At 38.8% G+C, this 72089-nt stretch overlaps 2 protein-coding genes across 2 annotated transcripts; both read left to right on the top strand.

Moving 5' to 3' along the window:
- Positions 1-12205: 12205 nt before the first annotated feature.
- Positions 12206-37823, top strand: LOC307110089 (uncharacterized protein; the record flags this gene model as incomplete). The annotated part of the gene is made up of 2 exons (XM_079789139.1): positions 12206-13176; positions 36878-37823. 2 exons carry the CDS (start codon positions 12206-12208, stop codon positions 37821-37823), a joined length of 1917 nt encoding a protein of 638 aa, XP_079645265.1.
- A 5427-nt stretch (positions 37824-43250) lies between these two features.
- ZNF215 (zinc finger protein 215) lies at positions 43251-58343 on the top strand. The gene is made up of 6 exons (XM_079787558.1): positions 43251-43371; positions 48471-49051; positions 52739-52773; positions 54536-54668; positions 54994-55089; positions 57170-58343. The coding sequence occupies exons 2-6, from the start codon at positions 48661-48663 to the stop codon at positions 58042-58044; spliced, it is 1530 nt and encodes a 509-aa protein (XP_079643684.1). The 5' UTR covers positions 43251-43371; positions 48471-48660; the 3' UTR covers positions 58045-58343.
- The last annotated feature ends 13746 nt before the right edge of the window (positions 58344-72089 follow it).

The raw sequence follows: 72089 nt of genomic DNA, 5'->3' as shown, positions 1-72089 counted from the left end.
CATGTGTTTCTTCAAATAAAATCATTAAATTTTTTAAATGTTGTGATGGGTCTAATAACCACCGTAATTTAAAAAATGATGAACTTAAATGATATTTTGAGATATTTTCAAGAACTGCAATGTAATATAAATATACCTCTGATTTCCATTGGTGATAAAGCCATGGACACTACAATGCTGGATAAAACAAGAAGGACATTTTAGATTTACTTTAATGTAAATTGCATTCACAGCTAAATTAAAGAAATCCCTGAATTTCAAGTTAAGAACTATTGGGCTCATGGAATTGCCAGAAATTTTCTCAAAGAAAGACACAGTTACACTCTATATAATCTGATAATGGAGTCTTAGGCATTTGGATGGGTCTGTGAGTCAAAATGATGAAAGATTTCAATTTATCATTGAAATAAATGAATAAATAAAATGTTAATATGAACAATCACATCTCTGCATAGTGTTAGCATCACTTTCACTGAACATATATCACACTTTGAATATTCAGTCACCTTATTAGTTGAGTAAAGGTATTTGGCCAAGCATTTCCTTGGGATACAAACAAAAGACCTAGCTTCTGAGGCCAAAGACTCTCAGATAGGAAGGACCAAACTATAGTCACGGTTTATCCCCAGTGCCAGTGTGTTCTCTGGAACATCATAGATTCCCAGCAAATATTGGTTTAATGAATGAATGTACTGGACCAAGGGAGTCTGTATGATCTAACAATTATACATAAAAATAATGTAAAATTATTTCTAGTGGGAAATATAGTCTATTGTTAAATAGCTAATATACAAATAAATTTTTAGAGCACAAGTAATTTTAAGATAGGTACTTTTGGAATTATCATCCACCTAGCGGAAGGTACTGTCTGGTTAGTTTGTAAAGTCTCCAGGTTATGGTTCAGCTCAGGTCCCTTAGACTTACTTCTCCTGCCACAGTTCACACCCTTCCTAGAGTAGGATTTAGTGCAATAGTATCAATTATGTGTCTAGATCTCAGAGAAAATTAAATGGTAAGCAAATAATGGTTCTTGCTTTTGATGAAAAGTTCACTTAGAACTTTTGTCCCAAAGTTCTAAGTGATGCCCAAGTTATTGGTTAACTTAGTGGAAGGGCAACTATAGGATATTGCTGATTTTTAACCCTTCTTACCCTTTCCCCACTACCGCTTATCTCCAACACACATAGAATAGACACACACAAGTACACACATTCACACACACACACACAAAAAAAAACCAAATATATCCTAGATATATAAATGTATTGACAGCATGATGTACTTACCTCCATCATAGCTCTTAACAAATTACATTGAAATTATTTTCTTTCTCTGTTACTATAAGATACTCAAGAGCAGAAACCATACCTCACTCATCTTTATTCACAGCAAATATGATCAATCCTGGCATGGAATAAGTGTCCACCACATGTTTTTGAGGTGATTTAACCTAAGCCAAAATATCAGAAGACAATGAATGAGTCAGAGATGAGTGTGATTTGTGACCTGTCAGATGGTAGGAATGCTCACTGGCCCTGGGAGAACAATATTAGAAGACTACATCCCTGACTGCTCCTAATTTGTTTTTTAAAGCATGTTATTCTCCCATGCGAATGTGGAGGATAAAATGCTCCCTGGGCAAACTCAGGGTCAGGAAGCTTCTGTAAGAGAATCATGTCTGCTGTCAGTGTTTTGTGTTATTCTTTCTTCCAGATTTAACATTAAATTGTAAGTGCATTTCTCTAAAAATGGCATGTATTACTTGATGTGGAATGGGATAATACTGTCACAGAGCCAAGCATTGTCTAATTGACATTTCTTTTAGGAAGAGGATACTGAGGAAATCCATAGGAACCAAGTGAAAATATGAAATTTCTCTTCTGATTCCAAAACCTTTCATTCTCAAAATCACCTATCCCCTACCCTCTTTACCCATATACTTTACCGTCTCCCCAGCCCCACACACAGGTATAAGAATTCACACCCAGAGGATCAATAATGACTCCAGGGAAGCTCTGCTTATGTCTCCATCAGGTGAAGACCATGGTTCTTTTTCACAGAGAACCCAACATTGTAATTATGGTTTGATAAGGTAGATCTGCTGTGGAAAAAAACCTTGGCTAGATTTATTACAGAAAATTTAGCCCTAAGAATCACTTTGTTTGCACAAAATTAGTTGAATTTAAAAAATCATATCTATGAAGGGATTGAAACCAATTCACTCCCAATAATATGCCAAGTTATCCCCTTTGTTCACTCATGCCTTGTCTTGCCCTCCCTCTAACAAGCTTACCAACATTTTCTCATATAGTGGAGAAAAAAGTTCAAACCAGTAAAGACATCTCACAGTTGAGTGGCAAACTGCTGCAGGTGAAGCAAGTGCATTGGATGCAGAAGGGGCAGAGAGGAGACTGGGAACATCTTGTCATAAAGTCAAAGGGCTCAGTAACATCAAGGACAAGGCAGGAGGGGAATCCCCACATCCCCCATGTCCAGAAGTCTCAGCATTGACTTCAGGGCAACAATAGTTCCATTTAAGTGAACAGAGGAAGACATGAGCAGTCTCTGGAGCAGCTAACGTGCTCAGGAGAATTCTGCATCATTAAGGTGGATCCCGAGCTGCCTTTCCTCTCAGAAGGTTCCCAAATGGCTGTGAGGACAGATGTCAGCACTCACATCTCCATTTGGGGGAGAATGTAGATGCAAAAAAAAAAAAAATGTAGAGTTAATTCAACCCAAAGGTGTATTTTAAAATAATACAGCATGATTAAATATGACTTATCTCTGGGATGCAAATATTTTTCAAAAACAGAAACCCAACAAAGAAATTCACAAATTATTACACTGAAAAATAAAATCAGATAAAAAATCTCAGTGATGTAGAAAACACATGTGTTAAAAAAAACACCTATTTATTATTTTTTAATCTTTGTAAATCATGAATAAGATAAAGGTGTTTTTTTTTAACCTGGTTGGTTATGCACCAAAACCCAACAACACATCTCATATTTAATAGAGAAATTATTGGTGCAGTCTCTAAGATAAGGGGCAAGACAAAAATGCTGCCCTCACCATTACTATTTAGCAAAGTACTAGGAGTCATTAAGAACACAATGAAGAACGAAAAAAGATAAAAGGAAAAGATATAAGGCATAAAAAATGGAAGAGAAAAAAAATAAATCTTTACTATTTGCTGATCGTATGATTACCAACCTAAAAAAATTCAATGAACAAACTGCTAGAAGTAATAAAGATGTGCAAGTTTCCTGTATCAGAGTTCAACCTAAAAAAAAATTAAAACAGTTTTCTCTACCTCTCTACCAGCAATAACCAATTGGAATATAATTTTTAAAATGGTACAATTTCACAATAGCAACAAAAATTATGAAGTATATGGAAACAAATCAAGAATACACAAGATCTCCATGGTGGTAAAAAAAAATAGCTCTCATAAAGTAGAAGATCATTTGAATAAATGGAGAAATATTTCATCTCTTGGATCAGATGACTTTGATATTATAAAGATATAATTTCTACCTAAATGGATCTATAAGTTTAGGGTAATACCAATTACCATTCCAGTTGGATATTTTTAGTAACCCAAAAGATTTACTCTTACATTTATGTGGAGAAATAACAATCCATACTTAGTCAGAATATTGAAAGAGGTCATGTAGGAATGCCTTACCAGATATTAAGACATATTGCCAAGCCACAAAAATAAAATCCAGGTGGTACTGGTGCAAACAAGAACTAATAAACAAATGGAGCCGAACTGAGAGCTCATAGATAGATCCATATGTAAGTTTCATGTAAAACAAAGTTAATTTCAAAAATCATTAGGGAAAGGAAAAATAGTTCAGTAAATGTTGTTGGTAAAATTAGTTGACTACAATGATAAAAATAAAACTGAATTTCTACCTAACATGACAGAAGGAGGTAGTGTCTAACAGGATTAAATATCTAAAAGTTAAAATAAAACAATGACATTATAGAAGAATACAGAGCAGTACACCTCACTGACTTAAAGTAAAAAAATTCCCAAGCACAACCAATAAAGAAAAATGTGATGAATTTGATTTTATAAAATCTGAAATTTGTGTTTAATAAAGAACATTAAGAACAAAGTTAAAAGATAAATAAAAATGGATCAATTTTTTTGCTTTATCTAAAATCTAAGAAGTAAGAACTTACTATCAGGGATTCACAATGAATTATACAAATCAACAAGAAAAATAAAGAACCCCCACCCCCCAAAAAATAGCAGATAATATAAAAAGGGAATTTACCAAAAAAAAAAAGTTACTTCAAAGTGCTACATGAATATAAAGCAATGCTCAAATTCATTTGTAAAGAAAGAACTACAAAGTAAAACAACAGAGGTATTTATTTACCTGTGTTAGTAACAATGTATTGGCAAAACAGTGGAAAATAGAGGAGCAGACTTGCATTGGGATGAGGTTCAGTCATTCTGGGGGAAAATCCAGTATTACTTGGTCATCTTATGCTTATGTATATTCTATGATATAGCAGTTATTGAGCCAAAATATTCTCACACAGACTCAGTCTTGGGATATTTGTGGTTCTGTTATTTGTGTTGGTGATGTGGTGTGTAATTGGGATATTCTTCCCTGGGAGAGAATATAAATGAAGATGCGATGGATGAACACCAAGGATATTCCACAGTCAGAAGAGTTTGGATGTATATGTGGCAATATGAATGATCTTAAAGACTTAGAACTGAGTGAGAAAAGTAAGAAACAAAGAGGCATATAACACAGTACCATTTATATAAATTATAAATACATATACAAAAAATAATCATTTTGTGAGACCAGATGAAAAGCACTGCATGCATTAGAATGGTTATGAGGTCAATGGGAATGATGCATGGATATATATATGTGTGTGTGTGTGTGTGTGTATATATATATATATATATATATATATATATATATATATATATAACAAATAAAATAAATGTATAGCTAAATAAACAAGAGATGGGCTTTAAAATCACTAATCACTGTAATATGTCACTGAGGATTGTAATTAATTACAATCCCCCACACCTAAGACTCAAACAAATACACAAACAAGCAACAGGAGGAATTAAGATTGCAGGATACTTGTAACAGGAATAGAAAGTCAGAAAAAGAACAGACTAGAGACTATAAAAATGGACCAAATCTCATAGGAGTTTATGTTTTTAAATTAAATGTATTGGGGCAACATTGGCTGATAACATTATATAAGTTTCAGGTTTACAATTTTATAATACATCATCTGTGTATTCCAATGTGTGCCCACCACCCAAAGTTTAGTCTCCTCTTGTCACCATATATTAGACCCCCTTTACCCTTTTCATCCTCTCCCCAACACCTTCCCCTTTGGTAACCACCCTAGGGTTGTCTGTGTCTATGATTTTGTTGTGTTCATTTGTTGCTTTTTATTTTATATCCCACATATGAGTGAAATCATATGGTTCCTATTTTTTTCTGACTTATTTCACTTTACATGATATTCTCAAAATCCATCCATGTTGTTGTAAATGGCAATATTTCATCTTTTTAATGACTAAGTAGTATTCCATTGTATGTATGTGTTCCAGATCTTCTTTATCCAATCATTGGTGGAAGGACATTTAGGTTGTTTTCATGTCTTGGCTATTGTAAATTAATAGTTTAAGAAATTGTAGTTTAAGAAACAGTTGTATACAAAATGATCTTTTTACTGTGAATTTTCCTCACAAAAGACTTTATGTCCACTAAAAGAGTATCCTATATAATAAAAGCCTAATATGCTAAGTGTCTGGTTGTCCAGTCAGCCGTTCAACCAATCAAAGCATAATATACTAATGATATGCTAAGGCCGCTCAACTGCTCGCTATGACGTGGTGCACTGACCACCAGGGGCAGACAGTCAACCAGTCAACCAGTTGCTATGATGTGGAAAATCCTTCAGCCGGAGCTCCTCACTTATTCGACATCCAATGATTCATTCCAGAGAGAAACCATTTAAATGTAACAAATGTGAGAAAACCTTCAACAGGAATTCAAACCTTATTAAACACCAAAAACTTCATACTCAAAGAGAAGTCCTATAACAAGTAAATGTAATATTACCTTCAGTCAGAGTACAGAACTCATTCAACATCCATGAACTTATGCTGGAAGGAATCCTATGAAAATGCAAATAGAAAAAAGAAATAGTCAGAGATTATTCTTTAATTGATAATAACAGAATTAATATTGGAGGAAATCTGTTATTGGATAGAAATCTCAGGCAGATTTTCCTGGCTCCCAGATGAAGCCACAGAGTTTGGAATTAAACATATCACCATACAAGTGTTTGTCTATCATTATTCTGATGTTCATTACCATCATCTTTCTCTAGTTCATAAGTAGGACCTATTCACCTAATCTATTGAGGAAGTCCATATTAGGGAGAAGCCAAGCAATATCCTTGGAGTTGATATTTAATAAAACTCAAACTTTCAGTTCTTAATATGAAGGTCACAAGTAACCAGGAGATCATGAGAAAATAGAAGGACATTTTAAGGACTGAACTCTGAAGTAATGGCAAAGGTCACAGTGACAGCCAATTACTCCACCCCAATTAACATCCTTGGCTGCCCCTGGTGCTCAGTGGGGACTACAATTAGAAAAGAGTAATCAACTGCAATAGGAGGTGGATGTGTTGTTGTTAATCTACATGTATTTTTTTAAGATATGAATTTTTTTAAAGTACTCTTTGGGATCTAGGCTGGAGGACACCCATAGCCCTAGGTCTATCATTTATCCTAAACATTTAAAGGTCAGTAAAGTGTCCTCAAGTGGGACACAGGCCCCACCATCACCCCAGAGCAACAGCCCACCAAATCGCAGCCGAAGCTGCCATGGCGCAAAATGCAGCCCACAGCCCAACCTAGCCCGCAAAGGGTGGTTGTGGGCACCGGGTAATGACGTCACATTTTTGTTGACATTCTGAAGCTGAAATTGTCAACAGAACAGAATAGTTGGTCTGAAGACCAAGTATTGCCACAACGTACCTCTGAGGCTGAAAGAAAGCAACGTCGTCGACAAAATATATCTGAAGAACAACTATTGGCACAATGTACCTCTGAAGCCAAAAAAAAAGTGGGATGTCTTTTCTTCTACATGTCTGAAGAAAAGTCATCGACAAGTACTACCAATACTGGTAGGAGCTGCCTTCATAACGAAAATGAGGTAAATGAGGATGCGATTATCAAACACAGTTGTGGTGGAATGACTGTTACATGTCAATTTTGCCTATCCCTAAATTTCTCCAATGAAAAACCATCTGATGAAAAATTTACTCGATGTTGTAGCAAAGGCAAAGTTTGTCCAAATGATACAAATTTTCCAGAATACCTGGCATATTTTTAAAAATTAATGATAAATGAAGATACTGACAGTAAAAATTTCATGGAAAATATTTGTTGTTATATCATGATGTTGTTTTTTATTAATCTATATATTATTTTCTCTACATTTTACTAATTTTCTTTCATCTCTGACACTTCTATAGAGAAAGGGCAAATAGCAATATTAAAATATTTCTTCTAATTAATTTCCTTTCAATGTGCATGAATTCATGCACCGGGCCACTCATTTCTAGATAAAAAAGGCCATTATGGAGATGTTGAATCCTCCCACGTTAAACCATAAAAAAATTCTAATCAAATATTTCATTGAGAACATTATTTCACAAGTTGATTATAAAGTTTACTTTGTAAGTACCACTCTAGTGAGAAAATGTAAGAGATACCTCTAAGTATATATAACAATGAGTTTGGTGGCTAAAGAGCAAAGCTGAGAAGAGAAAAAGACTTTGATTTTCATTTTTTTGATGAAAATGCTTCTTATAAAACACCTACATCTACCTAAAGAAGCTTAAGATATATGGCAAATCAGACTTCTAGATTTTAATCCTGGAATTGCCAATAATTTGTCCTATAACTAGTTATTTAACTTGGGACTCTAATATTTCATCTGAGAATAGGGATACCTGGCTTACATTTTTATTGTACAGTTAAAATGAGATAATATACCAATTATTTCTTAAGTATAAGAGTCAAACATGATTCTGTGAAAGAAATCTCAGCACCAGAATTTATCATAGATACAGCAAACACTTTTAAATGGGAATAGATTCTATCCTACCCCCACCATTTAGGTTAATATATTTTCAATTGTGAAATGGTTTGAAATTTTTTTTTCAAAATGAGTCTTATTTCTACTTTTCCTACCCTTGAACTAGAAAAGAAAGGTAACAACTCTTGTAGACATAGTCAAAGATAAATTCAAACTATGGAAATTTTTATTCAAAAATCCTGTGGTAATAAATACTCTGAAAAATCTGGATATGTATGAGTGTCTGTGTTTATGCATGTGAATGCAGTCTTACTACATATAGCAGATACTAACCTGACCAAAGCAATTATTTCATAAACAACACAACCTAGCAAAAACTAAGGGTATATTCACTGGTTGCCTGAAAGTCTAAGGTAAGTACTGATTGGTATGTGCCCTATTGGGAGACAACAGGAAAGCAAAAGGGAGCTTTTTCCCGCTGGAAGGTAAAACCAAAGATATTTGATACTAATATATGCACATCCTGGAGGAAACCGTGTAATAAGAAAAGGAAAGGAGATAGAATGGTTGAGGGAAGAGGCTATCAGAATATTAAGCTTCCAAGCATAAGAATTTTCTTTACATCTTCATGGGTGGAAAATGGTAGCATCTCAGTGGTTTGACTTCTGAGTGAAAATATATAGCTTTTTGGAATCAATGAAAATCTAAATCAATAGTTTGCATCAGCTACTATTTGGTTCTTGTATTCTAAAATAATTGATGCTCCCTATTTAGTGGATAATACGTAAGTGGAGAGAGAAAGCTGACATGAGGACTACCTGCAGAATGTACATGACTTGCTTAATGCTGTTTTCAAGTTTTATTGTCAGTTTCATTATGAACACAGTAATTATTAAAATAGAGTTCTATAGTTTAAAGAGGAAGGGGATTTTTCAGTCAGATTTCTCCCCTGTGAATCAGTTTTCATATAAATGCAACTGAATATATTTCTGAATGGGACAGCTATAAACATTTTAATGGATTCCTTGCTATAAACTCAAAACTATTTAGTAGGGGAAAATAGATAGAAATTTTTTTAAAATGTAAAAAGAAACATAAAAGAAAGGTGAGAGATATGAAAGGAAAGAGATGGAAACTTCAGAAAGAAAACTGTTTGTGCTGATAGTTGCAAGATGAGCAGAAAGTCATGCGTGATTGCAGGAAGAGGTTTCCAAGAGTAGAGAGCCACATGCACAAATGCCAGGAGGCTGAGAGAACATGATGTGTGCACAAAACAGAAAACGTTTTCGTGTGACCAGAGCATTAACAGCGTGAGGGATTTGAAACTGGAAAATTAAGCGGGTATCAGAGAAAAAGTCCTTGTTAAAGTGTTTGTCCATAACCCCGGGACAATAGGGAGTGACTGAAAGACGTTCATCAGGTAAGTAACTTAATCAGAGTTGCTGCTGGATCACACACAAGTCAAGGATGGTCTGAAGAGAACAAACTGGAATCAGGTTCCTACAATAGTCCAGGCCAGAGAAAATAAGAGCCAAAAACTAAAGGCAGTGTGGTAGGGATGGAGAAGGTGACACTAAACCAGCGTTTAGAAGGAAAAATAATCAAGTTTGGGGGATAAAGGATTTTTATCCCAGTTCCTGTGTTACAAAGTGGGAGTTGTCATTTTCTGCAATGGCATAGATATAAGGAGAAGGATTGGGGTAGAGGGAGATAATGAATATAATTTATATTACTGTTTAAATCTGTGTATATTGCACGAGGCTGTAGTGCTGATGTATATAGTCTTTTGTATCTAAATTACTTATGCTTTGAGCTCACTGTGCTTACATTCTGTTTATACAGATATTTCCTTGATTTTTCCACATTTTCTTCATTATTTATCCATTCATTCAACAATATTTTACTGAACATCAACCTTGCTAGGAACTGGAATAAAAAGTTTAATAGTATGATTTTTACTCTCTAGGAGTATACCATCTAGAATATGAGTTAAAGCAGAAATTAATGATTACTCTAAGATAAAGATTATGCAAGTGGTATTCTAGTGTTGTTAGTATCTTGAAACTTCCTGGTCCTCTCTAGAAACTGTCTTACTCCTTGCTCTCCTACTGCCACCCAATACCAAACGCCCTGGCTTGCTCTCACCTGTGAATTCAGACTCACTCAGGTTTTCAGAGAGTGGGTGAAAGTGTTGCCTGATGGTTAAGTCCATGACTTGGGGTCAGGCTGCCCAGAATGCATATGCTGATGCCAACACTTGCTGGCTGCCTAACCTTAGAAAAACCACTCAACTTCTCTGTTCCTCATATTCCTTGACTGTAAAGTGGGATGAGTAATAGTTTCTATACCTTTGGGTTGTTGTGAGACAAACATGACACATGCAAAACATTTGGATTAGTGCCTGGCACTTACTTGGTGCTCAATAAATGTTACTTTTTACTGTGAAAATAGATAAGGTATCAAAAAACATTTTCATAGAAGTGATGCCTAGCTTGAAGTTTTTAAAATGAATAGGATTCAGCAAAAAAAATTTTAAACAGCATTTTTTTTTCTCTTTACCTTCCTTCACCACCCTGACTTCATATTTTGCACCTGCTCAGGTCTTTACTCAGGTATGATCTTCTCAATGGAGCCTTCTTTGTTTGACTCCCTCCCACCCCCACCCCCCAAATGCCTATTTCCTTCCCCACTGTGTTGTTCTCCATTATTCTTGTTGCTATCTAACACACTATACCTTTTACTTTGTTTATAATCTGTCTTCCCTACTGGAAGGTGAGTTCTATGAGGACAGGTATTTTTATTTGTTTTACTTACTGATATATTATCTTCAGTATCTAGAACAGTGTCTGGAAGACAATATCTATTGAATAAATTATTATTTTATCAGAGATAAAAAGCAAGGGCACACATTGTAATATACAGATCTTGCAACATAGAAACCCACACCTAAAACCTATATGTTCATGTTGACCAATGTCACTCCAGTCTATTTAAATTAGTAAATATTTTTTAAAGAAAAGAAAAGCAAGGGCTACAATAGTTGGAGCAATGGGTTAGATAAGAACTGGATTTTTAAAGGTAGATCTAACATTATATCATAAGAATTATAATGGTTAGCGTTTGTTGCATATGTATTATGCACCAGTTACCAGGCTGTATGCTTTAGATTTATTCATGTAAGTGTATACTTATGAGAAAGAATTTCAGATTCCCAATTTTGAAGCTTTGTTATTGATATAATGATGAAAACTTGTTTCCTTTTTCCACAGGGGTTAATGTTATTAGCCACACCTGCATATTTTAAATTAGTCTTTATTAACATGACACTTGAGTTTCAATTTCTTGAGAATGAAGACATAAATGGACCAATAGAAAATGATGAAAGGATTTATACATAACACTGCAGTCTGATACTATCTTGATTCTCTGTCTTTCCTTTGTCTGATCACATATAGCCACATGGAGAATATTTAGCCCAGAGATCAAAATAAACCACAGTTTCTATATTGTGTGTCTTCTTGTTTAAACTGAAATTGTCTGAGTTTGAAATGAAGATTCCTCCAATATGCTGAAATCTTTCTGAGCATGGCTGCTGGAGACTAGGATACATGCAAGTCTCCTCCTCAGGGATAATTGGTAAATGTTGGCTCACTTCCTTTGCTTTTCTCCTTCCCACTTTTTTATTTTGTAGAAAACATATCCAGACTCATGTTAACATCTTTCATTGTGCCTCAAGACCCTTCTCTTCAGAAATGCTTGGCCTGGCTTCTTGTCAGCATCACTGACTGGTGCTAAAAAAAAATAAAACAACAACACAAGAAAACAAACAAAACAGAAAAGTAGAGACAACTCAGGAGATGTATAAATATATATGGTGTTCCTCAGTTCAGTCTAAAAAGGGTTAGTATTCTTCAAAAAAAATTGTGAAACCTATAGTCAAGACTTGGTTTTTACATTTTTGAAAGTACATCTGTTTTATCTTCAACAACTATAACAAAAGAGCTAGAGAATGAGGCCACAGGAGATTCCTTTTCCAAGGGTATAATAGAGGTCTGTATAACAGATGGAGACTTCTTCCCAGAGTGTGGATGCCCAATGAGATCCAGGGCAGAAGAATGATGTGGGGAAACTGGACCATTGTCAATGAGTTTGTTCTTGTGAGCTTCTCAGCTTTGTCTTCCGAGCTACAAGCTCTACTGTTTCTCCTCTTTTTGATCATTTACCTGGTTACCCTAATGGGCAATGTCCTCATCATCCTGGTCACTACAGCTGACTCTGCCCTACAAAGTCCTATGTACTTCTTCCTCAGGAACTTGTCCTTCCTGGAGATAGGTTTCAACTTGGTCATTGTGCCCAAGATGCTGGGGACCCTGATCATCCAAGACACAACCATCTCCTTCCTTGGCTGTGTTACTCAGATGTATTTCTTCTTTTTCTTTGGGGCTACTGAGTGCTGCCTCCTGGCCACAATGGCATATGACCGCTATGTGGCCATCTGTGACCCTCTGCGCTACCCAGTCATCATGGGTCGCAGGGCCTGTGCCCAGCTGGCAGCTGCTTCTTGGTTCTCAGGGTTTCCAGTAGCCACTGTGCAAACCACATGGATTTTCAGCTTCCCTTTCTGTGGCCCCAACAGGGTGAATCACTTCTTCTGCGACAGTCCCCCTGTCATTGCACTGGTCTGTGCTGATACCTCTCTGTTTGAACTGGAGGCTCTGACAGCCACTGTCCTGTTCATCCTCTTCCCTTTCTTGCTGATCCTTGGGTCCTATGTTCGCATCCTCTCCACTATCTTCAGGATGCCCTCCGCTGAGGGGAAACGCAAGGCCTTCTCTACCTGTTCCTCCCACCTCCTGGTTGTCTCCCTTTTCTACAGCACTGCCATCCTCACATACTTCCGGCCTCGGTCCAGCACCTCTCCTGAGAACAAGAAGCTCTTGTCCCTCTCCTACACAGTGGTGACGCCCATGTTGAACCCCATCATCTACAGCTTAAGAAATAGTGAAGTGAAGGCTGCACTGAAGCGGGTCACCCACAGGACCCTGGGCCTTAAGAAACTGTGACTGGTTTAGATGGAAACTGAAGGGGTGGAATGCAAGGACAAAAGAAAGAAAACAGTTTGGCTCAATGGATAGAGCATCAGCCAATTGACTGAAGGGCCCCAGGTTCAATTCCAGTCAAGAGCATGTACTTTGGTTGTAGGCTCTATCCCAGGGGCACATGCGGGATGCAACCAATCAATGTATCTTTCTCACATCGATGTTTCTCTCTCTCTCTCTTTCTCCCTCTCCCTTCCACTCTTACCAAAAATCAATGGAAAAAGTATCCTCAGGTGAGGATAAAAAAAAAGGAAGGAAGGAAAGAAAGAAAGAAAGAAAGGAAGGAAGGAAGGAAGGAAGGAAGGAAGGAAGGAAGGAAGGAAGGAAAGAAGGAAGAAAGGGAGAGAGGGAGGGAGGGAGGGAGGGAGAGAGAGAGAGAGAGAGAGAGAGAGAGAGAGAGAGAGAGAGAGAGAGAAAGTTCGCAAATGAGTTTTTGGACTCCATTCTTTCCAGGAGCCACAGTATACCCACTGGGATCTTAGACTTTCCACTGGGATCCATTTCTGAAAAGAACATGAGTGGTTTAAGAACAAACTGCAGTACACCCAAGGTTCTGTAGGACTGTGGTATCAATGTCTCTGAAGATGCCACCTGTTTACACAGATTAGGTGCCCATCTGAAGGTTGACAACTTCACTACAATTTGCTATTTTTCATTTTTTAAACATTTTTTGTTGTGTTTTAACTTTTTCTTGAACTTCTTCATTCATGTCATTTTATAATTTTCTGCTTTACTTTCTTCTATTTGTCCAAAAACTCTACCTGCAACTTTTAAGGACATTTTTGTTTATAAGGTAGAGTAATAATAATAAATTGTAGAGTTCTGTTTCATTCTTTCTTTCTTTCTTTTTCTTTTTTTTGCAGCAAATTTTTATGCAGTACTCAGCATACATTCGACCCTGTTTAAGCCCAAAAAGCATGTTGGTGAACAAAACAGATTAAATATCTTGCCTCCTGGAACTTATAGTGAGGGAGAGAATAAAAAGATACTCTAAAACTCTGCTGGTTTATAAAGTACACATGTTTAGAGTGCTACCAATTGAGTAAGTCTTCCTCTGCTTCTGTAATTGGTCTGTGCTTCATCTGGAGAAAAACAATTCCACACTACTGCCTCAATCTCAAATTATCCACCTTGGATATGAAAGTTGCTTGATACAAAGGATTAAAGGAGTATAAGTGGACAAATTCTAGGAAACTGCTGGAAATAACCCAGAGTTTCTTTGTTTTCTATATGTTTGGGGTAATCTTATTGTGATTGAATAAAGTTAACTGTCCCTTTTAAGCTTGCATATCTCTCAACCAATGTAGCAGCCACTCTATGATTTTGTCCAGTGAACATTGCCTGACTCTATATTCTTGGCAAATAACAGACTTGAGATGTGGACACCATAGCTTTGTATAATCTATTCATAAGAATGTATTGATAATTAACAAAGTAAAATAGCACTATTGCACCGAAACCAGTTTGGCTCAGTGGATAGAGCGTCGGCCTGCGGACTGAAGGGTCCCAGGTTTGATTCTGGTTAGGGGCATGTACCTTGGTTGCGGGCACATCCCCAGTGGGGGGCATGCAGGAGGCAGCTGATCGATGTTTCTCTCTCATCAATGTTTCTAGCTATCTCTCTCCCTTCCTCTCTGTAAAAAATCAATAAAATATATTTTTTAAAAATAAATAAATAAAATAAAATAAAATAGCACTATTGCATAGGCAAGACCTCTTCACAAACAATTCTAACTCTGTGTGCCATGGAAGTACCAGAACCAGTTTAATCTTCCACACAAGATGTCCTTTAGCTCGCATGTATTAAGGGCTCCAGGAGGGCAGAACATTCTGAATATCACCATAGGAATTTGCAAATAAAAAGCCAGATCGTGGGGTTCTATTTGCATGATGGCAATCACACAACCAAGCAGATTGGTACCATTATAAATTTGTCAACTCCAAGTTTAGCCAAGCTTTTATCACTGCCTCACATTCATTTTACTTGACCTTTATATGGTAGGTAGAATAATGGGCCCACCAAGATGTCCCTGTCCTAGTGCCCAATACATTACCTTACATGGACTTTATAGATCTCATTAAGTTAAGGGTATTCCCCTGGGGAGGTTAGCCTGCATTTTTTTTAAATACAGTAACAGGAAATCAGAAGGTGTGTAGAGAATAACCTTGAAACATTTATTCCCATCGCTTCCTCAACTCCATATACCTAAGCCCACGGGTCCTGCCTTCCATACACAGCTACCCTCTCCAAGTTCTAGTTGCCTCCTTCTGGTCCTTCAGGCCCAGGATTGGTAATAGCTTCTCACTCTTGCTTCCCTCAGATGTCACTATTTCTTGTTGGTTTTCAAAACCCCATCTTTACCTTATAAAGGTATGTCCTAATAGATTACAGTACTCATCTCTCCAATGAGAGTATGAGAAGTAGAGCATAGCTCATAAATTCTGCTTCATTGTGCCCATGCTTTACCCACCTCAAACATATACAAAGATGGGGAAAAGTAGGTTTTTAAGTACTACAAATAAATAATACAACAAATAAATAATAATGAATAAACTCCATTTCTTGTATTCACAACTGTAAACCTACTTTTGCCCTCCCCATATGTACATGCACATGTAGGTATGTTGTGGAATTGGCGCAGAAGAAAGGACAGCTGAATACTCCGATGTATCAGGAAAGAGAACCTTTATTCAAAGCAGCACTGCTGGTTCAGGGGTTTCAAAGATCCAAAGCCTGCACAACGTATACAATAAGATTTCTCCTTATGTACTAGTAGATTCCTGGGTTTCTTTGTTTCCTAACTACTGGGCTTCTAATGGTGGACTTTCACAGCCCCTCCTGAGTCAGTTAGAATGGGGGCAGTAGATTGTATCTGAATGCCTAACCTGGATAGCACCAGTGACCTCTCTCTAGCTAAGCTGTTACATCCTTGGTTTATGGCCCTTGTAAATTGGGAGTATTTCAGTCAATAGGTCTTGCAAGACCCAGATAATTAAGGAAGGGGCAGTGACTTGATTATAGGCTAACAAAAATGTGCATTAGGATACTAATTAGCTAGGTACAGAGTCAGGCTGCTAGCCCCCCTACATTCTTTCACAGGTACAAGTGCACGGACACATACATGTAGCACCTAGCTGATAGTAAATGATTAAGTAATGTTTGTTAATTATTGATTATTTGATGAGGCACAGAAATATCAAAATATAAAAGTATTGGAGTAGATTCTGGGATAAGATACATCTTAATATATAGCATAATTTAATAAGATAGATTTTACAGGTTCTGTAATCAAACAATGGGTCTGTGCTGCCTGTCACTACTTGAGCCAAATAAACAGAGACAGAGTTGAACCTATATGAATGAGCATTTATTCCAATACTGCCAGCAGAATGGGAGAGCAGCAGATTAGCCACAAAAATCTGCTCTGCAGCTCCCCATAAGCCAACTGTTTATATAGGTAGAACTACAAAGGAAGAGTAGGCAAAAGGGCAGTTTACAGATATGCAAAAGAACTAGGGGTCTTCAAAGGGCTTAGTGATATGCAAGGGCTGTGGTTACACTAGGAAATAGCCAAAAAGAGTGCCAGATGGGCAGTTAACAGGTAAGCAGGCTGGAAGTTTGCAAAGGCCTGCAGGTGTGCAAAAAGGGCAGGGATCTTCAAAGGGCTGGCAATCATGGTTTCTGCAGCATAATTGTTGATCTTTCCATGATAATAGGCAGCTCCACATGGGGAGGAAGGGCTGCATCTCCAGGTCAGCGCCAGCCAGGGTAGAATGTGCCTTCTTTAATCAGAGTAAAACAATCATGGTTAACAGAGCATGGTTAATATTTCTTACAATAAATACTAGCTGGTTCCCCAAATTCTATTGCTGCCCCCTTTCAGTTCCATAGTTTATAAAAATGTGGATATTTCTCAGAGGAAAACTAACCAGAAGGAAGGCCCTCCTTCTTACTGCTCCATGAATTACTGTCCTTCTTCTACTGAGGAAGTGTTGGGTGAAGGATGGAAGATGGGTCCCTGGATAAGGCCCAAGGATGAGACTCCTACCATGTTCTAGTCTTCCAAATAGGGAGCCAGCAGGATCTCACTGCCAGTGGCAAACTCCAAGCCTGCATGGAACATTCCTTGTGGTCATTTTCCTCAGAGCTCCCTTCACGTCCTTGTTCCTCAGGCTGTAGATGAGGGGATTAAGCATGGGAGTGACCATTGTGTAGAACACAGACACCAGTTTTTCCTGTTCTTTGGAAGACTTTGGTGTCATGTAGGTGACAATTGCTGATCCATAAAAAAGGATGACCACTGTGAGGTGGGAGCCACAGGTAGAGAATGCCTTGAGCCGCCCTGCAGCTGACTTCATCCTGACCACAGTCACTATGATGTGGCCATAGGATACCAGAATTAGGGAAACAGGTATGAGTAGAATCACAACCCCCATAAGGAAAATGGCCATCTCTGAAGTCCGGGTATCTGTGGATGCTAGGATCAACAGTGCAGGTGCCTCACAAAAGAAATGAGCAATACTATTGCTGCCTCTGTAGGGTAACCTTAGGGTGAAGGTGGCATCCACCACAGATACCAGAATGCCACTGGCCCATGATCCCGCAGCTAGCTGGACACACACTTTCCAAGTCATGATGCTGGGGTAATGCAAAGGGTTACAGATAGCCACATACCGGTCCCAGGACATCACTGCCAGAAGGGCACACTGTGTACACCCAAAAATAAAGAAGAGTAGAAGCTGAGCTGCACAACGTGTGAATGAAATGACTTTTTTCCTAGATAGCAGGTGGACTAGGGCCTGAGGAACGATGTTGGTAGAGAAACAGAGGTCAGCCAGAGATAAATTGCAGAGAAAAAAATACATGGGTGTGTGAAGCAGGGAGTCAACCTGAACAAGGGTCAGGAGAAGCACATTTCCAAGCACAGTGGCCAGATAGACACCCAGGAATAAGATGAATAGCAGCTGCTGGGTGTGCGGGTTGTCAGAGAGTCCCAGAAGGAAGAATTCTGTCACCTGTGTCTGATTTGTCTGTCTCATGGTTTGTCTCCTTTTTCAGTATGAAGTCACTACATGCTAAACATAGGTGTGTGTAACCTATAAAAATATGTAATTCAGAGTTGGTGTGTGTAACCTATAACATATATAATTAAATTTGCCTCCAATCACTACCAACCATTTCAAGAATCCTCTTTATAAGGTTTTTTGATGATTGTGCTGCTTCAGTTGGAACATTTTCAATTTTGCAAGACTTAATACTTTATAAGTTGGTGCGTTCATTTTTAGTGTCATTTGACAAGTGTAGATTAGATCCAAATCATCTTCTTTATTCTGAATACCACATATCTAATAATAAAAAGACAGATTGAATTCATGTGTAAAGTCATGCCATTTAAATTCACTTTATTATTAACTAAAGCCTTTAAAGAAGTCTTGTGTTGCTCTTGCCACACCTCTCCCATCTCATGTTGGTGCAAATATCTTTAAGTCTTTGGATATACAACTGTTTCTATTGTCTCCTTCTTGCATGGGTGGTCATGAAGGCATAAGAAATCAAACAGAGCCAAAGTACCCTGCAGAACTGACTTTTGTCTTAGAGAAAATGACCTGTTTTGAAGGAGCTGGGAAACCAAGAGGTAACTCTGGATAGTGTAACCATAATTTCTTTGGAAATTCTTTCCTCACCTTCAGTTAGAGCTCCCAAATATCAGTGAACTTCCAAAATAACAGACACACCATTCTATATAATAAAAGCCTAGGTGGTGTCACGCCCTCACGTGATATCATCACAAGATGGCCACCACAAGATAGCTGCCACAAGATGGCCACCACAAGATGGCCACCCTCACGTTGTCACAAGATGGCCACCACCAGATGGCTACCACAAGATGGCTGTCGCAAGATGACCAGCAGGGGAGCAGTTAGGCGTCAATCAGGCCAGCAGGGGAACAGTTAGGGGGCAGTTTGGCTGGCAGGCAGAAGCAGTTAGGGGCAATCAGGCAGGCAGGCAGGCAAGTGGTTAGGAGCCAGCAGACCCAGACTGTGAGAGGGATGTCCAACTGCTGGTTTAGACCCACAGGGTTCGGGCCTAAACAGGCAGTTAGACATTTCCCAAGGGGTCCCAGATTGGAGAGGGTACAGGCCGGGCTGAGGGATATCCCCTCCCCCCCCCATGCATGAATTTTGTGCACCGGGCCTCTAGTCATGACATAATTTACATGCTAAGCCACCAACATGGCTATTTCTCAGACTACATAGCACTGATCTGCAACCTCCAGCCCACCATCTCTCCCTGCCTGATATTATCTGTCTACTCCCAGAAATGACAAACTCCTTTGAAAATTGTGTCTATGTCTTTCATTTTTGTGTATTTTATTAGACATAGCATAGAGCTTTGTTAAATAAATTATCATTAATTAAATAAAGCAAATAAAAAGTTGTTTAAAAACCCTGTCTAAAAATTAAGAATTTGGGAATAATAATAAGATATCATAGGGCCTCTCCAAAAAGAGTAAAAGGAAATTTAATTTAAAGTCTTTAATTTTAATGCTCTACATGAGGACTATCAACTCTTTTATCTTTCTAATAAAATACTTCAAAATAATGTTTTAAATATATCAAATGCATACATACATACACAGATACATACACATGTACATACATATAAAAATAGAATGTATAGGATTGTCAAGGAAACCATTACATTAAATATAGTCATCAAAAATAATTTTAGAAAACAAATATGTTATATAATAATACATGTGCTTCTTCAAGTCATTATTTTTTTAAAATGTTGTGATGGGTCTAATAATGACCTTAATTTAAAAATGATGAACTTAAATGATATTTTGAGATATCTTCAACAACTGCAATGTGATATAAATATACCTCTGATTTCCATTGGTGATAAAGCCATGCATACTACAATGCTAGATACTATAAAACAAGAAGGACATTTTAGATTTACTTTAATGTAAATAGCATTCACAGCTAAATTAAAGAAGTCCCTGAATTCCAAGTTAAGAACTATTGGGCTCATGGAATTGCCAGAAATTTTCTAAAAAAAAAAAGACATGGTTACACTCTATATAATCTGATATTGGAGTCTTAGGCATTTGGATGCATCTGTGAGTCAAAATGATGAAAGATTTCAATTTATCATTGAAATAATAAATGAATAAATAAAATGTTAATATGAACAATCACATCTCTGCATAGTGTTAGCATCATTTTCACTGAACATACATCACACTTTGAATATTCAGTCACCTTATTTGTTGAGTAAATGTATTCAGCCAAGCATTTCCTTGGGATACAAACAAAAGACCTAGCTTCTGAGGCCAAAGACTCTCAGATAGGAAGGACCAAACTAGAGTCACAGTTTATCCCCAGTGCCAGTGTGTTCTCTGGAACATCATAGATTCCCAGGAAATACTGGTTTAATGAATGAATGTACTGGACCAAGTGAGTCTGTATGATCTAACAATTACAAATAAAAGTAATATAGAATTGTTTCTAGTGGGAAATATAGTCTATTGTTAAATAGCTGATATGAAAGTAAATTTTTAGAACACAAGTAATTTTAAGATAGGTACTTTTGGAATTATTATCCACCTAGTGGAAGGTACTGTCTGTTTAGTTCATAAAGTCTCCAGGTTATAGTTCAGCTCAGGTCCCTTACTTCTCCTGCTACAATTCACACCCATCCCAGAGTAGAATTTAGTGAAATAATATCAATTATGTGTCTAGATCTCAGAGAAAATGAAATGGTAAGCAAATAAAGGTTCTCACTTTTGATGAAAAGATATACAGGATAACACTAAACACTTGTCCTAAAGTTCTAAGTGATGCCCAAGTTAGTGGTTAACTTAGTGGAAGGGCAACTACAGGATATTGCTGACTTCTAAGCCTTCTTACCCTTTCCCCATCCCACCTATCTCCAACACACGTAGAATAGACACACACAAGTACACACATTCACAAAAAACAAACATATCCTAGATACATAAATGTATTTACAGCATGATGTACTTACCTCTATCATAGCTCTTAACAAATTACATTGAAATTATTTTCTTTCTCTGTTACTATAAGATATTCAAGAGCAGCAACCATACCTCACTCATCTTTATTCACAGCAAATATGATCAATCCTGGCATGGAATAAGTGTCCAGCACATGTTTTTGAGGTGATTTAACCTAAGCCAAAATATCAGAAGACAATGAATGAGTCAGAGATGAGTGTGACTTGTGACCTGTCAGATGGTAGGAATGCTCACTGGCCCTGGGAGAACAATATTAGAAGACTACATCCCTGACTGCTCCCAATTTGTTTTTTAAAGCATGTTATTCTCCCATGCGAATGTGGAGGATAAAATGCTCCCTGGGCAACCTCAGGGTCAGGAAGCATCTGTAAGAGAATCGTGTCAGCTGTCAGTATTTCGTGTTGTTCTCTCTTTCTTCCAGATTTAACATTAACTTGTAAGTGCATTTCTCTAAAAATGACATGTATTACTTGATGTGGAATGGGATTATAAGGTCACAGAACGAAGCATTGTCTAATTGACATTTCTTTTAGGAAGAGGATACTGAGAAAATCCATGGGAACCAAAAAAAACATATGAAATTTCTCTTCAGATTTCAAAATCTTTCATCCTCAAAATCACCTATCCCCTACCCTCTTTACCCATGTACTTTACCGTCTCCCCAGCCCAACACCCAGGTATAAGAATTCACACCCAGATGATCAATAATGACTCCAGGGAAGCTCTGCTTATGTCTCCATCAGGTGAAGACCATGGTTCTTTTTCACAGGGAATCCAACATTGTAATTATGGTTTGATAAGGTAGATCTGCTGTGGAAAAAAACCTTGGCTAGATTTATTACAGAAAATTTAGCCCTAAGAATCACATTGTTTGCACAAAATTAGTTGAATTTAAAAAATCATATCTATGAAGGGATTGAAACCAATTCACTCCCAATAATATGCCAAGTTATCCCCTTTTGTTCACTTATGCCTTGTCTTGCCCTCCCTCTAACAAGCTTACCAACATTTTCTCATATAGTGGAGAAAAAAGTTCAAACCAGTAAAGACATCTCACAGTTGAGTGGCAAACTGCTGCAGGTGAAGCAAGTGCATTGGATGCAGAAGGGGCAGAGAGGAGACTGGGAACATCTTGTCATAAAGTCAAAGGGCTCAGTAACATCAAGGACAAGGCAGGAGGGGAATCCCCACATCCCCCATGTCCAGAAGTCTCAGCATTGACTTCAGGGCAACAATAGTTCCATTTAAGTGAACAGAGGAAGACATGAGCAGTCTCTGGAGCAGCTAACGTGCTCAGGAGAATTCTGCATCATTAAGGTGGACCCCAAGCAGCCTTTCCTCTCAGAAGGTTCCCAAATGGCTGTGAGGACAGATGTCAGCACTCACATCTCCATTTGGGGGAGAATGTAGATGCAAAAAAAAAATGTAGAGTTAATTCAACCCAAAGGTGTATTTTAAAATAATACAGCATGATTAAATATGACTTATCTCTGGGATGCAAATATGTTTCAAAAACAGAAACCCAACAAAGAAATTCACAAATTATTACACTGAAAAATAAAATCAGATAAAAATCTCAGTGATGTAGAAAACACATGTGTTAAAAAAAAACACCTATTTATTATTTTTTAATCTTTGTAAATCATGAATAAGATAAAGGTGTTTTTTTTTAACCTGGTTGGTTATGCACCAAAACCCAACAACACATCTCATATTTAATAGAGAAATTATTGGTGCAGTCTCTAAGATAAGGGGCAAGACAAAAATGCTGCCCTCACCATTACTATTTAGCAAAGTACTGGGAGTCATTAAGAACACAATGAAGAACGAAAAAAGATAAAAGGAAAAGATATAAGGCATAAGAAATGGAAGAGAAAAAAATAAAACTTTACTATTTGCTGATCGTATAATTACCAACCTAAAAAAATTCAATGAACAAACTGCTAGAAGTAATAAAGATGTGCAAGTTTCCTGTATCAGAGTTCAACCTAAAAAAAATTAAAACAGTTTTCTCTACCTCTCTACCAGCAATAACCAATTGGAATATAATTTTTAAAATGGTACAATTTCACAATAGCAACAAAAATTATGAAGTATATGGAAACAAATCAAGAATACACAAGATCTCCATGGTGGTAAAATAAAAATAGCTCTCATAAAGTAGAAGATCATTTGAATAAATGGAGAAATATTTCATCTCTTGGATCAGATGACTTTAATATTGTTAAAGATATAATTTCTACCTAAATGGATCTATAAGTTTAGGGTAATACCAATTACCATTCCAGTTGGATATTTTTAGTAACCCAAAAGATTTACTCTTACATTTATGTGGAGAAATAACAATCCATACTTAGTCAGAATATTGAAAGAGGTCATGTAGGAATGCCTTACCAGATATTAAGACATATTGCCAAGCCACAAAAATAAAATCCAGGTGGTACTGGTGCAAACAAGAACTAATAAACAAATGGAGCCGAACTGAGAGCTCATAGATAGATCCATATGTAAGTTTCATGTAAAACAAAGTTAATTTCAAAAAATCATTAGGGAAAGGAAAAATAGTTCAGTAAATGTTGTTGGTAAAATTACTTGACTACTATGATAAAAATAAAACTGAATTTCTACCTAACATGACAAAAGGAGGTAGTGTCTAACAGGATTAAATATCTAAAAGTTAAAATAAAACAATGACATTATAGAAGAATACAGAGCAGTACACCTCACTGACTTAAAGTAAAAAAATTCCCAAGCACAACCAATAAAGAAAAATGTGATGAATTTGATTTTATAAAATCTGAAATTTGTATTTAATAAAGAACATTAGGAACAAAGTTAAAAGATAAATAAAAATAGATCATTTTTTTTCTTTATCTAAAATCTAAGAAGTAAGAACTTACTATCAGGGATTCACAATGAATTATACAAATCAACAAGAAAAATAAAGAACCCCCACCCCCCAAAAAATAGCAGATAATATAAAAAGGGAATTTACCAAAAAAAAAAAAGTTACTTCAAAGTGCTACATGAATATAAAGCAATGCTCAAATTCATTTGTAAAGAAAGAACTACAAAGTAAAACAACAGAGATATTTATTTACCTGTGTTAGTAACAATGTATTGGCAAAACAGTAGAGAATAGAGGAGCAGACTTGCATTGGGATGAGGTTCAGTCATTCTGGGGGAAAATCCAGTATTACTTGGTCATCTTATGCTTATGCATATTCTATGATATAGCAGTTATTGAGCCAAAATATTCTCACACAGACTCAGTCTTGGGATATTTGTGGTTCTGTTATTTGTGTTGGTGATGTGGTGTGTAATTGGGATATTCCTCCCTGGGAGAGAATATAAATGAAGATGCGATGGATGAACACCAAGGATATTCCACAGTCAGAAGAGTTTGGATGTACATGTGGCAATATGAATGATCTTAAAAACTTAGAACTGAGTGAGAAGAGTAAGAAACAAAGAGGCATATAACACAGTATCATTTATATAAATTATAAATACATATACAAAAAAATAATCATTTTGTGAGACCAGATGAAAAGCACTGCATGCATTAGAATGGTTATGAGGTCAATGGGAATGATGCATGGATATATATGTCCTCTCTAATAAAATGGTAATATGCAAATTAACCATCACTCCGCTACATAAGCCACGCCCACCAGCCAAGTCATGCCCACCAGCCAATCAGGGAGAGTATGCAAATTAACCCCAATCCAAGATGGCTACAGCCACAGAGAGCAAGGTTTCCCAGGTAACAGAGTAAGCCAAACTTTCCATAGCCGTTGCAGGCCTAAGCCTCCACTCAAGCTACAAAGTTTCAATTATAGAAGGTAAACAAATTCAAACAAATGGCGGCAGAATGGAGCTTGAGAGAGCAGGCCAGGGTTGCTGGCGGCAACAGGGGAAGCAAAGCTTTCAGCACACCCTGGCCGGGCTCACCCGCTTAAGGCTACAAAGTTTCAATTATAACCCCAACACAAATGGCTGCTGGAGCCCCAGGCTTGGCTCCGCTCAAGGCTACAAAGTTTCAATTGTAGAAGGAAAATAAATTCCAGATATCAGGGCCTCCACTTGGGTTGCCAGGGGGCGTGGCCGGCCTGCAAACCACCACAGGTCCCTCGCTCAGGCCGCCCCACACCTCAAGGGAACCCCCACCCTTATCTGTGACACCCTTCAGGGCAAACCAGCTGGCCCCCACCCATGCACCAGGCCTCTATCTTATCTAATAAAAGAGTAATATACAGATTGATCATCACTGCAACACACAATATAGCTTCCCCCATGTGGTCAAAGATCCTGCCCCCATGTGGATACAAGATGGCCACCACAAGATGGCCAGCAGGAGAGGGCAGTTGGGAGGCACCCGGCCTGCAAGGGAGGGCAGTTGTGAGGGACCAGGCCTGCAAGGGAGGGCAGTTGAGAGGGACCAGGCTTGCAAGGGAGGGCAGTGGAGGTGATCAACCCTGCAGGAGAGGGCAGTTAGGGGTGACCAAGCTGGCAGAGGAGGGAAGTTGGGGGCAAACAGGCTGGCAGGGGAGCAGTTAAGCATCAACCAGGCTGGCAGCAGAGTGGTTAGGGGGTGATCAAGCTAGCAGGCAGAAGCAGTTAGGGGCAATCAGGAAGGCAGGCAGGGAAGCAGTTGGGAGCCAGCAGTCCTGGATTGTGAGAGGGATGTCCGACTGCCCGTTTAGGCCCGATCCCACCAGGATCGGGCCTAAACGGGCAGTCGGACATCCCTCCAGGAGTCCCAGATTGAAGAGGGTACAGGCTGGGCTGAGGGACAACCCCCCACCGTGCACGAATTTCGTGCACCGGGCTTCTAGTATATATATATATATCAAATAAAATAAATGTATAGCTAAATAAACAAGAGAGGGGCTTTAAAATCACTAATCACTGTAATATGTCACTGAGGATTGTAATTAATTAAATCCCCCACACCTAAGACTCAAACAAATACACAAACAAGCAACAGGAGGAATTAAGATTGCAGGATACTTGTAACAGAAATAGAAAGTCAGAAAAAGAACAGACTAGAGACTATGAAAATGGACCAAATCTCATAGGAGTTTATGTTTTTAAATTAAATGTATTGGGGCAACATAGGCTGATAACATTATATAAGTTTCAGGTTTACAATTTTATAATACATCATCTGTGTATTCCATTGTGTGCCCACCACCCAAATTTAGTCTCCTCTTGTCACCATATATTACACCCCCTTTACCCTCCTCATCCTCTCCCCAACACCTTCCCCTTTGGTAACCACCCTAGGGTTGTCTGTGTCTATGATTTTGTTGTGTTCATTTGTTGCTTTTTATTTTATATCCCACATATGAGTGAAATCATATGGTTCCTATTTTTTTCTGACTTATTTCACTTTACATGATATTCTCAAAATCCATCCATGTTGTTGTAAATGGCAATATTTCATCTTTTTAATGACTAAGTAGTATTCCATTGTATGTATGTGTTTCAGATCTTCTTTATCCAATCATTGGTGCAAGGACATTTAGGTTGTTTTCATGTCTTGGCTATTGTGAATTAATAGTTTAAGAAACATGTAGTTTAAGAAACAGTTGTATACAAAATGATCTTTTGACTGTGAATTTTCCTCACAAAAGACTTTATGTCCACTAAAAGAGTATCCTATATAATAAAAGCCTAATATGCTAAGTGTCACGTTGTCCAGTCAGCCGTTCAACCAATCAAAGCATAATATACTAATGATATGCTAAGGCCGCTCAACTGCTCGCTATGACGTGGTGCACTGACCACCAGGGACAGACAGTCAACCAGTCAACCAGTTGCTATGACGTGCACCAACCACCAGGGGACAGATGCTCCAACCAGTAGGTTAGCTTGCTGCTGGGGTCATCGGGACTGAGCAAGACAGGCCAGACACACCCTGGAGCCCTCCCACAGTCCCACCCTGGCTGTACAACCTCCCGCATCCCTCCCCGGCCCCCGATTGTCCATCGATGAGGTCTCTCGGCCTGGCCTGTGCCCTCACGCAATCCAGGACCCCTCGGGGGATGTCAGAGAGCCAGTTTCGGCCTGAGGATGGAACAACCGATTGCTATGATGCACACTGACCACCAGGGGGCAGACGCTCAATGCAGGAGCTGGCCCCTGGTGGTCAATGAGCTCCCACAGGGGAAGCACTGCTCAGCCAGAAGCCAGGCTCATGGGTGGTGGCAGGAGCCTCTCTTGCCTTAAAGCAGCACTAAGAATGTCTGGTTGCAGGCTTAGGCCTGCTTCCCGTGGAGAGAGGGCCTAAGTGGTCAGACAGACACCCCCCGAGGGCTCCCAGACTGTGAGAGGGTGCAGGCCAGGCTAAGGGACCCTCCCCACATGAGTGCATGAATTTCATGCACCAGGCCTTTAGTAACTTTAATATAACAGCACTCTCAAGACTCCTCTTGTCATGTTGATATTAGGACGGTATTAACCAAAGTAAACTCCATCCCTTATGGTGATCACATGGTACCAAAACAACCATAAACAAAAATGAGAGTACAACTCTTCAATCAAGTTGCATTACTCAAATAGAAAGTTCGCATCCAGATAATCCAATATCTGCTCATTGTCCTCTCTATGTAATCATATAAATTAAAACACAAGTTTGGTAACTTGTAAACCTCTTAGAAATAGATTAACTGATGTTATTTGAATGACACTAGTGTGGAGTTTAAAAGAGTGGTGAGCATGATATGAAGGCTTTAGTCTGTGATTTCAAATGTAATACTAAGTGCCCTAGGGTGTCTCAGAGGGTGGAAAGATAATAAAGTTGAGGGCTCTTAAAGCTCCAGGGGATGCTTGTTTACATCACTCTCAGGACCTCAGCTTTAAATATTTCCGTGAAGGAAAATTCTTTGTTCAGAACTGGGACCTAGGAGAATTGGAGTTTGTACCTTGAATCAAATAAGGCAAAAAGGCTTGGGATGAAGTCACACTGATAGGATGACTCTAGTGCAGGCCTTGGGAGGCATTGCTTAGGCACCAACCCACAGTAAGTGCTATTCTTCAAGAGTAGATCTGCAGGCTGCAGAAATCAGTCCCTCCCATACTTGATCCTGGATCCTTAAACCAATGACTCCTCAGCCCTGGTTCTGCCTGGTCTCAGCCCTCAGGTGAGCGTGGGAAAACTGCTGCCAAGCTCAGTTTGTGGGATTCTGGAGGACTGGTTGAGGGAGTGGGGAGGTGGGCATGGTGTTGGGAAATATTAACTTTGTCATTTATTCTCTTACACATCGTTTTCCCTGCTAGTCTCTCAGAGACCACAGTTCTATTCCCACTCTTCTTCTTTAGAAACGTAACCCCCAAATCCTCTTCCAGACTTTCTCCTCAGGGATGAGGGTGTTTCTAGAGAGACCACGGAGGCTACACCCTCCCACATTACTTTCCTCTTGCTGTTGAAAAGCTACTGCCTGGTTCTCCCTCCCCTGCCCTCTGATGTCAGCCCTTCAGTTTTCATTGTTTCCCTCAGCTTGTATTTGTTCCACCGTCTCCTACTGAACAGGTAGAAAACCAGAAGGAAACAAGGAGTCTTGCTTTGAAAAACCCCATCAAAAGCCTCTTGATCTGGAGCACACTCTGAGTCTAGGGGATGTGAAGGAACGAGGACCGTATGGGACACTGTTCTAGGAATGCTGGCATTGCCGCTTCTGATCCCCTTGGTGAGTAACAGCAGATGGGGGAGAGTGAGTCCAATTATAATCAGCGCTGTCCATCTAGTCCAGAGGAGGGTACTGACTCCCACTGCTGGTGCCATACCACCTATACTCCAGTACTCCAACATCCTCCCCATACACGCTAGGCATGGTGAGTTCCCCTATATCTAGCCCAGCCTTGGTCAGTATCCAGTTGGCTCAGTATACAATTACTCCTTTTGTTATGGTGAAAGATTTGGTGACCATGAGGGTTTATACATAAGAATATGAAATATTGCCCTGGTCAGTGTGTTTCAGTGGTAGAGCGTTGGCCCACAGACCAAAGGGTCTCAGGTTCAATTCCCGGTCAAGTGAATGCAACTTGGTTTCAGGTTCATTCCCCAGCACTGGTATGTGAATGCATGTGGGAGGCAACCAATAAATGGGTCTTTCTCATCTCTCATCTCTCTCTCTCTCTCTCTCTCTCTCTCTCTCTCTCTCTCTCTCCCCCTCTCCCTTCCTCCCTCCTTCCCTTCCACTCTCTCTAAAAGTCAATGGAGGACAATATCCTCTGGTGAGAATTAAGAAACAAATAAAAAATAATATGAAACACTTATGTAAATATATCTGTGACATGTGGATGCCTATGTATTTGATTGATATATTGTTTGTGAAGCTGACTACACAGGTCTATATAGCACATTGTGTGGTGTGTGTGTGCAATAATCTACATGTATGCATTTTTGTGTATCAGTGTCATAATGAGGAGATTTCTGGAAAGGCCATATTAGTTATGATGCTGTTAGGGCCTCAGAGAGATAAAATATTCATTACCCATCCCTTCAGTTTGGGGGAAACAGCCAGGCTAATTGAGCTCTTCCTCTATCCCCTTTTCCTTCCGCTTTGTCCACATCTCTGGATCCTGTTCTCTACGTTCAGCTTCCCTTCCCTGCTTTCTTCTCACTTGTATCCCCTTTATTCTATTTTAATCATTCTTAAGTTTTCTTCCAATAATGATAAAGAGACATCATTGTTGAATCAATTATAAGCTGATAAGTATATCAAATCTTTACAGTGTGAAAGAAAAATTATTCCTAGCCTTTCTTGGAATATAAATGACATAACAGTTCATCCTTTTACCTCCTTTTTCACTCATTTAATATTCTCCTTTCCTGTTTGGAGATTAAACTGTATTCTTCCCTATTCCACACATCTTATATAATAATCTTATATAATAAAAGGGTAATATGCAAATTGACCAAACGGCAGAATGACCGGTAGCTATGATGTGCACTGACCACCATGGGGCAGACACTTAATGCAGGAGCTGCCTCTGGTGGTCAGTGTGTTCCCACAGGGGGAGTGCCACTCAGCCAGAAGCCAGGCTCACAGCTGGTGAGCACAGCGGCAGTGGCAGGAGCCTCTCCTGCCTCCATGGCAACACTAAGGATGTCCAACTGCAGCTTAGGCCCGCTCCCTGTGGACATTCCCCAAGGATCAGTCAGACATTCCCCAAGGGCTCCGGACTGCGAGAGGGCACAGGCCGGGCTGAGGGACCCCCCTCCCCCTGCCTGAGTGCGCGAATTTCATGTACCACTCCGCTAGTATGTACATAAACATACAAATCCTACCTTTGAGAGATAGATAGATAGATAGATAGATAGATAGATAGATAGATAGATCTGCCATACAGTCTCTACCTGAATTCTAAGTTGTGTTGTGTGTTAAGAGTTTATCATTGTGATAAAAGTATTATTTAATGGAATCATTGAAAGAGAAAGAAAAAGATGCACACACACATCATTTATATGAAACATACCATCCATTTTATTTCGCAACCCATTTTTGTAACCCAATGGTGTGTCAGACATATTTCTATATAAAATATAGATCTACTTACCTTTTAATGATGTAAGGTTATTGCATCATCATAACAGTGATTTCTAAAAATTTATTGGGGTGACAATAGTTAATAAAATTATATAGGTTCCAGGTGTACAATTCTGTAATATATCATTTGTATATTGTTTTGTGTGTTCACTATCCCAAGAAGCCATTTCTTAATGTAGCTGCCAGACATTGTGCAAACTCTTTTTCATTAAGTTCTTAATTCTGTCTTATGCAGATGTGATGTTATATACACTTTATGTCAAAAAATTGAGGCATAAAAGACCTAAACAAATTGTTTATGATCATAGAGCTAAGAAATGGGGGGACAAGGATCTAACCCATGTCCATGTGACTCAGACCTCTTCACTTTACTCAGGGATCTATACTATATGATTATATTATGTAGGAAAACTACAATTTATTTAACATATCACCTGTTAGACTGTAGATTTCTTTTTTTCTGGAAACAATTCTGTATGCAAATATCCTTTGAAACAAAGCTTTCTGCACACCTATAATTATTTTCAAAATATAAAGACCTAAAAATAGAATTGTTCAGGAAAAAATGATTAATTTAGTTTGTAATTTTTAAAATATTTTTAGATTGCCTGTCAGAGTTTTATAAATGTATATGTCTACATTTTTCATATCTCTTTTCTCCACTCTCAAAAATAGTGAGTGGTTTCAATATTTTGCTAATTTAATGTGAGAAAAATATTAGTTACTATTATTTCATTTTCATTTCTTTGATTCCAACTGAAGATGAACATTCTTTACATGGGCAGTTTTTAGGCATTTGTATTTCCTTTGTAAATTGACTATTTAACATCCTGTCTCTCCTGTGAATTACCTGTTTATCATACTGTATCCATCACTTCCATTTTATATTTTATTTTTAAAAGCTCTTTGATGTTAAAAGTAGTTTTCCTATTTGTTGTTTATATTTTAAATGTATGTGTTCTTCATTTAACTATCCTTTTAAATTTTTATAATAAAATAGAGCAACTTAAGTTAATGTTTGTGGTTTTAATGGTATTCCTAGGAGGTTCTTTCCAATGCTAAGATTGCAGAAAATATTCACCTACATTTTCTTCTAGTAATATTATGGTGTGTTTTTTCATTTTGTTTTGTTTTACATTGAGATATTTAATCTGTCTGGATTTATGAGGAGAAATGTGATTGCTTTACTTCTAAACAGATCACTAGATACCTAACACCATTTTAAAATAATACACCTTTCCCCTATTGAATTAGATATGTTTATCATTAATTCCCTTATATATCAGAGTCTGATTCTGTTTTATTCCATTGACTTGCTGATTTCTGAACTGGCTATTGTCCAGTATCTGAAAATGATTGTTTCAGATTTTGTTTTTTATTTGCTTCCAGCAAGTGGGCTACTCCATACCAGGTACTTGATCACGACTGAAAGTAGAAGCAATAAAGTAATAGTTTAGGGCATCCTCAATTAAGAACTGTTGAGATTTTCCTATATTTATATGTTTTCTTTATTAGCTATATATGGCCTTTTAAAGAACAACTTTAAAATACAAAAACATTAGAAAAGAAGAAAAATAACTCACCCATAAATTCAGTATCCAGTCAACCACTCTTAACATTTTGGAAAGTTTTTTCTTTCAATATTTTCTGTGCATTTTGAAAATATATTGTATTATTAGCTTTGGTCCCTAAGGCATTAGCAAACATATTTTTGGTAAATATAAATGTAAGATGTTGTCATTATTATTAATGATATCAATAACTATTATCTGTAGGGTACAGAGGAAACAGCAGTGCTCAGATAACACCTAGACAACAAGAAACGGGGGGAAAGAAAATGACAGCCATTACTTTGGGGTAAGTATAGGTAAGTTCTTCCCTGTGGAATTTCAGAAATAATTGTGGGAGAGGAAGTGATGCTTTGAATAATGAAGGGCACCATGCTGTACAATACATCTCTAGGGTTTATTCATCTTGCATAACTAAAACTTAGTACCCTGTTTCTTCCTCCCCCCAGACCCTGGAAACCACCATATCACTCTCTGCTTCTGTGACTTTGACCATATTGGATTCCTCATATAAATGACATCATATAGTCCTTCTGTATCTGATTTATTTCACTTAGCATAATGTTCTCCAGAATCAAACATATTGTCACAAATAGGAGGAATTCCTTCTTTTTAAAAGGTAAATAATATTCTATTGAGTTATTGTTCAATGTTGTTTTTATCCATTCATAGTAGTCTTGACTATTGTGAATAATGCTGCAAGGAGTGTGAGAGCAAAGATATCTCGAGATCTTGATTTCAGTTTCTTTGTATATGTACTCAGAAGTAGGACTGTTGGGTCATATGGTAGTTCTATTTATAAATTTTTTAGGAATTTCCAGAACTCTTTTCCATAGTGGCTGTACCAATTTACATTTCTATCAACAGTGTACAAGTGTTTCCTTTTCTCTACATTCTTGTCAACACTTGTTCTCTTCTGGGGTGTTTGTTTGTTTAATAACAGCTATCCTACCAGGGGAGGAGTATCTCATTGTGGTCTTGATTTACATTTCTATGATGATTAGTGATGTTGAGCCCCTTTCCATGTACCTGTTGGCCATTTGTATATCTTCTCTGAAGAAATGTCTAATTATTTCCTTTGTTCATTTTAAAATTAGATTATTTGCCATTTTTATGAATTCCTTAAATATTTCAGATATTAATCCTTTATAATATATACTAGAGGCTTGGTGCATGAAATTTGTGCACTCGGGAGGCGTGGTCCCTCAGCCCGGCCTGCACCCTCCATAGTCTGGGAGCCCTCAGGGGATGTCTGACTGATGGCTTAGTCAAACATCCTTAGCACTGCTGCAGAGGTGGGAGAGGCTCCCGCCACTGCCACTGCACTCGCCAGCTGTGAGCCCGGCTTCTGGCTGAGTGGCACTCCTCCTGTGGGAGTGCACTGACCACCAGGGGGCAGCTCCTGCATTGAGCATATGCCCCCTGATGGTCAGTGCATGTCATAGTGACCGGTCGTTCAGCTGTCAGGCCGAAACCAGCTCTCTGGCATCCCCTGAGAGGTCCTGGATTGCGAGAGGGCGCAGGCCAGGCAGAGGGACCCCCACCAGTGCACAATCAGGGCCAGGGAGGGATGCAGGGGGTTGGCCAGGCAGGGAGGGACCACAGGAGGGCTCCAGGGTGTGTCCCGTCTGTCTCGCCCAGTCCCAATTGTCCAGACCCCAGCAGCAAGCTCACCTACCAGTGTGAGCTCCTGCCCCCTGGTGGTCAGTGCACGTCATAGTGAGCAGTTGAGTGGCCTTCCCATATCATTAGCATATTATGCTTTGATTGGTTGAGTGGCTGACTGGATGACCGGACACTTAGCATATTAGGCTTTTATTATATAGGATGGTTTGCAAATATTTTTCCCATTCCATGGGTTGTTTTTTTCATTTCATTGATTATTCCCTTTGCTGTGCAGAAGCTCTTTAGTTTGATGTAGTTTCACTTGTCTATTTTTGTTGTTGTTGTTGCTTGTGCTTTTGGTGTTATAGCCAAGGAATTATTGCTAAGACTAATGCCCAGAAGCTTTCCCCTGTCCTTTGTTCTAGGCGTTCTATGGTTTCAGGTTTTGTGTTTGAGTCTTTAATCCATTTTGAGTTCATTTTTGTATACAATATGAGATAAGAGTCTAATTTCGTTGTTTTGCATGTGGATATCCAGTTTTCCCAACCCGATTTATTGAAAAGACTATTATTTCCCTATTGTGTATTGTTGGCACCCTTGTTGACGATCAGCTTACCATATCTGTGTGGCTTATTTGGGGGTTCTCTATTATGTTTCATTGGTCTATGTGTCTGTTTTAAACCATTATTTTATTATATGATGTGATAAACATATTTTCTTGTGAATATTTTCTGCAACTTACAGTATTTATTTAGAATGGACTCCTAGAATAGGATTTAGAAATTGGGATAATGTTTCAGAGTATTAGATGGTATTCAGTCTAGGGGACTCAGGAACTCCTAATACTACTTTAGTCCTGGTCATTTCCCCATTAGAGTTCTACAAAAGAAACAAGAAATAAAATTAAAAAAATAAGGCACCACTTTTGTATTAATTGGACTAGTCCCTAATGTCATCAAGTTCAGAGTTCTGATAGGCCTGGGTTCAGATACTTCATCTAATCTAGAGTCCTTCAAGGATCTCAACTTCTCTTACAACTTAAATCCATATTATATCATCATATTGCCTCTAGCTGGAAACATGCATGGAACTGAAGAACAAAGGGTACACCTAGACACCAATCAAAAACAAGAGAATAGAGCAAGTAAAGTTCTTAAGGGGGACCTTGCTCAACTTATAAGTTTAGTCCCAGGAAGAAGACAGGAAATAGAAATGGGCATAGTAACCTTCCATAGTAGTAGACCTGGGCCAAACAATACCCTAGAACAGTGGTCGGCAAACCGCGGCTCGCAAGCCACATGCGGCTCTTTGGCCCCTTGAATTTTTAGCAAAGGCCAGCTTAGGAGCACCCTAATTAAGTTATTAAAAATGTTCCTACCTATATAGTTTAAGTTAAAAAAATTTGGCTCTCAAAAGAAATTTTAATTTTGATATTTGGCTCTGGTGACTACTGAGTTTGCCGACCACTGCCCTAGAATATTACAAATTAGATTTTCACTTCTCATGGCGGAAGCAAAGACTAATAAAAAGGTCATTTTTATCTCCCGGACACCATTGAGAACTGGTCAAAGCGTGTGAATAATTAAATTTTTAATGTATTTGACAAAATTATTTTCCAGAGAGATTGCACTAATTTTTTAACCACTTGCATTGTACAAAAATGTCTAACCTTCATTTTACAGCTAATAAATTCTGCCACTTATGAATTATGTGATTTGGGAAAAGTAGTTTAACCTCTCTATCACTCAGTTTCCTCATCTGCAAAATGAGATAATAGTGTCTACCTCATAATGTAATTACATTGCTCATGTTGCCAGCCGGAAGGTAATATGCTGAAAAAAGTTGAGGTTCTTAAATTAATGCCTGTCATGGGTTAAATGCTCAATAAAACACTAGTTATTATTTTTGTGGTGGGTCATTGCTATTAAAATCTTGCTAATTGTCCAAGTGAAAAAAATGTATCTCTCATTATTGTTATTATAATTATTGACTTACAATAATAATGGATTTTTTTCTTGTTAGTAGACATTGCACTTCTTTTTAAATAATCTATGTCCTTGGACTCAACAATTTTCATAGTGTTTTAAAAATATGGAATCTTAATGTAATGAAGTATTTTAACTTTTGTCTGACATCTCCCTTGAATACTTTCCTCAGCTTGTAGTTATCTTTTAATTTTGTCTTTGATATTATCTCACTGTAGTCCTTTGATTTATGTTGTAAACTCTGCATGTTTTTCAATCTGGTCCTATCCAGATATCACAACAATTTGGGTTAGGGTTAGGATTAGGGTTAGGATTATTTTTTCTTTTTTATTGTTCTAGTTTTAATATTTTACTCTTTAATCCAAATAGAATGGCCCTTAATGTATGATATGCTAAAGGTTATTTTTAAATACAAGTACAGTTTGCTGTTTTTTAAGAGGTCAAATTAAATTTGATGTCTGAAAACTATTTCATGTTTTTTGAGGATATGTTATAATTAAATGTGTAGTATTTTTGAACAGTTAGTATATAGTTTTATGCATGGCAATAGTCCTAACAGTATACAGAGTCATTTCCTAACAATATGGGTATAACCATTTAGTAAAAGACCCATAAACTCTAATATCCTTACATCAAAACAGGAAGGCTTTAATAAAGGTCCTGTGTATTTTTTAAAGGGGGTACTGGGGAGAAGATTTTTGGGGGAAATTGGACTTAAATTACAACCAAATAATAATAAAATATTATATTTAGTATTAATTAGAATAAATTGGATAAGAAATAAGGTAATACTATCCAATTAGGTGTCAGTTTTAAATGAGCCTCTTCTACAGCACTTGAAATCACAAACCCAAAGTTTTTCTTTTTGTTGGTACCAAACAGGTTGACAGGCATAACTCTCTATGGGAGAAGAAAACCAAACCTTTGTGGCTGAGTTCATCCTCCTTGGCCTTTCCAGGGATTTGCAGACCCAGATCCTGCTATTTATTCTTTTTCTCATCATTTATCTGTTGACTGTGCTTGGCAATTTGCTGATTATCATTCTCATCTTCATGGATTCTCGACTGCACACGCCCATGTACTTTTTTCTTAGAAACCTCTCTTTCGCAGATCTTTGTTTTTCTACTAGCATTGTCCCCCAGGTGTTGGTCCACTTCCTGGTAAATAGGAAAACGATTTCTTTCCTGGGGTGTATGACACAGGTAATTGTCTTCCTTCTGGTTGGGTGTACAGAGTGTGCTCTGCTGGCAGTGATGTCCTATGACCGGTATGTGGCTGTCTGCAAGCCCCTGCACTACTCCACCATCATGACGCAACAGGTGTGTCTCCAGCTGGCTGTAGCATCCTGGGTCAGTGGGGCATTAGTGTCTCTGGTGGACACCACCTTTACTTTCCAACTTCCCTATCGAGGACAGAACGTTATCAATCACTACTTTTGTGAGCCTCCTGCACTCCTGAAGCTGGCTTCAGCAGATACCTACAGCACAGAAATGGCCATCTTTGCAATGGGCGTGGTCATCCTCCTAGCTCCTGTCTCCCTGATCCTTGTCTCCTACTGGCATATTATCTCCACTGTGGTCCAGATGCAGTCTGGGGAGGGGAGGCTCAAGGCTTTCTCTACCTGTGGCTCCCATCTCATTGTCGTTGTTCTCTTCTATGGATCAGGAATATTCACCTACATGAGGCCAAACTCCAAGACCACAAAAGAGCGGGATAAGATGATATCTGTGTTCTATACAGTGGTCACACCAATGTTGAACCCCATAATTTATAGCCTGAGAAACAAGGATGTCAAAGGGGCTCTCGGGAAACTAATTGGAAGAAAGTCTCTTTCTCACAGGCAGTGACCACAGGGTGTGACTTTTAGAGCTATGGTAACATCCTTAAAAAAGGAGCAGGACTTCGATAGGCAGCTATGAATTAGGTCATTTCAGGAAGAAGCGTGAAAGTGAAGGACATATTCTAGGAACTGTGAATACTACACGCTAAGCTAGGACATAGGGAAGAAGTAAAAGGATGAAAAGTTAGGTTATATCCTGAATATGAGAAACCTTGTGTTATTTTAATATGTTTATTTATTGATTATTCTAGGGAGAGAGACAGATAGAAACATTCATGGATTGACTGCCTCCTGCACAGCCTGTACTGGGGGGAGAGTGTGTGCAGCCTGCAACCCGGTCATGTGTCCTGACTGGAATCAAACTGGCTACTTCAGTTCTGGGTCAAGGCTCAGCCACTGAGCTACATTGGCAGGGCATCACATTGTGTTAATTAAAGGGAGCTTGTGGTTAATTCATCTAACATGAAAATGTTTTAAGCATGATACAAATTAAATTTAGGAGGTTTAAAGTGGATTATCCTGAAATAATCTCTAATATGAATTGCATGCATGATTCTAATATCAAAGAATATTCTAATATCAAATTTGGATGTCCCAGGAATACAAACCTAGGAATAGGCTCTAATTAAAACATTAAAAATATCTGGAAGTCTTTAATACTGGTATCATAGACAAGAGGATTTCAGCTTGTAGAAAGGTACCAGAGGCAATAATATTTTCTAATTCATAATGTTCTCTCTGAAAGCTCCAAAAAAAGATTTTTATATCATAAATCCAAATTTCATATAATCACTAGAGGCCCAGTGCATGATTGAATCATGCACGTGTAGGGTCCCCTACACGCTTTCACTTTTTGCGGTGGAGCTGGGTGCCTGTCCGCTGGTGCACCAGGCCTTTCAGAAGCCTCCGGCTCAACAGAGGCTTCTGAAAGGCCTGGTGCCGGAGCAGACAGACACCCAGCTCCCCCACTTTTTATGGTCCGCGGCCGCTGAGGGGGGCTACCCTGCTGTTGAGAGGCACAGAGGGCGGGACTCCCGCCCCCTGCGCCTCTCAACGGCCGCTGAGGGGGGCTGCCGCGGACACCTGGCTACCCTGCCGTTGAGAGACGCAGCTGGGTGTCCGTGGCAGGCCCCCTCAGCGGCCGCGGATCTGGCCGTTGAGAGGCACAGGGGGCAGGAGTCCCGCCCCCTGCGCCTCTCAACAGCAGGGTAGCCCCCCTCAGTGGCAGTGGATCCGTGCCTCTCAATGGCCGGATAGGCCACCCCGAGTCCCACCCCCCAGCCTCCCGCCGCCCAATCGTGGGCGTAGCGGAGTGATGGTAATTTACATGTTACTCTATTATTAGATAGGATGGGGTATCAGATTCAATAGTCATCTAATCCAACCATATGTCTGAGGCTTAAACCACCCCATAATATCTTTATTGAATCAACTGTCTAGCATTTGCCTAAACAAGAATAATATAGTTCCTTACTCTCTTGGATTATTCCCCTTCATATATAGACTAGAGGCCCGGTGCACAAAATTCATGCATGGAGGGGGTTATGTCCCTCAGCCCAGCCTGCACCCTCTCCAATCTGGGACCCCTCGAGGGATGTCTGACTGCCTGTTTAGGCCTGATCCCGGATCGGGCCTAAATGGGCAGTTGGACATCCCTCTCACAATCCAGGACTGCTGGCTCCCAACTGATCACTTGCCTGCCTTCCTGATTGCCCTAACCGCTTCTGCCTGCAAGCCTGATCACCCCCTAACCACTCCCCTGCCAGACTGATTGATGCCTAACTTCTCCCCAGCTAGCCTGTTTGCCCCCAACTTCCCTCCTCTGACAGCCTGGTTACCCCTAACTGCCCTCCCCTGCAGGCCTGGTGCCTCCCAACTGCCCTCCCCTGCAGGGTTGATCACCTCCAACTGCCCTCCCTTGCAGGCCTGGTGCTCCCAACTGCCCTCCCCTGCTGGCCAACTTGTGGTGGCCATCTTGTGTCCACATGGGGGCAGGATCTTTGACCACATGGGGGCAGCTATATTGTGTGTTGCAGTGATGGTCAATCTGCATATTACTCTTTTATTAGATAGGATAGAGGCCTGGTGCATGGGTGGGGGCTGACTGGTTTGCCCTGAGGGGTGGGGGTTCCCTTGGGACGTGGGGCGGCCTGGGCAAGGGGCCTGTGGTGGTTTGCAGGCCGGTCACGCCCCCTGGCGACCCAAGAGGAGGCCCTGGTATCTGGAATTTATTTACCTTCTACAATTGAAACTTTGTAGCCTGGAGCAAAGCCAAGCCTGCTGCTCGCTCCCCGGCCAGCAGCGATTTCTGTTGGAGTTAATTCACCTTCTATAATTGAAACGTTGTAGCCTTGAGTGGAGGCTTAGGCCAGCAACAGGATGGCTTCTTTTGTTACCACAGAAACCCAATCCTCCCTCCCGCTCTAGGTGGCTGTAGCCATTTTGGCTGGGTTTATTTGCATATTTGCTCCTGATTGGCTGGTGGGCGTGGCTTGGCTGGTGGGCATGGCTTAGGCGTAGCAAAGGTGTGGTCAATTTGCATGTTACTCTATTATTAGGTAGGATAGTTTTTCTATTAGAAACATGTTCTTCATGGTAGGTTAAAACCAACTTTCTTGTATCTTCAACCCACTTTTTTTAGTTTTACTCCTAAACAATTTTATTATCCTTCCATACCACAACTCACTAAAGTCAGTTTCTATATTTACCCCAAATCAATTATCACACAACCACCCACTTTTTAAGATTCCTTTATCTAACATAACTGCCATCCCCACTGTCCAAATTCTGAATCCACAGAATCCTGAACAAAATGAAATGCTTACTGTTTTAAGGCACTACATTTTAAGATGGTTTGTTATGCAGCAATGGATAACTGAAACCCTGAGAGAATCATGCTCCCATTTATTCCATCAAAACAGATGCCAGTGGGCCTTATTCACTACCAATGAAGAGCTGTCTGCTTGAAACTACTATCTCTCAGTCTATGGAGGGAGAAGGGCAATAAAGGGCCAGAAAGCTCCTAAAGAAAGAAATATTTAGTAAACTTCCCCCAAAATAATAATTAATATGATGTATCTTTCAGGGTTCTTAATTGCAAGTAACAAAAACTGACTATACATGATAAAAAGTAAAATAACTAATATTGAAATGATGGTAATTCTGGTCGTGGAGCCACAAGCATAGACCCAAACCATCTCACAGAACTGCTACTCAGCACTAGATGGCGCACTTTACACTGCCAAGACCATCAATGCAGGACCATCAGTGCAGGACCAGGGAGAAGGAGAGGCAGAGGCAGAGGCAGAGGCAGAGGGAGAGGGTGAGGGAGAAGGAGAGGATATTAAGGTAGTCCTCATCTGATTGGGTTTACTAGTATATTCCCAATTGCTGGTACAGTATCTGCCACATAATAGAGTCTCTATGTAAATTTGCTGAATGAATATAGAAGTGGTCTAAAAAAAGTATTGGCTTAAGTAATTAAAAAATACAGACAGGTTAGTTAATAATAAGTGAATCAATAAACCAGAGAAGCTGAATTTCATGATGATAGAAGGGAATGGAGTTTGTAACAAACAAGTCTATGCATCTTAAGGATCTAGTTCCAGAAGGGTTTGGAGTCCTTTATCTTCATAGTGACAATCATATCTTTTTTAGTGGTTCTCTAGAGATTACAATAAACAGCTTTAGCATTTTCAACTTACTTAGAGTTAACATTACATCAATTCTGGCTTGATAAGAGTTTATTTCCTTCAGCATGTTAAAGATGATATTTCACTGTCTTCTGGCCTCTATTGTTGCTGATGAGAAAGCCACAGACATTAAAATCTTAATAAATTATATCTTTTTTTAAAGAGAAAACGTGTAAAGTTGTGCCATAAAAATAGCTGGACCTTCAGTGAGTTGACTGAAACCTGAAAATGACCCTTGTTCAGTTAGAGAGCAATGTATGGGTTTCCTTGGACCTTTGAAAACATGGTCAGAAACTTCATATCTACCAGAGGTATGAAAGGAAGGCTGGTATTCACACTCCTCTTTATTGCATTTTTCATTTCCATGCACTCTTAATCGGCTGAAGACCATGTTTGAGCATATTTACTGACAATACTTCCAAGTTAAATTTTTTATTATACCTAGCTAGTTATATATGACTAGAGGCCCGGTGCACAAAATTCATGCACGGGCAGGGTCCCTAGGCCTGGCCAGCAATAAGGGCCAGCCGGGGCCTTCCTTCCCTGGCTGCTAGCTGCTGGCTGGGGCCTTCCTTCATTCCACGCTGCCCCCTGGTGGTCAGCACACATCATAGTGGGCAGTCAAACTCCCAAGAGGACAATTTGCATAGGAGCCTTTTATTATATAGGATTTTCAAAATGCCAATCCCATCACAAACAATTCATGGCACACATCTTTTCACCATTCTGTCATATCTTACCAATAATCCTCTAATTCTTGTAGCATTGAGTGAGTAGCTGTGGAACAAATATGAAGTGATCTGAGCTTGAAGCTTAGCTGTGCCATCTTTCAGTTTCAATAAATTAGGGTATAATAACCTCTATTATATAGTATTGTGGCGAGGATTGACATGATACTTATAATTCACTTACCATAGTAATGATTACAGAAGAAGTTGCAACAAAACAAAATATCTTAGTTTCACATCCTGGTATACCTTGGTCAACTCACGGCCTAGATTTATAGCTCCCTCCCTAAAAGGCTTTCCCTGACTGACTAGTTTAAGTTCTTCCTCTGAGGCTCAATACCTTCTCCTTTAACTATTTTCTCTGTTTTTATCTGTCTGTAGTCTCACCCCCACTCGTGACATCAATTACCATCTATCCAGAAATGACACTAATTTTACATGTCTAGCCCTGAGATCCAGATGCCAATTGTTTATTTGACATTGCTTCTGGGATGTCACAACATATCTCATCCTCAATAAGCCAAACCTGAACTCATGATCTTCTGCAAGATCTTTTACCTTGATACAAAACTGAATCAAGAAAAACCATGCTGAACCATGTTACATGCAAGACGGTATTATGTCGAAATTAGGTCACTGTTTTTTTGGTTCCAAGCAAATGAGGAGCATGGGGGTGCTAAGAGAAGGTAAGAAAGATTTTAGCTAATTTTCTTGTAAGGGATGGGGTTAGCGACTTAAATTTGACACTCCATTCTCCCACCCACCCTCCAAGGATTGCATCCATCCCTTCCTGACCCTATGGTTGGACACAATTTTAGAGTAGGCGTGGCCTAGACAAATGGGCGGGACTAGGAAAATCCCGCCCCTCTGGAGCCTGGTCCTCCTCACAGACCCCTGGGCCGCGGGGGGTTCTGGGTCTCCTTCCATGGCTGGTGCGCGTGCGCAGGACTGCGTGGCCGGCGTGCTTTGGTATTTGTGACATTGATGAGGCCGCGGCGTTTAAAGACCCGGAGTGGCCAGGGCTTCCTGGTTGCGGTGATTGCCAACTCCAGCTGCCTTCGCCGGCCAGGACGCGGCTCTCCGGGGAACTGACGCCGGCGGTGACTGGACGGAGCGCGGGCTGGGAGCCTTGCTCGTAGGTATCACCGGGTCAGCGGGCGGTGAGGACGCGGGGACTTGGAATTGGAAGCCCCGCTTGCAGACGTCTACGCGGAACGCGCTCTTCTCGGTTTGTTCCCAGTGGTCAGGTTCCTACACGGCTCTCTGCGGGAGAAGCGGGTGGATGGCGCGAGCTGACGGGGTGGGGGCGAGGCCTGCGGGAGGATTTAGTGCGTGAGAGAGCCGAGATAGAAGGTCGGAGGGCCGAGATAGAGGGTCGGAGGGCCGAGATAGAGGGTCGGAGGGCCGAGATGGAGGGTCGGAGGGCCGAGATAGAAGGTCGGAGGGCCGAGATGGAGGGTCGGAGGGCCGAGGTAAGAGGGTCAGGTGGGGAGCAGGCGGCTGGATTCCAGATCAGGCTCTGCTGAGCCAGATTTCGCTTCGCCGCTGCCCCTTCTTCCCATCTGTAATGGGGCATCCTCCAGGGGCTCAACCTGGGGAATATATCTTGGTCAGCTGGTATTGGAACGACTGGTATTGATTCCTCGTGGAAATACCAACTGTGATTGGATCGGCCAACTGGAAAAGAAAATGGGAAAAGTTCATTCCAACTCGCTTTGCTTTCCCAAGCATTCCTAGCCACTCCCGCAAAACATGAAAACCTCCAGGCATCTTTCTTGCCTGCCAGTTTGGCTCAGTGGATAGAGCGACGGCCTGCAGATTCCAGCCAAGGGCACACACCTGGGTTGCGGGCTCCATCCCCAGTAGGGGGCGTGCAGGAGGCAGCCGATCCATGATTCTCTCTCATCATGGATGTTTCTGTCTCCCTCTTCCTTCCTCTCTGCAATCAATAAAGAAGAAGAAAAAAAACCCTCCAGGCATCTTTCTTATTTAAGACATTCATTTCCAAACTGCTTTCTGCCCCTCTTTGTCTGAGCTAATCTGAAAGCTCTCCTCAAGCTACTGCCCTACATATGACCTGTTCCGTTAACAACCTCTTCATAGACAGACAAACTGTCTTTTTCCTACAACACACACCTGTTCAATTCCTTGAAGCTGTAAAATTCTTTGAACTTGTGTCAACCTGGTCATTTAATTGAACTCCAGATTCCTGTCACCTGCGCCTTATTGAGTCCTTCCTTCCCCAGTGATACTGGCTCACTGTGGTAACTCTTCATCCTGAGTGCGACCCTCAACCTCAAAGGCATCTATCTATTCAGTTTAAACTTTAACCCTTCTTGACTTTCTTTATTCCAGTATTCATCACTTACTGACCACTTAAGCTCCTCCAAGTCATGGCCCTTCTATCACCTAAACTTTTCTGTATCCTAAATGCAGGCATATCATCCTGAACATCTTCACCTGTCCTCCTTGCTCTATAATTGTTTATACTGAGTAATATATTAACTTATATTTTTAACCTATAAGTCTCTAGTGTATTTTGATGTTTTTTTCCACTGAGTTTAATGTGTAATGCATCTCATTCTGGTTCAGTTGTATACTATGTCCCCCCAAAAAATGTATTCACACACTGAATAATTATAAAAGCAGTATTTATTAAAATACATTTCATTTTCAAAATTGAGCTATCGTTTTTGGAGGACACACTGTGTATGTAAAGCTTTGCCATTGCCCCACTGTGAAGCTTGAGCTGTGCTCTATAGATTATGATGTGCAATATTTTTAATTTGAGTTGGTTTTTAGAAGCAACATTTAATTTTCATAGTATTTGAGAGTGTGTTTTTTCTGGTTTTCATTCTGGTAATAAATGTTGTCAGTACCACTCTATATTCTTTTTATTTATTGAGTTTTCTGGCAGCCTAATAAATAGCAGCTTTTGTAAACATTCTCATCAGTGCTTGCATTCTATCTGGTTTAAATATCAGACTAACCATGTTATTTCTATGCACTACATTAGTAATTAATTTTAGGGTGTTTTGTTTTTTTAAGGACTCAGAAAGTTGCCTTAATCGCCCATTCTAATGTGTCATTGTTGATTTCATCTCATTTTTCAGAGGGTTTTCCTATAAATATATTTCATTTATATTTTTAGGTACATTTAACAAGTTGAATTTCACTATGAGTTGTACCTTCAATTATATTAAGTTTCCTCTTTGTCTATTTTAATGCATTTGTGCTTTTAATTCAATATATCCATGCATATTTTATTGTTTACATTTGCTTGTTAAATTTTTAATCATCCCTTTATTTTCAACTTTGGAGTTCTTTTGTTTTTGATGTCTCTTGAGTATTTATGTAGTTGAGTTTAAACTTTTACCCGGTACACTTATTGTTCCAATAACTGTCCTTGTTATTTTTATTTTTCATTTTTGTGTTTCCTTTTTTTGTTTTGTTTTTAACATACTGCCTGTGAGCTTTTTCACTCCTCTTTCTCCCTTTGTGTTAATTTAAAAAGTATTTTGGCCTAAAGTTCATTGTTTTTCTGGGACTCAGTGACACCTCTTTGTCACTTTGAACTTTATTTTCTTTCTTTAAAAAAATATGTTTTTATTGATTGATTTTTTTCTCTCTATGAACCTGGACTTTCCTAACCATTGGAAGTTGTATCTCAGGAGTTGAGAAATAACTTTTGTGCACAAAGTTTTCACCAATCTGTAAAATATACTAATAGGCAGACATAAACATGTATACATGATAATCTGTTGAGTGTTTTTTAAATGGATACTATATGGTTTTAGCAAGACACAATGTAAAACATTGATAAATTCTTCCCATTTGCTTCTAGCTCTTCTTTAAAAAACTTTTGAACCCCTTCTTTCATTTCTCCCTTTGCCCACCCACTTCCTCTGGCAACCACCGATCTGTTCTCTGAATCTATGAGCTTTTATTGGCTTATTTTGTTTGTTTGTTTGTTGTTGTTGTTTTTGGTTCGTTATATAAGAGAGATCATAAGTTATTTGTCTTCTCTGTCTGACTTATTTTACTTAGCTTAATGCCCTCAAGGTCCATCCATGTTATCACAAATGGAAAGATTTCATTCTGTTTTATGGCTGAATAATATTCCATTTTGTATACACACACCACATTTTCTTTATCCATTCATTTATTGATGGACACTTAGGTTGTGTCCATATCTTGGCTCTTGTAAATGGTGCTGGAGTGAACATAGGGATGCATATATCTTTTTGAGTTAATGTTTTCATTTTCTTCAGATAAATACCCAGAAGTGGGATTGCTGAATCATATGGTAGTTCTGTTTTTATTTTTATTTTTTGAGGAATCTCCATACTCTCTTCCCTAGTGCTGTACAAATTTACATTCCCACCAAAAGTACACAAGGGTTTTATTTTCTTCACATTCTCACTAACACTAGTTATCTCTTGTCTTTTTTATAATAGCCATTCTCATAGGTGTGAGGTGGTATTTCATGGTGGTTTAGATTTGCATTTTCCTGATGATTAGTGATTTTGAGCATCTTTTCATGTACCTGTTGGCCACTAGTATGTCTTCTTTGGAAAAATGGCTATTCAGATCTTCCGACAATCTTTAAAATTAGATTGTTTGTTTTTGCTATTGAGTTATATAATCTTCTATATATTTTGGATATTAACCTGTTATCAGATACATGATTTGCCAATATATTCACAGTGTGATAAATCAGTCGGTGTGTGATATACCACATTAGCTAAGTGAAAGAAAAAAATCATATGATGATATCAATAGATGCAGAAAAAGCATTTGACAAAATTCAACATCCATTTATGATAAAAATTCTCAACAAGGTGCATATTGAGTGCTTACTATCTGCCAAGAAGTGAGATGAGTGTTCTTTTAATCTTTATAATTTAATCAGATAGGTATTGTTATAGCCCTGTTGCAGATGAGAGAATGCAAGCTTTTGTTAAATAACTTGTTCAGTTTCAACCATATGGTAACTTCAGCTGAGATTTAACCTCATATCAGGTAGACTCCCAAGTATGTATTCCTAGTCACTATCTATTGCCTATGCCAGAGTTTCTTAATCTTGAAAATATTGATATTTGGAGCTGGATAATTTTTTTATGTTAGAGGGCTGTCTATTGTAGGGTGTTTAGTAGCTACTCCCACTAGGTGCCAGTAATAATAACTCCCAGTCGTAACAACCAAACTGTCTCTAGACATTGCCTTGGTGGCAAAATCACCCCTGAAAACCACTGGCCTAGAGGTGTATAGTAAAAAAAAATGCCTTTGAATGGTAGATTGCATCCAGACTAGCAGTATTATAAATTGGACAGAAAGCTACATCTGAACTTCCCTGGACATGATGACTGTTGTAGTTGGCCAAGCTCTTTGGGGAACCCTGGGTGCTGTGCTCTGAGATTTTAGAAGAAATATTGGCTCCTGCAGATAGGCTTTTCAATCAAGATGCTTTCTGCACAACCTAGGTGGGTCTCTTGACTTGAGCTATATTTTGTGAGGACTCCCACTGAAGAAGAATGCCAGTTACTCACTCTGCTAACAATCTGTGTTTTCTGTCTAATAGTCAAATGTGACCATGGTAATCTTGTGGTCTGCTTAGTTGAGCCTAAGACCTCCGTGGTGGACATTGCAGACTGGCCCCTAGTGAGTTCTAACAAATAAAAAAAATTAATTATTGTAGTTTGGGGAATCACTTTTTTAAAAATCCCTAACAATAAAATAGCTCATGAATATTTATTCTTGTATTTTTAAATAATTGGTTTCTTACTTTAATTTCTAGTGGTAGTGCCAATTTTACTCATTTTATATGACTTTATTGGTATTTTAATGGGAACTTAAGAAGTTTTTTAGGCATCTCCAGTATTAAACCTTAATCTCCTGCCTGAAGATTTGTTTTGCTTAGTTATAAAGCAAAATAGAGTTGTTACCTGGTACAGAAGACACTGGAGTTAAATTATGAAGTTTGTTTTAATCAAAGGAATATTTCATTTATCACTTGTTTGTGTGATCTCTATCTCTGTTTCTTTGTCTTTTTGAGTTAATTGGGGGGATGGCATAGCATATTTCCTGTTATAAAGAACAAAAATAAGAATGAAAGAGAATCTATTATATTTATTTGCTTAAGTAATTTTAAGAATATTATTTGTACTATTTTATCTTTTAACACTATGCTAATATGTTCACTATCTAGAGGTCATATCTGTATCTTTTTTTCAGTCTCTCAGGTACCTGAATGTTGGCTTTATATCTGAAACTCCTGGAATTCCTGGAAATTTTCTTGTGAGATATAACTTGGCTCAAATCACACCACATATATATAGTATATAGGTACTTAGCCCAAGCCTAAGAATTACAGGACTCCTCTGGTAAGATAAATTCAAGCAAAGTGGGACTTCTGTCTAGGAAGATGCAGCCCCTGAACAAGTTGATGGCTATCTCAAAACCTCAAAACCTGACTCTGGATGAACAATGTGAGGACCTGAGAGGAAATGTGTCTTGGCAGCAGGAAACCACCCCGGTCAGGGAGACCTATGACTCTGAGGCCTCTCGTCAAAAGTTCAGACATTTCCAGTACTTGGAAGTGTCTGGGCCTCATGAAGCCCTGAGCCAGCTCTGGGAGCTCTGTCTTCAGTGGCTGAGACCAGAGGTTCATACTAAGAAGCAGATCCTAGAACTGTTGGTGCTGGAACAATTCCTGACAATTCTCCCTGAAGAGGTGAGGACTTGGGTGAATTTACATCATCCAAAGAACAGCAAAGAAGTGGTGTCCCTCATAGAAGATGTAATTGAAGACAAAGGTGAGAATATAGAAAACTGGATGTAGAATAGTTGACTCTTCTCTGAAATCTGAAAACAAAAACAAAATTACTGAGCTCATAGATTCAGAGAACAGAGTAGTGGTTGCCAGAGGCAGGCAGTAAGGAGTGGGCAAAATGAGTGAAGGGGGTCAAAAGGTACACACTTCCAGTTATAAAATAAATAAGCCATGGGGATGTAATGTATGGCATGGTGACATAGTTAACAGTACTGTAGTGCATATTTGAAAGTTTCTAAGAAAGTAGGTCTTAAAAGTTCTTATCACAGGAAAAAAAATTAGTAACTATATAATGACAGATGTTAACTAGACTTATTGTGATCATTTCACAATATACTGTATACCAATATTGAATCATCATGTTGTACACCTGAAACTAATGCAATGTTATATGTCAATAATGCCTCAATTAAAAAGAAAGAAAAACCTTTAAAAAATAATCGACCCTTTCCATAGGAAGAAAAATTATCCTTTTTGAAGCTAGAAGGTGTCTAGGGCCAGATCATGAAGAACTTGACCATATCACGAAACATGGATTTTATTCTGTAGGCAATAGAAATAGAATGAGATCTCACAGGTTAGGTAGGGGAGTGCAACCATTTGGTGTGCGTTTTAAAAATATGTTGGTATCAGTGTTGAGTGGAGGTTGGCAAACTATGACCCAAAGGCAAAATATTTTTGGAAATAGTTTGATTGGAACACAGACACACCCATTTATTTATATTTTGTCTGCAGTTGCTTTCATGCTATGACCAGGGTTGATTAGTTATAGCAGAGACTGTATAGCAGCAAACCTAAAATATTTTTATCTGGATCTTTGCAGAAAAGGTTTTTTCCAACTGCTTATGTAAAGGATAGACCTGAGGGCTCTGAAAAAAACAAAAACAAAAACTGGTCAAAAGACTAGGTCAGGTGCTACAGAATGAACGGAGCATTGGAAAAACAGGAGTTTGAACCTAAAGGATTTACTGACTACCTCAGTGGTCGGCAAACTGTGGCTCGCAAGCCACATGTGGCTCTTTGGCCCCTTGAGTTTTTAGCAAAGGCCAGCTTAGGAGTACCCGAATTAAGTTAACAATGTACCTACCTATATAGTTTAAGTTTAAAAAATTTGGCTCTCAAAAGAAATTTCAATCGTTGTACTGTTGATATTTGGCTCTGTTGACTAATGAGTTTGCCGACTAGTGGACTACCTGATCAAAGTTTCAAGACACAAGCCCAACCAGTGTGGTTCCGTGGTTGAGCATCAACCCATGAACCAGGAGGTCAGGGTTCAATGCCCTGTTAGGGCACATGCCTGGATTGCAGGCTCAGTCCCCAGTGGGAGGGCATGCAGGAGGCAGCCATTCAATGATTCCCCTTGATAGAAACATCATTGGTGTTTCTATCTCTCTCTCCCTCTCCTTTCTGAAATCAATAAAAACATTAAAAAAGATGTTTAAAAAAAAGTTTGAAGACCCGAGACTAACGTACAAAAATCCATTGTATTTCTATATACTAGCAATGATCAATACGAAAATGAAACAAGGCAATCTACAGATTCAAATGAAATTTATATCAAAATTCCAGCAACATTTTTTTTGCAGAAATGGAAAAGCTGATCCTAAAATTCAAACGGAATTACAAAACAAAACACACAACAACACACAAAAACCCCACATAACCAAAATAGCCTTGATAAAGAACAAAGTTTAAAAATGCACAGTTTAAAAATTCCTAATTTGAGGAATCTAAAAAGAGTGCTGAAGTGATTTACCATGAAATTAAAGCATAGAGAAGAAAGTGACTTCTCAAGAGGTGATAGACTTAGAGAAAATTAAATAATCAATGTACTGTGGTGGGACCTTGATAAAAGTTGGAAGATATACTAAGAAACAAGAAAGTGAAAATTGAAAGGATAGGTAAATATGTTAGGGATTGATGTATTCAAAGTTGTTCTCATAATAGGACAGTTTTAAGTTATAAGAACCCAAGTATGAAAAAGGAAGTAGCTTGATTCCTGATGGTTATTACAAATAAGAATGCCAAGGGACTTCAGGCTGGGTTGTCTATGCCACTGTTGAAGTACCTATCATAATACTGGCAGGATTCAGGGTGGAAAGCAACAATGTGAGCTAAATAACCAGAGTTTGTATTGGCCTAGAGACAATTACTTAATGTCTTTCATTCACAATAGATGATAGGCTCTCTGAGCGCTCCGAGTGTCCCATACATAGGAGACACTCAATAAATATGTGTTGAATAAGTGAAAGAGCAATTGCTTAGTATATTACAGCATCAAGAAGGCCATAGCTGAGTGCATGAACTGCTAAGGAAAAGTTTTTGTATGAGGAAGTGGGAATAGAGAGGTATGAATATATCAAAATTTCCAAGTACGTGGTACTGGAGGATGAAAAGAGACGAAGATAGCCAGGATCCATTTTAGATTAGAAGGGGAAGGAATATTATATAAAGAGCTTGAAATGCATATGAATTTTTCTTTGCCTGGAATGAGAGTTTCTGTGAACACACTTATAAAGGTTCAAGAAGGAGGTCAGTAGGGGAAAAAATTAAGGGACGGAATCAGTACTCAGTGAGAGCAATAAAGGAGTAGCCGATTGGAGGTTTTTGTACCTCTTGAGATACCTTGTGTATATCTAAGAATGACAAAAATAAACACTGTTGTATTGACTGTCCTAGAAATGAAAGGGATTGAGCTGACTGAGGTTTCACAAAGTGTTCTAAAGTTAACAGAGTAACCTTTAGGCAGCATTCAAATAGTATATTGCTGAGAAATTTGACTTTTCCCCCCAAATTCTGCCTTTATTTACAAAAGGGTCTCAAAATATTTCCTACCTTGTTTGTATTTCTTCTTATTTTACCCTGAATCAATGAAAACTTCTTCACAGGCTAGTATTGGTTTATAGTCTGGCATTTAAGGATCATTGCTATAACTAATAAATCTTGGAGAAACTTTGGGAAAGTGGCTCTTGGGTATACTTCTCACTAATGTACTGGAGGAGAGTTGGTTGCCACCGAGGTATTTATATACTTAAAAGAGTCCAATAGTTCAGGGTGACCAGACTGCCTAAGTCTATATATGGTATACACAGAGCAGCTTAGAGGTAAAGAACCCTTGAGTAGAAGTCTCACCAATGTATTTGAGGAAGGGATTGGTAGGATAAAATACAGGGTGGGGCAAAAGTATATTTACAGTTGTTTGTATGGAAAATATACAATTATTAATAAATAGTGCAAGAATAAACTCTGTTTCTCATACAGCTGTAAAAATACTTTTGTCCCACCCTGTATTCTTAGCTCCCAGTAGAATTACAGCCTATGGTGGCTAAGTCTTAGGTAGGATTTAGTTTTGACAAGGTTAAAGTTATTTTTTGGGATCTGCTATAACCACAAATGAGGCCTCAAGGTATTATTTTGGCTCTTTTCCCTTTGATCCAGAAGTTCTCAATCCCTGGTGGAATTTCAGAATCACATTTAGAGCTTTTTAAAAATATAAGATCTAGGCCCCACCCTTGGAGATTCTGATTGGTCATAGAGCTTTGCATCATTATTTTTTAGAGTTCTTTAAAGTCGATTCCTATGGATAGCATGTTCTAATCACTGCTGTAATCATTAAACTTTTCTCCAAAACATAGCTTGTCTCCCTAATGTTTTTCTTCATCTTCTTCAGATATACCCTGCAAGGATTCTGCCCTTCTCCAGAAGGTGAGTATCAAGAAGGAGATAATGGAAGCAGACTCACTAACAGGCAAATCCCAGGTGAATTAGGATTCCACTCTTTACTGAGATGAGCTGATTTTTCTTTCTTGACCTTTGAACTTTTGTCACACATAGTTATATCGAATGACACAAGACTTGTTCTCCCTCAGGACATTGGACCTATTTTAGTTGGTGATACACTTTTTGAAAAATAAAATCTTTATATGTTCTCTGTGCATTTATTTCTTCAAAACCTTAAACAATAATTGAAGCTATTAAAATAGAGCCCATCCAGAGAATGTTCAGAATTAAAAGTGAAGGGAGCCAATGTCACTAATCTTCAGGAGAAGAAACCTCAAAGGATACTGAAATGAAATAAACAAAATAGTAGAGAAAAACCAGGAAAATGTTGTCACTGAAAGCACAAGATGAGAATATTTCAAGAAGAAATCCCTTAGAGTTTAGGAAAATCCAGCCTGGGTAGTGTCTTAGTGTCTGTTCAGTTATCATCATGGAGCTACTAACATGCATGAGAATAAAAGCCAGGTTGCAGAGAAGGTGAGGAAGTAAGCAAAACGAATGTAGACGACTTATTCACAAAGACAGGCTCTGAAGTAGGGGAAGGGAAAGGATTTGTGTATTTTGGTGTGACTGAAGGTGCCCTCAATGATAAGGTTGAAATTCGACAACTGTTGATGGTAAGAGGGCCCTTTTAAGAAAGGTTTAATGCAGCCCTGGCCAGTGTGGCTCAGTTGCTTGGATGTCATCCCATGCGCCAAAAGGTTGCCAGTTTGGTTCCAAGGCAGGGCACATGCCTGGGTTGTGGGCTCGATCCCCGGCAGGCAATTGATGTTTCACTCTCTCCCTTTTTTTCTCTAAAAGTCAATAAAAAAAATCTTTAAAGAAAAAAGAAGAAATGTTTACGCAGTGCCTAATATGCCACACTTTTTTATGACAGTAAATGTAACAAAACCCTGGCTTTGTGGAGATTATAGTCAAAGCAGACAGGCAGACACAAGCAAATAAGCTAATTGCAGCCCTAGCTGGTGTGGCTTAGTTGGTTGAGCATCTGTCAGGGCACATACCCAAGTCGCCGGTTGGTTCCCCTGTCTGGGTACATACAAGAAGTGGCCGACCCATGTTTCTCTCTCATTTTGATGTCTCTCTCTCTCCCCACTCTCCTCCCTTCCTCTCTCTAAAATCAATAAAAACCTATTTTTTAAAAGGATAATTGCAGACAGGAAAAATAGTTACAAAGAAAAGAAATATAATGCAGTGGAGACTGATTAAGAGAATGGCTACTTTGGGTAATCAGGAAAGGCCTGTCCGACAAGCTAACATTAGGCTGTGAGAACTGAGGTTAGCAGGCTGCGTTTCTCAGTTGGAGAAAATGCCCTACCTCTTCTGCTATTGAAGCCTACATCTTCATTACACATGTCCCTCAAATCTACCTTCAACTCTTTGTGCTCTGAATTCCTTTTATGTAAATTATTTATACTCTATAATAATTTTTGTTCCATAGTTATCCCAACTGTTTTTTTCTCCTGAAGCAAAACGTAAGCTAATCGAATTTTCCTTTTTCGGCCCTCACAGAGTTCCAAGTTGATAGGCCCGTAATATAACATGATTTTCATCCTTTAGAATTCCAAACATTGACCTATCAATTTCTTGTATATTCTGGCTACCTCCCGTATTCTTTTCAAATTTACTTCTCCTCTAGTAATATTTTTGGAGAGATCTTTGATTAAAAAGAAACTTAATGTTTTAGGAACCAGTGACATTCAAAGATGTGGTTGTGGAATTCAGCGCGGAAGAGTGGGGGCAATTGGACCTTGCTGTAAAGAACCTGTACAGGGATGTGATGCTGGAGAACTATAGGAACCTCAGTTCATTGCGGAAAGGTGGCTTCTATGTACTTACCTAATCTGCTCATTAATAACCTCTTCATCTACTAAATATAGGACTGCTGAAGTGATTAAGGGCATTTGGGATTAGGTTCAGATTTCCTAATATTCTTTGGGCACAACAGCAGATTTTCTTGCTGTATCTGGCTGAAAGTCCTTTCTGATGTAGAGTTTTAGAAATACACAAGTGTATGATGATTCCTGCCTAATCCTTCAAAAGCTCTTAGAATACTATGTTGGGATGGAATTCTTTTTCCTATAAAACGGTCTGGAGTGTCATGTATATTTGTTTGTTGTGTTGTTTTCATTTTTCCCATAACAGAGCTTCTATTTTCCAAACCAGTTGAGGTCCCCAAGTTGGAGAGTAAGATAAAAGGATGGATAATGGAGCAAAAAATTTCAAGAACAGCCATACTTGGTAAGAAGGAGGCAGATATGAGGCATTTATAAAAAGCTTCTATTTGCTAAACTTAACATTGTACAACCCAGCCTTTGGTCGATAGTTGGGGAGGTGATGACAAAACCACCTAAACTTTGAAGAAAAAAAGTCATCATTGCTTTTGGTTCACAGATTCTTTTTCTTATGTGGACAAGCAAAACTGTGGTATGTGTTAGAACTTAAAACTGTGTGGTCTGTCTGCCAGTTTCCTAATCTGTAACAGAGAGTGAATAAGTGTCTACTTCCACTTTACTGTGAGGATTAAATGTATTCATATGTGTAACATACTTAGAGCAGTGCCTGACACCTGGTAAATGCTATATAAATGAATGTTAGCCATCATCTCATTAAATTCTTTTTTTATTTTTTAAGAAAACAGAAAACTCTGCTTTATCTTAGAGTAGCTTCAATATTCTTCAATTTTCCCCCTTATTTAACTATATAAATCATTAACTTGTGCCTTAAGTCCCTACCCTCATCATAATTTATTCTTATTAACATTTTATTTTAAAATATTGTGGGCTTAATATATATTTTAGAAAGTATAGAATATACTTTTTATAATGAGGGATATAACTCACCTCATTACATCACTAACCAGAGTTATGTAGTATTAACATTTGTGTATTTTTTTTTCTTAAGCCATTTTCTTTGTTTATGATAATGTATTTCTGTGGCTTGTGACAATTTCTTTTTTCCAAAATTGGGGTTATCAGTAATATAATAATATGATATCCTAATATGATATCATGCACAATTGCCTATTTCACTAAATACGAAAATTGGTTTCTAATTCACATATAACATACCATCACATACATGTATCAGTATATTCAACCATTCCTCCCTCCCACCACAATTATTGGACATTTAGGTTATTGCCAATTTTTCAGGTTTATGTGATGACTTCTATAGTATACCTTATTAGAAGAGGAACTTCAGCACCAAAGAAGTGGTGTGTGTTTGTGTGTGTATTGTGTGTGTGTGTGTATATTTAGGGAGACGTTCAAAGGTGCATTTTATTCACATCAATATTATTTTATATTAGTTTCAGGTGTACAGCATAGTGATTAGACATTTATATAATTTAAGAATTGATACACTAATACAGTGGTTCTCAACCTTCCTAATGCCGAGACCCTTTAATATAGTTCCTCATGTTGTGGTGACCCCCAACCATAAAATTATTTTCGTTGCTACTTCATAACTGTAATTTTATTACTGTTAATGAATCGTAATGTAAATATCTGTGTTTTCCGTTGGTCTTAGGCTCTACAGCAGTGGTTCTCAACCTGTGGGTCACGACCCACAGGTTGAGAACCGCCAGCAGGGTCGCCTAAGACCATCGGAAAACACAGATATTTACATTACGATTCATAACAGTAATAAAATTACAGTTATGAAGTAGCAACGAAAATAATTTTATGGTTGGGGGTCACCACAACATGAGGAACTATATTAAAGGGTCTCGGCATTAGGAAGGTTGAGAACCACTGCCCTAATATGTCTAGTACCCACCTGGCACCATACATAATTATTACAGTAAGATTTGACTATATTCCCTGTGCTTTACTTTATAACCTTGTGACTATTTTGTAACTACTTATTGTACTTCTTGCTTCCTTTACCTTTTTCACCCAGTCCCCCAACTCCCCTTCCATTTGGCAACCATCAGTTTGTTCTCTGTCTCTACGAGTCTGTTTCTGTTTTGTTTTATCATCCTGGCAAACACTAGGTATTTTTTTACCTGAAATCTTTATTAATTCGATAGGCAAATTACTCCATTTCTTCCTTTCAATATCTTCTCCCTCGGTTATCTTTTGGATCCCATTTCTATAAAATGCTCTTTCTTCCATTTTATGCCTTGTTGATCTCTAAACCTTCTTTTTAATATTTTTATCTCATTTATCCTGTAATTCTCCTTTTCTAGCCTCACTTCACATTTTATTCTATGTTTAAGATGCATAAAACATGCATATCCCCTTATATGGTTTAGCCTTCCTTTCCTAAATAAGCAATTTTTCTTCTTCTAGTTTGTGGAATTTTTATTTCTTTTCAGACACACAAGTAATTTCAGAAAATCAGGATTCAGTTTCAAAGAGAATTTCTGGAGCAGAAGCATCCCATGGAGTGATAATGACAACATTGACCCAAAGTAGACTTCCTTCTCTAGATGCCTGGAAAAGTGATGAATGGTTATATAGGAACTGGGACATAAATTTGCCACAAGAAGCTTTCATTCATAAGGTAGTCGATAGTGAGGAGGGAGACTTTGAATGTAGTGAAAATAAGAAAAGCTTTGATGTTAAGTCAGTTAACTCAGTTTTTGATAGTCAACAAGAAGTTCCTATGAGGAAGGGGTCCCCGAAGTGCGATAAGTTTAAAACTAATTTCAAGTTTAATTTTGACTTAGTAGGGAAGCAACATTCAGAATATAATGAATGTGGGAATGCCTTGAGCCTGAGTACAGATATTCAACACCCAAAAAGTCATACCACAGTGAATTGCTATGAATGTTTTCAGTGTGGGAAAGCCTTCAGCCGGAGTTCATCCCTTGTTCGACATCAGATCATTCACACAGGAGAGAAACCCTATAAATGTAGTAAATGTGGGAGATCCTTCAACCGACGAACAAACCTTAGTAAGCATCAAAGACGTCATCCAGAAGTAAAGGCCTACAAAGGAAATAAATGTGAAACAGTCTTCAGTAAGAGTGAAGACAGTAATAAAAGCCCAAGTCTCCATCCTAGAGATAATACTTACGAATGTGTTAACTGTGGAAAATCCTTCAGCCGGAGCTCCTCACTTATTCGACATCAAATGATTCATTCCGGAGAGAAACCATTTAAATGTAACAAATGTGAGAAAACCTTCAACAGGAATTCAAACCTTATTAAACACCAAAAACTTCATACTCAAAGAGAAGTCCTATAACAAGTAAATGTAATATTACCTTCAGTCAGAGTACAGAACTCATTCAACATCCATGAACTTATGCTGGAAGGAATCCTATGAAAATGCAAATGGAAAAAAGAAAGTGTTTGTCAGAGATTATTCTTTAATTGATAATGACGGAATTAATATTGGAGGAAATCTGTTATTGGATAGAAATCTCAGGCAGATTTTCCTGGCTCCCAGATGAAGCCACAGAGTTTGGAATTAAACATATCACCATACAAGTGTTTGTCTATCATTATTCTGATGTTCATTACCATCATCTTTCTCTAGTTCATAAATAGGACCTATTCGCCTAATCTATTGAGGAAGTCCATATTAGGGAGAAGCCAAGCAATATCCTTGGAGTTGATATTTAATAAAACTCAAACTTTCAGTTCTTAATATGAAGGTCACAAGTAACCAGGAGATCATGAGAAAATAGAAGGACATTTTAAGGACTGAACTCTGAAGTAATGGCAAAGGTCACAGTGACAGCCAATTACTCCACCCCAATTTATATCCTTGGCTGCCCCTGGTGCTCAGTGGGGACTACAATTAGAAAAGAGTAATCAACTGCAATAGGAGGTGGATGTGTTGTTGTTAATCTACATGTATTTTTTTAAGATATGAATTTTTTTAAAGTACTCTTTGGGATCTAGGCTGGAGGATACCCATAGCCCTAGGTCTATCATTTATCCTAAACATTTAAAGGTCAGTAAAGTGTCCTCAAGTGGGACACAGGCCCCACCATCACCCCGGAGCAACAGCCCACCAAATCGCAGCCAACGCTGCCATGGCGCAAAATGCGGCCCACAGCCTAGCCTAGCCCGCAAACGGTGGTTGTGGGCACCGAGTAATGATGTCACATTTTTGTTGACATTCTGAAGCTGAAATTGTCAACAGAACAGAATAGAAGACCAACTATTGCCACAACGTACCTCTGAGGCTGAAAGAAAGCAATGTCGTCGACAAAATATATCTGAAGAACAACTATTGGCACAATGTACCTCTGAAGCCGAAAAAAAGCGGCATGTGTTTTCTTCTACATGTCTGAAGAAAAGTCCTCGACAAGTACTACCAATACTGGTAGGAGCTGCCTTCATAACGAAAATGAGGTAAATGAGGATGCGATTATCAAACACAGTTGTGGTGGAATGACTGTTACATGTCAATTTTGCCTATCCCTAAATTTCTCCAATGAAAAACCATCTGATGAAAAATTTACTCGATGTTGTAGCAAAGGCAAAGTTTGTCCAAATGATACAAATTTTCCAGAATACCTGGAATATTTTTTAAAATTAATGATAAATGAAGATACTGACAGCAAAAATTTCATGGAAAATATTTGTTGTTATATCATGTTGTTTTTTTATCTATATATTATTTTCTCTACATTTTACTAATTTTCTTTCATCTCTGACACTTCTATAGAGAAAGGGCAAATAGCGATATTAAAATATTTCTTCTAATTAATTTCCTTTCAATGTGCATGAATTCATGCACCGGGCCACTCGTTTCTAGATAAAAAAGGCCATTATGGAGATGTTGAATCCTCCCACATTAAACCATAAAAAAAATTCTAATCAAATATTTCATTGAGAACATTATTTCACAAGTTGATTATAAAGTTTACTTTGTAAGTACCACTCTAGTGAGAAAATGTAAGAGATACCTCTAAGTATATATAACAATGAGTTTGGTGGCTAAAGAGCAAAGCTGAGAAAAGAAAATTACTTTGATTTTCATTTTTTTGATGAAAATGCTTCTTATAAAACACCTACATCTATCTAAAGAAGCTTAAGATATATGGCAAATCAGACTTTTAGATTTTAATCCTGGAATTGCCAATAATTTGTCCTATAACTAGTTATTTAACTTGGGACTCTAATATTTCATCTGAGAATAGGGATACCTGGCTCACATTTTTATTGTACAGTTAAAATGAGATAATATAGCACTTATTTCTTAAGTATATGAATTACAAATTAAATGCAAATGTATGGTTTAATGATTTAACAGTGATTGGCTTAATGATTTAACAGTGATTGGCTCCTAATAAATGCTCAAAAATCATAGCCATCAATTATTACAATCTACCAAAGAAGCAGTAGGCTGGCTAAGCAACTAACAACCCTCCAAAGCATCAAATGAAATAAATTCTAGTTTTAAGGATGAAGGATTCCCCTATAATGCATACTAGTAGGTTTTCTAAGAGTCAAACATGATTCTGTAAAAGAAATCTCAGCACCAGAATTTATCATAGATATAGCAAACACTTTTAAATGGGAATAGATTCCATCCTACCCCCACCATTTAGGTTAATATATTTTCAATTGTGAAATGGTTTGAAATTTTTTTTTCAAAGGGAGTCTTATCTCTACTTTTCCTACCCTTGAACTAGAAAAGAAAGGTAACAACTCTTGTAGACCTATTCAAAGATAAATTCAAACTATGGAAATTTTTATTCAAAAATCCTGTGGTAATAAATACTCTGAAAAATCTGGATATGTATGAGTGTCTGTGTTTATGCATGTGAATGCAGTCTTACTACATATAACAGATACTAACCTGACCAAAGCAATTATTTCATAAACAACACAACCTAGCCAAAACTAAGGGTATATTCACTGGTTGCCTGACAGTCTAAGGTAAGTACTGATTGGTATGTGCCCTATTGGGAGACAACAGGAAAGCAAAAGGGAGCTTTTTCCCGCTGGAAGGTAAAACCAAAGATATTTGATACTAATATATGCACATCCTGGAGGAAACCGTGTAATAAGAAAAGGAGAGGAGATAGAATGGTTGAGGGAAGAGGCTATCAGAATATTAAGCTTCCAAGCATAAGAATTTTCTTTACATCTTCATGGGTGGAAAATGGTAGCATCTCAGTGGTTTGACTTCTGAGTGAAAATATATAGCTTTTTGGAATCAATGAAAATCTAAATCAATAGTTTGCATCAGCTACTATTTGGTTCTTGTATTCCAAAATAATTGATGTTCCCTATTTAGTGGATAATACGTAAGTGGAGAGAGAAAGCTGACATGAGGACTACCTACAGAATGTACATGACTTGCTTGATGCTGTTTTCAAGTTTTATTGTCAGTTTCATTATGAACACAGTAATTATTAAAATAGAGTTCTATAGTTTAAAGAGGAAGGGGAGCCAAAACCGGTTTGGCTCAGTGGATAGAGCGTCGGCCTGCGGACTCAAGGGTCCCAGGTTCGATTCCGGTCAAGGGCATGTACCTTGGTTGTAGGCACATCCCCAGTAGGGGGTGTGCAAGAGGCAGCTGATCGATGTTTCTCTCTCATCGATGTTTCTAACTATCCCTCTCTCTTCCTCTCTGAAAAAAAAATCAATAAAATATATTTTTATAAAAACAAATAAAAAGGGGATTTTTCAGTCAGATTTCTCCCCTGTGAATCAGTTTTCATATAAATGCAACTGAATATATTTCTGAATGGGACAGCTATAAACATTTTAATGGATTCTTTGCTATAAACTCAAAAGTTCTAAAAAAAAATTCTCAGTGTATTTGGAATCATTTTAGGATGTGTGAAGCTATGATGATACTGTCTTTTCAACATCCATCCCTTAAACATTTACAGTATGTCAACACTGCGCTAGAAGCTGGAGACACTCAAGGAACTAATATCTAAACATTGCACAAGGTGACAGGTACTAAACAAATGATGTGGAGGCACAGGATTCCAGAGACCAGATTTGGCAAACTTTAAGCCTCCAGCATCTGGGCAATATATCCAAGATGATTAAGAAACTGCATTTGGGAATGGAGAAAAGCCGCCTATTAACCTAAGCCCTGGCTGTGAGGGGCTCCCTGTCCACCAGACTCCTTTTCCATGCGCCTCTCTCAGGTAAGGGCAGATGGGTGAGAAAGCTAGAGAGGAAGAGAGTCTAATGGCAGTCCCTTTCGTAGTCTGAAGAGATCACCTAGGAGATCTCCAGGATGTGTGTCTACAATTCGTAGCTTCAGCCTATTATCACAAATCAATCTAACACTCTGCTCACCCACTGCAGTCCCTTCAGTCAGAGGGCAGGGCAGGCTGGAGGGCTCAAAAGCCAGCCATTGCACCAACAAAACTAGAGTCCACCCCTAGGGAACTCCTACACCAGGTAACCTCAGGAGCTCAGACCAGCTGGAAAACACCTCCACACGGCAGGGTGGGGTTGGCCTAGCAACAGGAAGTGGAGTGTAGGAGGCAGGTAGAGAGGCCAGGGCTGAGGCCTCCATTGCCAGTGCAGTAGGGTTCTGCCATTGGGTAGCAGGTAATGCACAGTCTCCCAGTAAACCTGGGTAACTGTTCTAGCTTTAGGGCTTCTCTTCGATTAATGTTGGAAGTGTACAATGACCTCTAGTCTCCAGCACCATGAAAAACGCCACTTGGTGGCGAAGATGTGGTGAGATTTTCCTGCTGAGCCTCTAAGCTTGGTGTCATGTGGCTAATTGTGAACCTTTTGGAGACAGAATTTCTCTGGATATTGAATGTGCTTAATAGGACCTTTCTTGAAGTGATTTTGAAAGTAGAATGACCTTGGACTTTTGAAAAGATTTCCCAGAATCATCATGCTGTGAAAATTAATACTTTATTGTGTGGCAGGCAGTTTTTTAGAGATAAAGGATAGAGGGACTTTAGTTAGGACTCCTATTATTTAAAGCCCTTTAATTTACAGCTAAGAGAGGTCAAATAATTATCCTAATTCTATACCATCAATCCTATGTAATATGCAGATTGATCAAAAGCAGAACAAACGGTTGCTATGATGCGCACTGACCACCAGGGGGTAGACGCTCAATGCAGGAGCTGCCCACAGCCCTCAGGCCCTGATCACCTGTATGGGGCCTGCTGACCAACTTATCAGTTCCTCTCCCTGGCCGGCAGGCTCCAATCCCCCATGGGGAATGGGGAACTGGGGGTGGGTGGCGGTGGTGGGTGGAGCTGGCTGCCATAAGCCGGGGAAGATAACCCTGATCGCAGGCCAGGCCTAGGGACTGTACCCGTGCACAAATTTTGTGCACCAGGCCTCTAGTAAAAGATAAAGGGCCAACAAGTTCTTAAAATACTTCAGCCACTGTGCCTTTCACTGCTCACCAGGAAACTCTCAGACTGTTAACATTCTGATTCATTTGCCAATTAATTTTAATGTTTGGTGGAAGACAACTGTATTAATTGTAGTATGTGGAGATCTGTGTTTTAGGTGCAGTCCAAAAAATAAGAACAACAATCACAAATACCTATTAATTACATGGCCTACGTGGCATGGAAGATGTCTTGCTTTGTTTATTTTCTATTTGTCATCTAATTTAAGACCCTTTTTTGAGACTACTTCTACCTCATTATAATACCAAGATAAAGAACCAAATACTTAACAAAACTGATCTCAGAAGAAAGTATTCCCTGAGAGCTAGGTTAACTTTACCTCCTGACATGACATTTGTGTAGTTCTCCCACATGACATCTCTGTAGAGTGTTTTTTGAAAAAAAATCCAGGAATTTCCACTCCTCCCAAGTAAAAACAACAGTCATATCTTCAAATGTTACTGCCATCTGGTCAAAGATCAGGCTTTCTAGGAAGAAGAAATCTAAGTAAGAAGATGGACAAAGAAAAAGACATTCATCAGCTAACAAGTGGCAAATCAAACAGTAAAAGAAATAATTTCAATAATGAAGAGAAACAAGAAAGGTAAGAAGAGACATAATAGTAGTCACATATGGTTAAATAATGTATCTAGTCATTGAACCTTATCACAGTCATAAGAAACATTTATATAGCATTTGTATGCTAACCACTGTGCTAAGTACTTCACATATATTTCCAGTAGTCCTATCTTATAGAGACTATTATTATCTCCATTTTACAAATTAGTAAACAAGTGGTTGTAAAAGATTAAGTAAATTCCCCAAGATCCATGCCTAAACAGTAAAACAATAAAAAATGAGAAAATTCAGTGTTATTTATTTTTTATTAAATGTTAAAATTTTTAAAGATGATAGGTCTACTTTAACACAAATGAATATATAAATAAAATAAGAAAATTGGGATGCTCAGAAACCCAGACTACAGGACTGAAAACTGGTGTCAATGTAGAAAATAAATGAACTTGCTGTCCCTCGTTTTAAAAAAAGTACAGAAAAATAAACCTATATATAATCTAACATTATAATAAGCCACTGACAGAAGAGTAAAAATGGTGATTCCATTTTTATAATGTTCAAAACAGGCAAACTAAATAGTTTTATTTAGAGATGCAAGACATAGTTAACACCACAAAACACCAACAAGATTTAAGATAGCATTGCCTCTCTAAGAGAGGAAGGGAATGAAATTGTGGGGTCATCAGGGGGCTTTGAAAAGTATTTGCAGATCTGGATTGTGGGTGTCCATGTTATATTTTAATTGTACATATGCATTTTAATACATTCTTTTGTATTATGTAATACATCACAATAAAAGTTCAAGTTAATATGTAAAATCCAATTACATAATTTAGAAAAAGAATTTGGACAATAAGTAATAATCATTAAAAGTTATTTTTAAAATAACTAATTTAAAAATATAAATTTTTAAAAATTAGCTTAAAGACACTTAAAACCTATATAAACATAGCTTCAGGATTTAGAAATAGTTCATAATCTTAGGAGAAATAAATATAATTTTGTTCTCAATAAACCTATCTATATTTTTATCAAGATACTAACAACTTGGGGAGGGGGAATATCTGACATACTGATTTGAAGTTTCACAAATTTCATGAAAAAAGAAAAATTGTGTGAAAAGGAATGAGGGGAGACTAACCCAATGGTATGTTAAATAAGGCCTCTATAATTATAACACCACAGGGTTGACTTAGCAGTAGAGAAGAAAATCAATGAAAAATACTAAAAATCTGGAAATGGACTCAAATATAGCAATGAATTATAAACATGTTATAGGTAATATCAAATTTTATGGCTTATTTAATGATGATTGGAGAATTGACTAGCCATCTGGCAAAAAAAATAAGCTAATATTTAAATTAGCTTAATTAAAAAATTAAGCTGCCTCAATTCTGATGTTTTAGTGACTACAAAGTTATATAAGATATGCATTATATTTTAAATAACATAATAACAATTGTTGGTTCTATTTGTGAACCACTGTACTAAATTTTTACATGTATGATTTCATTTAACCTTCTTAACAACTCTATATAATAGGTTCTGTTTTTCCATTTAAGATGAGAATCTGTTTAAGTAACTGAATCTAGTTTGCATAACCAAGTTGTAGGGGCATGAAACAAGTTTAGGTAATGAGTCCAGCACCTGTATTTTGTTTAATATGTTATATTAATAAAAAATACTGAAAGATTAATATATTCCATATCTAAAAGTTATTAACTTTTACTTCCTTTTTTTCCAAAATAGAAATTACCAGGATGTTATTCTGTGGAATATTCCCAATGTGTAAGCTATCTTCCTTCCTTTTCCTTATCTTCACTGAGTGAAAAACAAAAGCTAAATTACTCTTCATTACCCATTAAATGCACTACATATACAGGAATAAGATTAAATACATTTTGAAACAAGTATAAGAGTTGAGAAATAGGGCCATGTAATAGGACAGTCCTAAAAGTGATCTGTATTACATGTGTGTAAAAGAATTTAGTAATTTGGATATGAAAAGATAGCACCACAATCAATGGAGAAAGGAAATGTTATGAGAAAAATAAATGGAAAGAAAAAAGAATGCTAAGTTTGAGAGTTAAAGTTTTATAATACTTGAAACTATAAAAAAATTGAAAAAGGAAAGTGATTATATATTAAATCTGGGGATCAAGAGGTTTCAAAGCAAATCTACATAAATAAAAAGAAATATGATTTCACTTTATGCAAATTTTTTAAATTTCATGAATGTATGTATATTTTGTAAATATATGTATGTATACTTATGCATACATATTAATATTTGTACAGATTAGTGAGTATGTATGTATATTAAGTATTAGATAAAGGACTATAAGTCAATAATGGCTGTCTCTAGCTGATATGCAGGGGACTCTCTGAGTGGTGTATAAGTAACCAATTGAATATTAATAGCTTGTGAACAAAATGGCCTCACCTTATCCATTCATATTTACCCTCTACTGCAACTAGCCCATTTTCTATATTTGTCCCTTCAAATTCTACCTGAGATTAGATGATGATCTTCCTGTTTGGAATGATATCTTCCTATACATAATGATTATCCAAATCTGAGTTTCTGGTCCTGACTTCTTAAGTGCCACTCATTCTGGTACTGTTTAATATGCAACAATTTTAGAAATTATTATTAACTTCAAATGGTTTATTTCCCCAATGTTAAGGAAAGACACTATCTCAGAGCAATGGGAACAATATGAATTATACAGTAGACTTTAATGACTAAGTAAATGTTGGGAAAAGACACTGGGAAGGAGGCAGGGGCTTGCTGCATAGGAGGCTTTCCAGGCAAACAAGCAACACAGAGCATTCTATTTTGTCTATCCTCCATTCCCATCTCCACTACTCTCACTGTTCAGGGACATTTTATAAAGGAGAAAAGATAGTCCTACTCACCTAGGGTCAGACAATGAGGAAAAGAGTGAACATTCCTTCCTACTTTCTGCTCCTCTTTTGGGTAAGGGTGGAATGTTGAGAGGCTGAGCTGAGGAGAGGGAGAAATGAAAGACTAGGCATGAAATTCCCAAATCCACTACAATCCCATATACTAATGGGATATTATCCCCAAACACCCTACAAAGAGGTCAGAAAGAACCCAGGAATGTTTCTGTTCCTTTTCAAGGACCAGGAGAGCTATGAGGGCTGGCACCCAAGATGTTGTTTCTGACCCTCTAAAAACTTCAAAGGTACAATTCTAGTTAGAACATGAAGACACAGAATTTGATCTGATAGCTTAGTCCCTCCAGGGATTCATATGCTCTTTATATAATTTAACCTCTTGAGCTTCAAGGCTTTCTTAGTTTATTATTAACTAGAGGCCCGGTGTGTAAAATTTGTGCATGGGGGCAGGAGTGTCCCTCAGCCCAGCCTGCACCCTCTCCAATCTGGGACATCCCTCTCACAGTTCAGGACTGCTGGCTCCCAACTGCTCGCCTGCCTGCCTGCCTGATTGCCCCTAACTACTTCTGCCTGCCAGCCTGATCACCCCCTAACCACTCCCCTGCCAGCCTGATCGACGCCTAACTGCTCCCCTTTCGGCCCAATTGCCCCCAACTGTCCTCCCCTGCAGGCCTTATCACCCCCAACTGCCCTCTCTTGCAGGCCTGGTCCCCCGCAACTGTTCTCCCCTGAAGGCCTGGTCTCCCCCAACTGCCCTCCTCTGCCGACCAGGTCACCCCTAACTGCCCACAACTGCCCTCCCCTGCTGTCCATCTTGTGTCCACATGGGGGCAGCCATCTTGTGTGTTGGAGTGACAGTCAAGTTGCATATTACTCTTTTATTAGATAGGACAAGAACAATAAAAATAATAGATACAACAACAGGGTGGTTAAATCACTGATATTCTTTATTTTTCTTATTTTGTTCATCAGTTAAATATATAATTCCATTGCTCTCCCCTACTTGTTACATCAGAAATACTATCTTTACTAGCAGAGCATCCAGGGTCTTTGAAAAGGACCCCAGATCCTAATCACAGCCTCAGCTCTTGTCACCAACCACTTTGTGGAACTTTGGAAAGGACCAAACTTGTAGACCGCCCGGGGCCTCACTTTCCAGACCCCCGACTGGAGCTGGCCCCAACAAGCCCCAACCCCGAGCAGCCGGGGCCCGGGGCCCAAGCTTCCTCTGCCCTCCTCTCCCCCTCCCCTTATTCCGTTTTAACCTGGGGAGGGCGACTGCGAGGAACCCACCTTCCAGGTGTCTCCAGGATTTCTAAACCCGCCCCGCCCCTCGGCCCTGACCCTCCCTTTTCTGCCGCTGGCTCTCCAGCCACAGCCCTCCCCGCACTCCGCTCTGGCTCAGAGCTCACCAGAGTCACTCAGGAAGCCTCCGAGGAGGCTAGTGACTGCCCAAATCACTCCCGCTGCACAAAGGCTGGCCGCAGCTCCGCTAGAAGGAACCGAATAGACACCCGGGCGTTTCCATGGAGACGGGAGGGGATGGGCAGGAAAGGCGAGCCGGAGGACGTGGCTCCTGATTGGCCAGAAAGATCGGGATGCAGTTGGGCGCTTTGAGAGGAGGATGCGGCCAAACATCCCAGATACTAAAAACATGGGGCTATGTTAGGCGCGTTCAGGGCCCCTGGGAAGGGGGACAGGGCCAGGAGTTCTGGGAAAAGGGAGACCCTCACGCCCCACTAGTGCGGAATCCCCATCAGGAACCTGGAGAAACCCTGTTGTCAGGTTGTCTTTGGGGGCGAGGAGCGGTAGCTCCCGCTGACTCGCGCCCTCGGTGTTAGGTCTGCCCTAGCATCATCCCCAAACTCGGGGTTGGGGTCAAGCAGCCATGAAGAGGACCTTTCAGGTTCCAGTTTAGGTCGGCGGACACCCGCTTCGCTCCAGAGTGGATGGGGCTTTCCTCCCTCCCCTCTTCCTGCCAATTCTTGGGCTCCTCTGGGGACTGTAGGCTAAGGTGACCAGACATCCCGCAATTTGTCCCGCGTCCCATGGCGTTTTAAAAAAGTCCCGATTTTTGGAAAGAATGCACGACAAGCTAGGGAACGGCGGGAGAACGGGAAGGGAATATACGGTTTTCGGCGGCCATGCGGCTATTTGTGTTTTCATTTCCTATTCCTTTTGGGTTAAGCTGTGAGTTTTATATTATTTTTGTTAATTTTATAATGTTAAACTTTAATGATAACAAATAATTGTTGAGAACTGATTATCGAGAACTGCTTATCAAAGTTCGCATTGTTGATCAGTTGTTAGAATTCGACCACCATTGTTTGGACTTAATGAACAAGGGCATTTTTGGGGGTTGGCAACGACGAAAACATTTTGTAACTGTCTCTCAGACGATACACATCGTACTGCGTGCTAGTAAGCTAGTTAAACAAGTGATGTCATTACAAATCAGCTATTCAGATAATTTAGGTAAGTAATTTATTTATTTATTTCACAAATACATAAATTTTCTTGAACTTAGCAGACAGTACTCATATTATTTATATTTTATAGTGGCGGCAAAAAGTCTAGCGCCGGCCTTGAAAGTGACACGACTTACGTTACGGCAAATTCATGACCTTTTAAACAACGACAGCAATCTACTAAAAAAAATTCACTCAAATGAGAAATATGCCAAAGAATAAAATAATACTATACATAATTTTTTATTTATTATATTTGTAAATTGTACTTATGTTGAAATTTAAAAAAATATATTACAATACTATTTTTGCGTTCTATGAAAATTTTTGTTGTTCCATATAGACCAAATTTTAAATCAAGAACCCCCACCCCCACCCACTCACCCCGGTCAATGGTGTCCCACTTTACCAATGTTAAAATCTGGTCACCTTACTGTAGGCAGTGAAAGGGCAGAGCAGGCCAGCACAAAATGTACTGTACCCTCCATCCTGTGTAACTATGTATATGACTCCTTTTTCTTAGAAAACCGCGAGAATGTAACAGTTGCATAAACCTGCCAATAGGAACGTAGAGAAGTAGACTCAGTCCAAATTAGGCAACCTCTGTAACCCACGTCACTTCCCTAAGCCCACCCAAATGACCAACCCTTTATAACCTATCGCTCTCCCGGGGCTCGCTCTCTCTCGCCCCGCTGCTGCGTCAGAAACAGGCTGGGAGCCAAACCCGGGTTTGAATGAAGACTCTTTGCTTTTGCATCAGAGAAAAGGCTCCCTGGTGGTTGATTATTGGGGACCCCAAACTCTGGGCAAAACAGCAGAAGCAGGAAAGGCAAGGTGGGACCAGCGTGGAGTCTTGAGAAGGAGCCCTTCTCCATGTCCTGATGAAGCGAGAAAATTGGATTACAGCGCATGGTGTTCCTCTGGGTAGGGTGGTTGCCAGGTCCTTGTCCAGTGGAGCCGAAGAATGAAACCACGGACAAACGTTGGTATAATAAAAGATGGAAATTTATTGAGAAGCAAGCACAGACTCCCACGTGGGGAGGGGAGAGAGTCCTACTGGGTCCCTTTTTTCCATGGTTTATAAAGGCTGCGGTTCTTTGTGCCTTGACATTCCCTCTGATTGGTCACTATCCCCTCTGATTTGGTCACTATAGCAACTTCAGGGCTCTTACCTCAAGTGAGTTACCTGAGATTCCCTCCTTCTTCTCCCTTATTTTCCTGTTCCTTTGGGGCTTTCCTCTTCCCTCTCTGAATGAGGGGCTTCCTTCCCTTTATTCTGTAAATGTGTACCTTCTGCAGCTCCAAGCTCCCTTATTCTATGGCAATGTACTTTCTGCTGCTCTGTAGCCCTGTGCTTTTTCTATGGACCCCTTAATTCCTAAAATTTCCTAAACCTGTCTATTTTACCCCTAAAAACTCCTTTCACTGAGAACAGGAGAAAGAGATCCAAGCATCTGCTCGTCTGTTATCTAGTTGAGTGTGTTATCTTAGGAAAATGTTTTCATTTCCTTAAACACTTTCCCTCAAACTTGGGCAGGATTCATTCTATTTAGTAGGCAAGGAACCTTTATTAGGGGAGTCTATAAAAGAACCTTTATTAGGGGAGTCTTTTGCCCTCAGTTTTCTCTTCTGGGAGATGAAGATGTTAATGCAGTTAAATAGTTACAGTTGAGAAAATTCTGTAAACACAGGCGTTGACTGGTAAGAACAAGTACTGGAGGTCGACTGCTCTGTCATGCTGCTTCCAACCTGTAGAACCTCAGTTCTGATTGTTAAAGAATAAGTGAGATAACTCATGTAATTTGCTCTTGCAGCTCCTGGAAAATAACAGCTAACATCAACTGTTAGCTGTTGATGTTATTATTTACCTTATAGTCTCACTTTTAAAAGTGTGCTTTGAGACGGAACTATTGTGTATCAGAGGATCTCAGAAGTGTAACTCAGTCTCCTGGACTTTGAGTTTTTGTGAACTTATTTTGAGATGGTGTGGAACCCAGGTTTTTGTTTCAAACAACTGATTATTTTCTAATTAATTAATTAATCAATTAATTAAGAACATCAATCCTTAAGGACTTTCATCCCAGACACACTGATAATGTCTTCATGCCAAGGTTGGGATATACTGGGGGAAATTGGGGCTTTTTCATGTAGAAGAAAGTAAATGGGTCTACCATTTCACAAGGCCATTCACAGAACAGGGCAGTGGCTCTCTTCTATTTTCTGCTCTGTCTGCTTTTTCTAAGCAGACAAGTAGGGCTTATGGAGAGAAAACTTGAGCTTGGAGCACTGGTTTAGAGACCTGATGTTGGACCTCTCTCCATCCTTTTGGGCTGGATAAGAATGTAGAGAACAGCACCAGAACCTTGGTGAGAAGACTTGAAAGTTGACACTTCAAGAAATTCCTTCTTAAAAAGACCCTGGATCTCTGGTCTGTGGACCCCTTAGGAGACCTGCATAATTTACTGGGGTTCTTTGACTCTCAAGAGACCAAGAAGATGATGCACATGTGGGCTGACTCTTCCCTGGGCTGAGACAGAGATTATGGGACTAGGGAGCAAGAAGTTTTATCCAGGTGCCTCATTTGGAAATGGCAGACTTCATGCTATTGTCCAATAGTGAGCAGCGGTAAAGACCCTTTGCCTCTTTGTCTTCCTCTAACTGTGGGACTGCTGCTACTTAAAATATCCCATTAAGCAGACCTGAACCTCAATGAACTGACAAAAACAAAACAACTAAGGGATCCAGTTGCCAAATGGAAAACGATGAGTAAAAACAAACAGAATATGCACTTGGGAAATGTAACTGCTAGAAGAGTGGATTACAGTATTAATGACAAAAAGATAATCAAGTATAGAATACAGACTTTTTGGAATTTAAAGATATACTTTTAAAAATAAAATTAAAGATATCTATATTTACATCTATATGTATCTTCTATTTAATCAGTTTAGCAAGTGAATTGAAGATCGTCACTT

The sequence above is a fragment of the Cnephaeus nilssonii genome (assembly GCF_951640355.1).
Source record: "Cnephaeus nilssonii genome assembly, chromosome: 13".
NCBI classification, from domain to species: Eukaryota; Metazoa; Chordata; class Mammalia; order Chiroptera; family Vespertilionidae; genus Cnephaeus; species Cnephaeus nilssonii.
This window is presented reverse-complemented; position numbering and strand designations above follow the sequence as displayed.

Excerpts from the sequence above, each read along its gene's own strand:
- ZNF215 (XM_079787558.1), top strand. The coding sequence starts at position 48,661 with ATGCAGCCCCTGAACAAGTTGATGGCTATCTCAAAACCTCAAAACCTG. Across the intron at positions 54,669-54,993 it reads CCTCAGTTCATTGCGGAAAG|AGCTTCTATTTTCCAAACCA; the intron begins GTGGCTTCTATG and ends TTCCCATAACAG. Across the intron at positions 55,090-57,169 it reads TTCAAGAACAGCCATACTTG|ACACACAAGTAATTTCAGAA; the intron begins GTAAGAAGGAGG and ends ATTTCTTTTCAG.